Source organism: Lactuca virosa, chromosome 4 (genome assembly GCF_052849685.1).
Source record: "Lactuca virosa cultivar CGN04683 chromosome 4, Lactuca_virosa_CGN04683_v6, whole genome shotgun sequence".
Lineage (NCBI taxonomy): Eukaryota > Viridiplantae > Streptophyta > Magnoliopsida > Asterales > Asteraceae > Lactuca > Lactuca virosa.
In genome coordinates, this window is record NC_136429.1 from 412729451 (window position 1) to 412801539 (window position 72089).

General features: G+C 39.1%; 2 protein-coding genes and 1 pseudogene across 2 annotated transcripts; 1 reads left to right on the forward strand and 2 right to left on the reverse strand.

Annotated features, from left to right (window-relative positions):
* Positions 1 to 15765: 15765 nt before the first annotated feature.
* On the reverse strand, positions 15766 to 17501 carry LOC145108915 (phenylcoumaran benzylic ether reductase Pyrc5-like). Its single transcript, XM_079046000.1, has 5 exons — positions 17225 to 17501; positions 16969 to 17103; positions 16506 to 16743; positions 16213 to 16416; positions 15766 to 16106 (listed from the first exon to the last, which is right to left on the reverse strand). The coding sequence occupies exons 1-5, from the start codon at positions 17405 to 17407 to the stop codon at positions 15940 to 15942; spliced, it is 927 nt and encodes a 308-aa protein (XP_078902126.1). The 5' UTR covers positions 17408 to 17501; the 3' UTR covers positions 15766 to 15939.
* Positions 17502 to 18690: 1189 nt separating this feature from the next.
* Positions 18691 to 24107, reverse strand: LOC145106537 (transcription factor bHLH27-like; annotated as a pseudogene).
* Positions 24108 to 31730: 7623 nt separating this feature from the next.
* Positions 31731 to 32340, forward strand: LOC145106538 (secreted RxLR effector protein 161-like). The gene is made up of 2 exons (XM_079043494.1): positions 31731 to 31854; positions 31955 to 32340. Exons 1-2 carry the CDS (start codon positions 31731 to 31733, stop codon positions 32338 to 32340), a joined length of 510 nt encoding a protein of 169 aa, XP_078899620.1.
* Positions 32341 to 72089: the final 39749 nt, after the last annotated feature.

Here is a 72089-nt window from a genome sequence, read left to right on the forward strand (position 1 = left end):
AAATGTGGCTTAGATTGTTGTATGAAAACCCATTAAGAATAGGTTCTTTTATTCTTGTGAAAGCTAAGTTAGTAGAAAGCAAGCTTCTAATGACAAAGCAAGTGGGAGGTACATGGAACTTGAAGCAGCTCAAGAACCGTAAACTTATGTAGTAATAGTTGGCACTAGTCTTAACAAGGATTGTTAAACTTGAATAATAGCTATTCATAAACACAAATTGTTCGCATTAGTGGTAGAAATCATCTATGACTTGATAAATTTGGAATCTCTCATTGATGAGCTTTTATTAATGATTTCTGGAAAATCCATCAAGTACCAAGATGCTATGCCAGATCTCGAATCTGATAAATGACTTAGAGTCATGAACATGAGATGTAATCTATGTATGAGAATCAAGTATGGGATTGATTAAAATTTGTCCCTATAGCAAGGCTAGAAGGAGTAAATAATTCTTCTAGAAAGAATAAATTACATGGATAACCATACACATTTAAAGCAAGAATTTTAGTAAAAGGATTTTCTCATACTCATGTCATTGACTATGGTCCTCATCATACTCATGACATTGACTGTGACCAAACCTTTTTTCACAAGTAGCTATGATTAGATCAACAAGGATATTATTTACTATAAATTCATATTCTTAGTATGAGATATAGCAAATAGATTTCAAGAAAGGCCGCTTTTCTTAATAGACATTTACTTGAAGATATCTATATAGATTAGCCTGGAGGTTTTCTTAATCCATGTTGTCCTAACAAAATGTGTAGAGCTTGAGACCTACTTGTGGATATAAAGCAAACATCTCAATGTTGCAATCATCATTTTAATGTATAACCACAAGGTATGTTTTTATATCAAAATGATAGCACATGTGTGTTTACTAAGAACTAGTGGGAGTATAGTGACATTCCTAATCTTGTATGAATGAGACATACTTAATCATTTGAAATCACATTCCGACTAAGCAAGATCGTTTTCACCTTGACTCGGAAAGTGTTTCTAAAATGAAAGACTTAGGAAGGAGTAGATACATTCTTGGAATGTGAAATCTATAAGGGATAGATAAAATGAGTGTTAAAAGTTTCATGTGCTTATACATATATTGATAATATCTTGAAAGGGATCCAGACACAAGATTCTTTTGTAGAATTCTTGGCATTGTCATATGGCACCATTTTGAGCTAGCCTCAAAAGTACATAGCTCATAGGCTTGAACTAGATCAAATGATTTATACTATATTTTCTTGGAAAATGAGTTCATCATTTACGCCATATTATGCATAGGAAATGGTATTTGATCATGATGTAAGCATGTTATAGGATACTAATTAAATACATGGTTAAGTCGTTGGATGACTAAGAGAGCATTCTAAGAGTACTTTAGACAAACTAAGAGAATGTATATGAGACAATCTGTTTAGAAAGGATCTTTATGGAAAGAGCTACACTAGATGTTAATTTCTAAACGGATATAAATAATTATGAACTATAATTGGATTTTGACTTCGTTATGGAATGAAGGGCAAGTCTTGCTAGAATGAGGTCCAAACAAAACATATTGACACAATATACTACAAAACAATAATACACTACTTTAGAAGTTAAATTCAAATACGATTAGATGAGTGGGATCATTGAAAAACTATGTTGATTTCTGCCATTCAAGGATCAAGCTAAGAGACTCTATGTCACGAAAGAACACCAATCATATTCTCCAAGAAATTTAACTATACTTAGAGTAAAGTTAAGTATGGAGATGATAGTATTCATAGAATTCACACAAATTAAATTTTGTCAGATCCATCGATAAAGTCATTCTTTTGAGCTAAGTATGAATGGCCACACTTCAGCTCTAAGACTTTATTATTCTACAAATGGGATTTTGATTTGGATTTAGTATTTAGATATTGGAACATTATAACAACAACTATTAGATAATGTTATGATATATTGGGATATAGTCATCACATTAATACTTGTTGTGTTCTATATTAACATGTTTAATCCATGAATAATGTTATTATTCTAAAGGTTCATAGTCGGTTATAATTGTGGGAGAAATTATAAAGTAAGACTAATATGAATTGGATTGGTTAACTCTCACTAGATGAAAGTAGGCAAGTGGTTGTAACCAAGTTTCATAGGTACTTGTCAGAGAAATAGTATTGACCTGACCCGCATCAAGATCATCTCATGGATCGCTATCATGAATGATACTTGATTAAAAGGTACTATCGTTGTATCCTTAACACCTGAGATACATAGTGGGACTTAAGTATACGGAGTACTATGCTTTGATATGGTCAAATTTTGTTCCTTAACCGGGCAGTTATAAAAGCCATTTTCAGGTATGGTGTGAACTATGTAAGAGGCTTATGTAGTCAAGATGGGATTTGTTCCTCTTATGTGTTGAGAGTTAGACATCTAAGGCACCTTACCAAAAGTTGAAAAACTATGAGATTGACCGTGATCCGTGTCTCATGTTCAATATGATGTCTGTAGCAAAGGGATAACTGATAAACTTACCCTATACACCAATTGTAGCCTTGGGCTTCTGGGAATTGGGCGTTGATAGAATGGAACAAAGTCGTATGTTGATGGGGGCAGTGAAATGATGCTAAACGTTCACCACTGTCTATATCAGTCTAATATGAATCTTGCACAAGTGGGAGATTGAAAGATCTAGTATGCTCAAGATTCATATTAAAATGATATTGCTAATTAACATATGATACTAATAGGTCGCACTAACAACAACTTGATATAATTGATTATTTATTAGAAATTGATTTTAATAAATATTCAATAAACTCTTATAATTAAATTGGAAATTATTTATTTCTAGGAAATATTAATTTTCATTAGCAAGTAACATTATTTATAATTCATATGGTATGAATTAATAAGTCATGCACAATATCTTGGACTAGATGAATTGTTTTGTCTTTTACCAAAAAGTTAAAGTTTATATTTTATAAACTTGGTTTATAAAATATAAAGCTTTTTTATTCTTCCATTTATTATTTTTTTTATAAAGTAAGAGTCAAAAGACAAGAGTATGGCTTTCATGTTAATTTATTCAAAAGTAATATGTATGGGAGAAAGCATGGGGGACAAGCTTGTCTAAAGGGATTAATGGCTAAGGACCTTTAGATTAAGTCTTCACTTTAACTAGCTTAGAGGCTTTCATGTTGTGCATCCCTTTTTACATGCAAAATTCGAAATTCCTAAGTTCTCCCTCATTCTCTCTTGTTTTGTTAAGAACACTTGAAGATGACTTGCATTTATACTCTCTTGAAGTTCATACTTTGGTTATAAACTTCAAGCTTAAGAGTGTAAGAGTTTATGGACTAGCATCTACATCAAGTTGGCTTCATGTTGGTGTCTCAAAGGTTCCACATTCTTCATCAACTTCCAAGCCTCCCAAAAGGATCCAAAGAACAACAAAGGTTGTCAATTCTTCATCATTTCTATTGTTGGTGTGTTAATCTTTCTATAATTTGCAAGAAGATCATTGGTGGGTACAAAATGTTTATGTTATTTCATATTTGTAAGTCTTCCATTTGCCATAATTTTCTAGTTTATCAAACTAATTTTTAAGTCTTCCGTTTGCTATAATTTTCTAGTTTATGAAACTATTTTTGAACTAAAACCCAACAAGATTGTCTTTATGACTCTTACATGTGTTTGTATGTGTTGATGGGTGGGGTCAGATTATATGGGCATTGCACGATTATATAGGTTAGGCCCAATTATATGGGTGAGGCCCGATTATATGGGTTGGGCCCGATTATATGGGCAGGGCCTGATTTTATGGTTTGGGCCCGATTATATGAGCTGGGCCCGAAGCAAGTATATTGGTTTGGGCCTGTTATTTGTATGTTATGTGGTATTTTGGGGAACTCACTAAGCTTTGTGCTTATGATTTTATGTTCACATGCTACAAGTACGTCTGGTTCAAAAGGGAAGAGCCCGACCTGATCGCACTTCATCCCCTTAGAGTTTTATTCTGCATTGATTTTGTTGATTTCACTCTGATGTTGAGAAAACTTATTACCTTGTTTGATTTTAGAGATACACGGTTTTGTGATTGAATGGTTTTAAAAATTAATGAAATTTTTATTCACTATTTTTGGGACGTAATAGTAGGTTTCAATTTCGTGGTTGATGTCTTTTTAGGGATTGATAAGTTTCGATATGGTGATAAAAAAAATAGATTGACACGGTGGCTTGTGTTACGATGTGGTACTTATAGAAGTTTATAAATGAAAGTGTTCTAAAACTCGCCGAGTTGGCCGATTACTCGTCCGAGTACTCCCTACTCGGCCCATTACCGAGGCGAGTTACAAAATCTGAGTACACCCCGATCGGCCCCTTACCGAAGCGAGCAGTGTTGTAAAATGTGGCCCCATCGGTGATTAATATGTATAATATACTTAATGATTAATTATTTAACACACATACATGTGATTATTATTACATATATATCTTAAATTTTCAGTAATTATTCACGAAGTGAGGCCATTGTGTATTTTTCATTTTTTGTGTATTCACATGTATCTAATTTCGTTATATATTTCAATCAACTTATGGTTTTAACTTATGATTTTGGCATATATAATTTCCCTAAAAATATTACTATATGAATTACCGAATCCGAGTACTCCTCGAGTACTCCTGATTACTCCCGAGTACTCGCTACTCGGTAGTCGGCCGAACAGGTACCGAGTAGCGAGTTCTACAACCATGATAAATGATAAAGTTTTTTGTGGTCGTAAACTTAGAAAATGTAGCATTTTTGATTCTATAAGAGAACTCTTTTTTCATTGATATTCAAATAGAAATAGTAAGTGCCATTCTAGTTGGGTTAATTTGTTACAAAACCCTCTAAACACATTTTAATTGGTTCTTTTTCTAGCTTTTTGCTAGTTTTTATTTTAATATATTGTTGGTTGGTTGTTCCAAAAACAAATTAAAGCTCTAAATGATAAGTGGTAACTTATATGTTGTGTTTAAGTGACTGGATATAAGAAAGGTTTCTTAAGTTTGATATTGGAGTTGGTTAAACACAATATTAAGCAATTGTCCGAGTTGTTATTCAAAGTACCCAGAGGCTAATTGAACAATGATTTATGTAGTGAAATTTCAACCATCCATATCCCAGGGGTGAGCATATTAACCGAAAAACAAAATGTAACATCCCGAAATTCAGGTAAAGCTATTTTAACCCTTCTCTTTTGCCAAGTTGTCAAACTAGCCCTTGATTAGAAATTATAGCAAATGAGTACGCTGGGCATACTGGAGAGTACGGTGTGCATACTCATGCGCTTAATTTGGACGCCGACTCGCCTAGGTACGTTGGACGTACCCAGGGTTACGCTGGGCATAGAGGGCCCAGATGCAAACCCTAATATTTGGCTTGTGCACTATATAAGGAATGCTAAGGCCTTATCCTCAACCTCCATATCAGAGAGTGAAACCCTAAGAGAGCATTTCCTTCGTCCTAAAGCCTGTGTGTGAGTGTTTTGAGCTAAAAGTGCCTTTGTGTGTTAGTAAAGAAAAAGGAGAGGAGCTTGTGGAGGCTAGGGCTTGAAGTGCAAGTTTGGATCTGATTTCTTCAGAGGAAGGAGCTTCATCTAGAGGTATAAAGCTCAAAACTTTCCTCTTTATTTTGGTTTGGTGTTGCATGGACCATTTCTAGGGTTAAAGTCCCAAAGGTGGAGACTTTATGAGCATAAGGGACTCCATGGACCTAGATCTGTCCCATTTCAGTGATATATGTGTTGTAGATCCATCAAAATCCCAACTTGGTCGTCGTTATGGGGTCATGCTTGAGTTATGAGATTTTCTAGGGTTGGAAGTGGAATGTTATGGGTGTTGATGACTTTTACAGCCATGCAAAGGCTTAAAGTCACCAACTTTATAGATTAAGGGACTTAGGGATGGCCAGATCTGAAAGTTGGACGTTTGTCTTAACTGTTTAAGACCCCAAAAGCTAAGGAGTCTGAAACTGGGAGTTACGTAGGGCGTAATCCCAGTACCCGCGGCGTAGGGGGTCGCATTCCCCGTTTCTATGAGGTCGTCGGGTACGCCCAGCGTACATGTTTGGTACGCGCAGCGTAACTCGGAGAATTGACTTTTGTTGACTTTTACGGTTTGGTCAACTTTAGGGTCTTTGAGCCATGAGAGGGGTAAAATGGTCTTTTACCCTTCTGAGAGTGATAAGAGAAGAAATAGTCTAGCCTTGAGAGTTGTATTGATTAGAGTGCTTATTCCATGTGATTAGGCGGAGGCTAGACCGGATTTTACCGAGTTCGAGATTACCGATTTACCCAAGGCGAGTCTTCTCACTATACTGTACTTAGAGTGGTACCTATGTGCGACCGGAAGGTCTTGTATGCCATGAGATGTATGTACTATATGCTGGTATGTGATATGTATGTGTTATGTATGTTATGTATGACATGGACCGGAAGGTCAGGAGGTTACAGACCGGAAGGTCGGTACCGGTAGGACCGAAAGGCCTACCGGGATTCGGGACGGAAGTCCCCTGAGACACATGGATCGGAAGATCCTACAGAGTTATGGCCTGGAAATGCGTATGTGTTGTATGTGGTATTATGGGGAACTCACTAAGCATTTATGCTTACAGTTGTTGTGTTATGTGTTTCAGGTACTAGCGAGGATCGCGGGAAGGCGCCGGCATGATTCGTACACACTCATAAAGATTATGTTTAGAGATTCTGGGATTTGTTTATTATGATGTTATGGGATACAGTTTGTTGACATTGTTTTGATGATTGAAAGTACGATTTAAAAATGAAAAAAATTTGTTTTGAAAATTTACGTTGTTACAAGTTGGTATCAGAGCCTTGGTTTGAGGGATTCGGATGCACCTTCGGGCGTATCTGAACTCAAACTGAGGATTTCAGAAAGTTTTTCATAAAAAGGAACAATTTTTTTTCAACAGAGTAAAAGATTTTGAGAAAAGTAGAAAGGAGCAGTGTGTACGATCAGCCAGCGCCCGAACGGTGATTTCCCAAAATACCCTTACATTATGTGCTATGAGATATGTTATGATATGCATGCTAGAGTAGGCTAGGTATTCATATTAGGACTAAGTGGCCTGATTTGTGATGCCTTAGTCTAGGGAGATTTCTGCTGCTGTGTGATGCTTGAGAGTGAGTAGGTAGTAGTGAGGAGCGTATGAGAGGTCTACCGAAGGGTAGCCTATGCCAGCGAGATGTAGGGTGCTTGTGATCCGGGATCCTAGGAGGAGGACTTAGGGTGAATACTGATGCGGTGTGGACGGTAGTATAGGGCCCGTACTACTGAAGACACCGGAGCAGTGCGCACTCTAAGTAAGAATCCTTTCGGCACTAGGGAACAAGTAGGGTTGAGTTATCGAGTGCGAGTATGCTCGAGCGAGTCTCTGATATTATTATTGTTGTATTTCAGAGACATCATGGTTGGGACACGCCACAGACCTGAGCCGAGCGGCGTGAGTGACGAGGAGCTTCGTCAGATGATCCACGATGAGGTGGCTGCGGCGATTCGGGCCGAGATTCCGGAGATGTTTGGGTCTATCAATACCACATTGATTGAGACTTTTGATGAGCGGTACGCAGCAGTGACTGAGGCTGCGGCTGCTGCAGCTACCGTAACGGTGGCTGCTGCCAGGCCTCAGGGAGGTGACTCGTTGTTGTTTCGGGAGTTCAGCAACACGAAGCCACCAGAGTTTGACGGGACGTAGGATCCGATCGCTGCGATGAGATGGATTTCTGATATCGAGGGATGCTTCTACACGTGTTCATGTCCGGAGCATCTGAGGGTACGGTTCGCGCTGAACCAGCTTCGCTTGGGAGCAAAGGACTGGTGGAAGTTCGTGACGGCGAGCTTCACTCTTGCAGAGGTTTCAGAGGTGACCTGGGAGAGGTTCACCACCATGTTCAGAGACGAGTATGTTCCCCCGGTGGAGAGGGAACGATTGATTCAGGAGTTCTTGACCCTCAAGCAGGGTACTGATTCTATTACTGTGGTTACCAGGAAGTTTCATGAGAGGGCGATGTTCTGCCCTGAGCAGGTATCTACCGAGCAGGCACGCATGAGCCGGTATTTGGGCATTTTGAGGAGGGATATTCAGGAGTTCGTATCGAACTCGACTTACCGGACATTTGCTGAGCTTCAGGTAAATGACCGGAAGAGGGAGATTGAGTTGGAGACTCAGGCCAGGGAGGAGGCCGAGTCTCAAGGGATGGATCGGCGGCCGGCACAGTCTCAGCCGGCAGCCAAGCGGGCAAAGCCCGCCGATTCGAGATCTGGAGGCCAGAAGGGCCGCACTTGCGGGAAGTGCGGCAAGGGACATGTCGGGGTTTGTCGATCAGGTGCTTGCTACAAATGTGGCAAGGAGGGGCATATAGCAAAGGATTTCCCCAAGGGATTCATGGTTTGCTTTCATTGCAACCAGAAGGGCCACCGGAAGGCCGAGTGTCCGCAGCTGCGAGGGACATCACAGGGAGCACAGCAGGGATCGACCCCTGCCGCCGTGCGAGCTACTGAGGTTCGGCCGGTGAAGGCCGAGGCACTGAAGGCTCGCGGGAGAGCTTTCCAGTTGACAACGGAGGAGGTCCGCGCAGTGCCCGATGTCGTGGCTGGTATGTATTCTTTCATTTATATATGCTAAGTTATGAGATATTGTGCTTATATTATGATATGCGTAGGTACTTTTCTTGTGAGTTATGTACCTGCTTTGGTGTTATTCGACTCAGGTGCGAGTCGGTCATTTGTGTCTTTAGCGTTTAGTCAGCACATCAGTATCCAGCGGGAGGCATTGGGTCGACCGCTACGGGTTTCCATAGCTGACGAGCGAGCGGTGTATGCTACGGATGTGATTCGAGGATGTGTACTCGAGATCTTCGGTGTTGAGTTCCCAATAGATCTGGTCCCGATTGCAATGGGGGACGTGTGTGTCATAGTGGGCATGGATTGGTTGAGCCGATTTGGGGCTGTTATAGACTGCGAGCGACAGTTAGTGACGATACGAGACCCTAGTGGGGGAGTACTTAAGGTGTACGGCGAGGGTACCCGATGTGGGTCAGCGTTTTGTTCAGCTGCCAGAGCGAGACAGAGTTTACAGCAGGGCTGCAGCGGATTTGTAGCCTATGTGATGGACACACGAGTGGTCGCTGGGAGGCCAAGTTCGATTAATGATGTTCCGATAGTGCGTGAGTTCCCGGATGTTTTCCCCGAGGAGTTGCCGGGTGTGCCTCCCGAGAGGCAGGTAGAGTTCTGTATCGATTTGGTTCCGGGGGCAGCGCCTATCGCCAAGGCACCTTATCGCCTTACGCCGCCAGAGATGCAGGAGTTATCCTCACAGCTTCAGGAGCTGCTGGGGAAAGGGTTTATTAGACCAAGTAGTTCCCCTTGGGGAGCGCCGATCCTTTTTGTCAAGAAAAAGGATGGTTCACACCGGATGTGCATTGATTACCGGGAGTTGAACAAGTTGACGGTCAAGAACCGTTACCCATTACCGAGGATCGACGATTTATTCGATCAGTTGCAGGGAGCGTCTTGGTTCTCCAAGATTGATCTGAGGTCTGGATATCATCAGGTGAGAGTGCGTGATGAGGATATCCAGAAGACGGCGTTCAGGACTCGTTATGGGCATTACGAGTTCGTGGTGATGCCTTTCGGGCTCACCAATGCACCGGCGGCATTCATGGATCTCATGAACAGGGTGTGCAGGCCGATGTTGGATCGTTCGGTGATTGTGTTCATTGATGATATATTGGTGTATTCGAGATCCAGAGAGCAGCATGAGGAGCATTTGAAGGAGATCCTCAGAGTTATGAGATCGGAGAGGCTTTATGCCAAATTCTCCAAGTGCGATTTCTAGTTACGAGAGGTCCAGTTCCTTGGACACCTCGTCAACCAGAATGGGATATTGGTCGATCCGGCCAAGATTGAGGCAGTGATGAGTTGGGAGGTGCCGAGATCCCCTTCAGAGATCAGGAGTTTCCTAGGGTTGGCCGGTTATTATCGGAGATTCATCAAGGATTTCTCCAGGATTGATGTTCCTCTCACCAGACTGACCCGGAAGGGCGTGGCTTTCAGTTGGGGCCCGGAGCAGCAGGTCTCGTTCGAGACACTTCGCCAGAAATTATGCGAAGCCCCAGTGTTAGCCCTTCCGGAGGGGATGGAGGATTTTATGGTATATTGTGACGCGTCGATATCGGGATTGGGTGCGGTGCTGATGCAGAGGGGGCATGTGATAGCATACGCATCGAGGCAGCTGAAGCCTCATGAGACGAGGTATCCTACTCACGATCTGGAGTTGGGGGCTGTGGTGTTCGCCCTCAAGATCTGGTGTCACTACTTGTATGGGGTTCGGTGTACCAAATACACGGACCACAAGAGCTTGAAGTATTTGATGGACCAGCCCAATTTGAATATGCGTCAGAGGAGATGGTTGGACGTGGTAAAGGATTACGATTGTGAGATCCTGTACCACCCGGGCAAAGCTAATGTTGTAGCTGATGCACTGAGTCGTAGGACGGAGAGTGCCCCGATTCGAGACACTTGTATGCGATTGACAGTGATGACTCCAGTGTTGGACACCATTTGGGAGGCCCAGGCTGAGGCCGTGAGACCGGAGAACCGCAAGAGAGAGCGTGTGATTGGACAGGTACCTCAGTTTGTTACCGATAGCCGGGGGCTAATGACCTTTCAAGGTCGGATTTGGGTGCCATATGCAGGCGGGGCACGTACCATTTTGATAGAGGAGGTGCATAGATCGAAATTCTCGATCCATCCCGGGGCCACTAAGATGTATTTGGACCTGAGGAAAGATTATTGGTGGCCCTGTATGAAGAGGGATGTAGCATGGATTGTTGAGAGGTGCTTGACCTGCCGCAGGGTTAAGGCCGAGCATCAGCGTCCGCATGGCAAGTTGCAGCCGCTTGAGGTTCCCCAGTGGAAGTGGGAACAGATTTCTATGGATTTCATCACCAAATTGCCGAGGACCGCGAGGGGTGTCGATGCAATTTGGGTGATCATCGACCGGCTGACGAAGAGCGCGCATTTTCTTGCTATCAGTAAGAGCTCTTCTGCTGAGAGGTTGGCAGAGTTGTATGTGAGGGAGGTGGTATCACGGCATGACGTACCGATCTCGATTGTGTCAGATCGAGATTTGCGTTTCACTTCCAGGTTCTGGAAGAAGTTCCATGAGGAGTTGGGTACTAGGCTGCATTTCAGCACCGCTTACCACCCACAGACGGACGGACAGAGTGAGCGGACGATCCAGATGCTCGAGGACATGCTTCAGGCATGTGTGATGGACTTCGGAGGAAGTTGGGACACGTATTTGCCCTTGGCTGAGTTTTCCTATAACAACAGTCACCATTCGAGCATTGGTATGCCTCCCTTCAAGTTGTTGTATGGGAGGAGGTGTCGGACTCCCATTTGTTGGGGAGAGGTAGGGCAACGAGTGATGGGCAGCACTGAGATAGTGCTTCAGACGACAAAGCATATTCAGCAGGTTAGACAGAGGTTGTTGACGGCTCAGAGTCGCCAGAAGAGTTACGCGGATAGGCGACGAACCGAGCTCGAGTTTCAGGTCGGGGATTTTGTGCTCCTGAAGGTGTCTCCTTGGAAAGGAGTGATCCGATTCAGGAAGAGGGCAAGTTGGGGCCCCGGTACATCGGTCCGTTCAGAGTGTCCGCGAGGGTGGGCAAGGTAGCATATCGTTTGGAGCTACCTGCGGAATTGAGCCAGATTCATGATACCTTCCACGTGTCTCAGCTGAGGAAGTGTATAGCCGACGAGTCGGTAGTGGTGCCATTGGAGGATATCCAGGTGGACGCGAGTCTGGATTATTTTGAGAGACCGATCGCGATCTTAGACCGGAAGGTCAAGGTTCTGAGGAACAAGGAGGTGCCTCTGGTTCAGGTCCAGTGGCAACATCGGAGAGGGTCCGAGCTGACTTGGGAGCCGGAGTCAGAGATGCGGGAGCAGCATCCGGAGTTGTTTTCGGCATGAGACTTCGAGGGCGAAGTCTGGTTCTAGTGGGGGAGAATTGTAACATCCCGAAATTCAGGTAAAGCTATTTTAACCCTTCTCTTTTGCCAAGTTTTCAAACTAGCCCTTGATTAGAAATTGTAGCAAATGAGTACGCTGGGCGTACTAGAGAGTACGTTGCGCGTACTCATGCGCTTAATTTGGACGCCGACTCGCCTAGGTACGCTGGGCGTACCCAGGGTTACGCTGGGCGTAGAGGGCCCAGATGCAAACCCTAATATTGGGCTTGTGCACTATATAAGGAATGCTAAGGCCTTATCCTCGGCCTCCATATCAGAGAGTGAAACCCTAAGAGAGCATTTCCTTCGTCCTAAAGCCTGTGTGTGAGTGTTTTGAGCTAAAAGTGCCTTTGTGTGTTAGTAAAGAAGAAGGAGATGAGCTTGTGGAGGCTAGGGCTTGAAGTGCAAGTTTGGATCTGAGTTCTTCAGAGGAAGGAGCTTCATCTAGAGGTATAAAGCTCAAAACTTTGCTCTTTATTTTGGTTTGGTGTTGCATGGACCATTTCTAGGGTTAAAGTCCCAAAGGTGGAGACTTTATGAGCATAAGGGACTCCATGGACCTAGATCTGTCCCATTTCAGTGATATATGTGTTGTAGATCCATAAAAATCCCAACTTGGTCGTGGTTATGGGGTCATGTTTGAGTTATGAGCTTTTCTAGGGTTGGAAGTGGAATGTTATGGGTGTTGATGACTTTTACAGCCATGCAAAGGCTTAAAGTCACCAACTTTATGGATTAAGGGACTTAGGGATGGCCAGATCTAAAAGTTGGACGTTTGTCTTAACTGTTTAAGACCCCAAAAGCTAAGGAGTCTGAAATTGGGAGTTACGTAGGGCGTAATCCCAGTACGCGCGGCGTAGGGGGTCGCGTTCCCCGTTTCTGTGAGGTCGCCGGGTACGCCCAACGTACATGTTTGGTACGCGTAGCGTATCCCGGAGAGTTGACTTTTGTTGACTTTTAGGGTTTGGTCAACTTTACGGTCTTTGAGCCATGAGAGGGGTAAAATGGTCTTTTACCCTTCTGAGAGTGATAAGAGAAGAAATAGTCTAGCCTTGAGAGTTGTATTGATTAGAGTGCTTATTCCATGTGATTAGGCGGAGGCTAGACCGGATTTTACCGAGTTCGAGATTACCGAGTTACCCAAGGTGAGTCTTCTCACTATACTGTACTTAGAGTGGTACCTATGTGCGACCGGAAGGTCTTGTATGCCATGAGATGTATGTACTATATGCTGTTATGTGATATGTATGTGTTATGTATGTTATGTATGACATGGACCAGAAGGTCAGGAGGTTACGGACCGGAAGGTCGGTACCGGTAGGACCGAAAGGCCTACCGGGATTCGGGACGGAAGTCCCCTGAGACACATGGATCGGAAGATCCTACAGAGTTATGGCCTGGAAAGGCGTATGTGTTGTATGTGGTATTCTGGGGAACTCACTAAGCATTTATGCTTACAGTTGTTGTGTTATGTGTTTCAGGTACTAGCGGTGATCGCGGGAAGGCGCTGGCATGATTCGTACACACTCATAGAGATTATGTTTAGAGATTCTGGGATTTGTTTATTATGATGTTATGGGATACAGTTTGTTGACATTGTTTTGATGATTGAAAGTACAATTTAAAAATAAAAAAAATTTGTTTTGAAAATTTAGGTTGTTACACAAAACCAAAACCAAATTAACCGAAATACAAGAACCATTACTAAAAAAGGCGGTGTGGTTTTTATTTTTGATTAATCAAATACATATGGTTCGGTTATGATTTTCATCTAAAACTGAACCACTAAAAACTGAATCAAACCAATAATATTAATAAATATTTATTAATATAAACAATATTAGTTATATGGTATGTAATTATATTTGGAATTAAAATTTTAAAGGTTGGTTACTTGGAATTAAATATGACACCTAATCTTGTATCATATTAATATAATTATAAACACCGAATAGTTTACTTTTTATAACACTGCACTTATGTTTTTCACTTTTTATAGCAAAGTATTATTTATTTTTATCTCATTTTCGACCATTATGGTTAACCAATATTAACCATTTTGTAGAATGGCTACACACGCACCCACTACACTACTTTTATTTTATGCCTTTCGTCTCGAGCGATACTTGAACCCTCAACCTTTGGCTTAGAGGTACATATCTGACAACTCCTGATACCGCTAGACCAAAGACCCTTTGGTAACCAATATTAACCATTAACCAAAACTAATACTAACCAATATCCAATGGCTACTAAAATGTATTAACCATTTATAATGGTTATGGTTCAGTTTTAGCTAAAAACAAAACCAAACCGTCCTATACACATCCCTACCATTTATACGGATGTCAATAAGACATTATAGGTACCCACCCACCCCCCCCCCCCCCCAAAAAAAAAATCTTTTTTAGACGTTAGCCATACTATACTTAAAAAGAGTCATGAATAAACTTTTAGCCTATATTGCTCAATTAATTATAGTTATTAAAAAAATACTTTGTATAGAAGATAATAAGGATGCGAGACTTGTCACTAAGGGTGTGTTTAACACAGAGCGTTTGAGAGCTTTTAGCTTCTACTGTTTGACAAAACGTTCCGTTATGAACAAAAAGTTTCGTTTGGCACTACAAGATTTTAACGCTTAGTTAAAAAAACGATTTAAATCTATAAGTTATCTCACATAATGTTTAACAAAACATTACCTACTATCCGTTAGTTTTGCTTAACACGTCCTAAATTGTGGCCCATGTCTAATTTATAGACCATAGCGGAAGCACAGGTTCGACTTTTTTTTGGGGGATTTGAAAGAAAAATTCTCTATTAGTGGCCACCAATGAGAGTCGAACTCCCCACGTGCCCCTCAATGGGTATAAAATCTTACACCTCTTCCCCAAATGGGCTGGGCTTAGTTGGTGCTTCCACCCTATTTATCTAGGCCATTAATTAATATTCTCATTTATTTAATATCCCATTTGTTCCTCTTGCTTACTTTTTTTATTGTTATTTGTATTGGATAAATTTTTCTTTGTGAATTTATTTTTTGAAACTATAGATATATTATTTTATTTGAATATAATATTATATTTTATAGTATAAAGATGTGAGGTTCTCAGCTCTTTATTTTTAATTTTTGGCTTAGCTCCTAACTATCATTGGTAGTAGTGTGATAGTTGGTTGCTATAATATGAAAAAAAAAAAATTAACAAAATCTAGCATTGCTTTGTTTCTTTGATCATGTGTATGGATGATCATATATACGGGTTGGCAACATATGAAAACGGGTTGGGTCCGGATAACTTTAAAGCTTTCTGTTTTATAAGTAATTAATATGTTAAAAGTGATTATGAATACGATATTGTTACAATAAATTTGTTTCTTACTAAATTGAAAAAAGATTTTATGCATTTGGGTATGTTTCAAGTTTCATTGTTATTCCAATAAATTTGTTTCTTACTAAATTGAAAAAAGATTTTATGCATTTGGGTATGTATCAAGTTTCAACTCGTCATTTGATCCGTTTTTGTTTTAGTTCATTTTTGTTGTTTTATAATTACCTAACATAAATTTTTTTTTTTGACAAAATTTTCAAAATAACCCATTATTGTTCAATAGTGAATTGATCCTATGAGCCAAACGCACTATCGCCTTTTCATATCAATAACAATTTGTGTTTTTAAAAGTTCAAGAATTAAAATTACAACGAGAAAACAATAGCAAAAAATGAGCGAATTACATGAAACTCACAATACAAAGACAAAGAGTCTTGTGAAAAAAATATAAAACCAACAACACCATATAATTCTCGTAATGACAATCACGAAACATAAGGAAGATGATTATTAAGATAAATGAAACAAAAACTTTAAGCAAATGGAGTAAGATAATCATCAATCGTTGTAAACTTGACATCAGGATATAGCTCACTGGCCTCCACCCCAAATGAAGGTTCGATTTCAAAGTCGGTTGCACTTCCATTCACCAAAACTGAATGTGATATAGACAACAAAACGCTTAAACCGAACGGAGCCTCTGCAAGACAAACAATTTATTATTTTTCAACACAACAACATCACACCACTCTATATAAAAGTGTTTTGAGCCAAAACATTATAAATGCAACCTTTTACAAACTCACCTTGGATATTTTTGAGAATTTGCTCTTCGGAAACGAACGTTTTCTCAAGGGTCTTTCCAATTTTGCTTTCCCATATGGAAACAATCTCATTAAACGACAATGTGTTTCCTGGAGGTCTGAAAATCAGTATTTTATTCAAGGTACGTGGGTCGTCGACTGCTTTGATAGTAGCCAAAGCTATATCCTCTTCTTTGACAAAAACAGCTATAGATAAAAAATAAATAAATAAAATAAGTTAACAAATCATTTCCTTTTGCATTAGTGTATTGTACATTATGCATTAAAAATTGTACCTTTCGCAGATCCGTCCCCAAGGATGGTAACTTTTTCCCTAGGGGCAGTGTAGGTGTCCATTTGGCCGATGTTGGGTAGAAAATAGCCCGCAAAACCATTGCATGCTACAAAAGTATGTGGGATTCCTGCAGCTTCGATTGCCCTACGAATGTCTGCTTTTCCTTTAAAGATGCTCTTGGCAGGTTCAACCGCGGTCACATGGTCCACATCGGTTCCGAATTCCGAAGGCAAAAATCTCTATAATAAATATAATTTAATCATTTGAAGTTAGTTGTATAGTGGGTACAAAATAAAATAAACTATGATGCATGTAATAATGGGTTGGGTCATGGGTGGATTAAAAACTAAACCCATTTTGTCCAAATTCTTTATAATAATGTTTTTTTTTTATCAAATATAACTATAAAAGATATATTATTGCCACAATAAATTAATTTTAATTAAAAAGTGAAAGGAAGGTACCTTGACATTTCCAGCTTCTTTGATTGCGGCAATGATTTTGACCTGATCAGCGACGGATTCCCCACCTACTGTCGAGATCACAACATCAACTTCCTTTATTGCCTTCACCAAACTTTCATGATCATGAAGATCACCCTGAAAGAAAAAGAGTTTATATAAAAACACAATATTTTCATTTTATTTTTATCAGAAATACTTTCATAAATATATAAAAGAATCTATAAATATCCATATATAACATCATTATGATACATACAATAACAAGTTTGGCTCCAAGATTCTTGAAATTGTCTAGAAGCTTCGATTTTTCTGGATGTTTGATTGTGCTTTCTCTGGTCAAAATGAAAGTTGGATGCCCTTCTTTGGCACTTGCCTCTGCTACAAACTTTCCAATGTATCCTGTTCCTCCGATGATCAAGATCTTGCTTTTTTCTGCCATTGATATGTCGGGTTTTGAATAAGTTTTTGAAGATAAGTTGAATTTAGGGAGAAAAGAGAGATAGGTGTTGATTGATGTGAGAACAGATTGAGGGTGTTGATGTGAATATATAGAGTTTTAATGTGATTATTAAATTCAAATGTATTTTATGTACATCCCATGGTAATAACAATCATCTGAGACTTTAAGGTAGTTGTTGCATGTGGATATAGAATGAAAAAGTCCACATTGACAATGGGGGGAGACAAGTTGAATATGTTAAGAATGCATATAGCATTTGATTTCACATGTATTTATAATAGTTTTTAAAACGACAAAAGGAAAAAAAATCTTATAAATCAAACGATACTAATATTTTGTTTGTGGTTTTGAATCCTTTATTTAAAATACTTCAAAGAAAAATACTATACCGTTGGATTATAAGTCTTTTTGTATTTTGCAGTGGTTATTAATTTTTATAGGTTGTTAAATTAGTTTATATTTGATAACCTAAAAAGTTATTACAAATTTACAATTGTTAGAAAATATATATATATATATATATATATATATATATATATATATATATATATATATATATATATTCTATTCAAAGTAATTATTGTGTTATTGCATGCATAAATGTGGGTCAATCAAATTTACTTATTTTAAGAAAGTGATTAATATATATTATTGAATTAAATATAATTAAAAATATCATATTAATTAATTACAAGGGTAATTTAGTCAATTAATATAGATTTAATAAAGGAAAATTGCATTTTTTTAAGGGATCATAGATTCTATTAATTTTAAAAATCCGATTTTACGTATTATAATTTTTTTAATTCGGACATTCTGACAGAATATGTTTATGAGTATATTCAAAAATAAAAATATTTTTGAAGCATAAATAATAAAAATATTCTTGAACCTATTTCTTGATCATGAATTTAAAAACTTCTTGTAGAATAACAAATCCTTGAATAATCAATTGAAGAATAAAAACAAAAAACACATTATTTCTTATAGAATACGGGTAACAATTGTTAAGAATTACATTTATTGTTAAGGAATAAAACTAAAAAACAATCAAAATGGGAAAGAAAACATCAAAATCTAACAACGATTAATACATTCTAAAATAATAATGTGGTCCGTTTCAATTTTGTGGTCTGTTCTTCAAGCATCAACATCTGTGATTCCAACAGAATTGGAATTCGTCTTTCCATTCCAATAGAATTGGAATTCGTGATTCCATTCCAATAGAATTGGAATCTCACCAATATCATCCATTGAATCATCTACATAAACACTCTTCCATTCTCTATTCTTTTCTGCATCGATTCACAATCAATATTTAATACAAAAGAAAAATCACCCCTGCATTCCTTCTCTTCTTCGTTTTCAGTCAAGAACACACCACCGAAGTGTATGTTTTCTAGTGCAAACCTGAATGAAGAGTGTCTTCAAAAGGGTCTCAGGAAAAGCAGTGATGTTGGCAGTGACAACATTGAGCTTCAAAGATTCAAAAACCTCACAAATCTTGACTATCGTGTCTCTTCTTTTCCTGCATTTCAAACTCACCAATGCTATCTTCTCTCCCACGTATGACACTTTTAACTATTAATTAACAGTTTAACACAGTCATCAATTTGAGATAAAATCATGAGAGTACGTAAAAACAGTTCAAGACTTTGACTTACTTCAATAATTTCAATCGGAAAGGCCCTTGAATCACTTGTATCTGGAGATTGCTGAATCCTTTTCTTCTTTGATTTTTCCGTTGACATGAACACTGTGTCCTAATCAAAATCGTAAACCCCAGATTCTGATTTTTGAGACTCTAGTTTCATTATATCCTCTTCAATAATCCTCCTTTAGAGGCCGCCAACGACTGAGTTCCGTCCGGCGAACTTGAATCACAGTAGCCGGAAAATGTTTCCTCCAATCCGCCCCAACTGTATTTCAGAAATTGCAGAAGAAAACGATGGATTCAGGTTTAAACAACAAAGAGAAAAAGAGAAGATCATATGATTAGTTAATTAGTATGATTACCTATCGAATTCTTCGGTTTGGAGAAACATATTGGTCTCCCAATAGTTTTTATACTCACATGCGCCGCTGCTTCGCTGCTCCTTGTCGAGAGCTCCGTTTCTAGGGTTTTGTAATTCGAGAGCAGCTTGAGCTTCGTCGTCCGACTCCGAGCCGGAATCGGAACTTGATGCAGACTGGAATAAAGGGGAAATGACGGCTGGAGGGACAAGGGTGGGGATGTCGATTTGTTCAATTTAGGGTTTTCAGAAATCGATTTTTAGATAAAGAGGGGAAGGAGATTTAAACTGGAGAGATACCATGATTATAGGGATTATTTTTGGAAGTTATTAAACAAATGACTAAATTACCCTTATTTATTTATTTAATTATTTAATTTTTTATTTAATTTTGATTGGCTCACATTTATGCATACGATAACACAATACTTAGTTTAAACAAATGAACCTAGCTCTCTCTCTCTCTATATATATATATATATATATATATATATATATATATATATATATATATATATATATACAGGAGGGTTCAATTGAGAAAAAAAAAGGTTGAGAACGGGGAAATCATTCTCAGCCAATCATTTATTTTTGCCGCAAAAGCCTCCAACGTACCGACGGAAATGGGAAAGGAATGCACATGTGTTTTCCAACAAAACATGTTTCCTTAAACTATGCTAAGCATTACCTTAATATATACAAAAACATAGTTTTTATGTTTTTTCTTAATTTTTAGGAAGCTATTTTTATCGAAAAATGATTTTAAATATACCAAAATTCATGATTTTTTATTCTCTACAAATATTGATATAGTTTTAAGATAAAATAAAAAATTTATTTTTTTTATATTTTCAGCTATCGTTATTCATAAGTGAATAAAAATGAATCAGGTTTTTACTACAGTACATTCGTTATTCACTTATGAATAAAAACTATGATTTGTTTTTTTTTTTTACAATTTAAGTATCATTCATATATGAATATAGCATATACTAAACATAGTATATTCATATTTAAATATTAGACGATGCATTCACTTGTGAATATTACATAGTATATTCACTTGTGAATGTTAGATGGTATATTCACTTATGAATATTAGATGATATTTTCATATGTGAATATTATATAGTATTACATGGTATATCACATGAGAATAGTACATAGTATATTCACTTGTGAATATTAGATCGTATATTCACTTATGAATAATAGTTGGTATATTCATATGTGAATATTGCACAGTATATTCATATATGAATATTACAAGGTGTTTTCAGAAATATATATAATTTTTATATGTTATTCACATATGAATAACATACAGACTTGCATATTTGTTTTGTGTTTTAATAATCACATATTGATTCAGGTGAGAAAACATATTCATATGTGAATATAACGTGGTAATTTAGTTTATGCATTTCATCAAACAGTTGGAGTGCATACAAGTTAACTTTTTAAAAAATGTGATAAATATGTTACTTTGACTATTTAAATCTTACAAAATAGTAGATTGGTAGAGAAATATATGAAAATTTTCAAACAAAAAATGATTTAATCTTTTTCTAACCTTAATTTCGATGTTTTATTTGATGAACGATGTTGAATGAATGATACGAATTGAATTTTTTGTTGATTATCGATGATGTTGTTCTAATGATGTTGGGAGTATAATTAATCGTAGATGTTGAAGATATGTTCATATTCAAGCAGAATTGAAGGTTGGATTGAAAGAGCAAAAAATGAATGAATTTCAACTATTATCTAATTCTCTACACTTACGTATTTGTGATTGAAGGCTATTATATCATATTTACAAGTTTGTCATCGTGTCCTTTATGTTTAGAGGCTAATTAAATGAGTGACTGAGAATGATTCTCCCATTCTCAACCTTTTTTATTTTCTCAATTGAACCCACCTATATATATATATATATATATATATATATATATATATATATATATATATATATATATATATATATATATATATATATATATATATATATATATATATATATAAAGTAATACAAAATACATAAAAATAAACAATTCTTCAACGGCGTAAGTGTAATTCTCAATACTTTAGTTTAGGGTAGTTACCGTGTCGTTTTCATCCGGTTTTTATTAAAGCTTAAACTTAAAGTATCCCCTTAATAGCTTTCATCAACACATCTCTTGCTTTGCGATTTTTGATTAATCTTTGTTTAAATATGATACTAAATGATGTTGAAATGTTGGGCTTATTTTAATTAATAGAATATGATAGGTATGTTTCAACATAAAATAATTCATATGATATATCATAAATAAGAAAATACTTTAAATTATTGGAAAAAATATGGTTTTGGAGAAGTTGGTGATTTTAGAACTTTTCCTTAAAAGCAGTCTAGGTTAATGATATTATTCATATTGTCACCAAACACTTTTATTCTTTTATTTTCTGCTATTTTCTTCTTTGCACTTTTAAAATTGTAATATAAAATATTAAATTCAAAGCTTTTGTTAGTGTTATTTTATTTATCAAGAAATTTATCTATTAAAATATTTGTGGAGGAAGGTGAATGTCAATCACCAATAGGTCCTTTGAATGTTGAGTTTGGAGAATTACAACATGGAGGCTTGTGTTGGTGATTTTAGTATCATTAAGCAGTGACGAATCTAGGATTCAAACTCACGTGTGTCCCATTATAAAATAAATGAGTCGAAAATTTTGGTTATGAGTCGGTTTGTCGATATACTTTGATCAAGGTGTTTGTTATTCATCGTTTTGTTGTTGGTATCATGATCATACCATAAGGAGCTTTTTTCACCTTTTTATGTAAATTTTTAGCATCATGCCAAAAATAATAAAATAAATAATTACAAATCTATATAAATCATCAAAAACAAATACATATACACTATCAATATATATCTATAATATAAATAAAGCATCTAATTTAAACAAATAATATATATAAAAAATCACTTAAAAAAAGTATAATAAAACAAGAAGAGTGCCTTTTTTTTGTTTCATTTAAGCTTTATTACGTTATATATGTCGGAAGTATTATTTAGTACAATTTTAGTGAAGTAAATTAAAATGATAATTACATCTGTTCATTATAGAAAGCAATAAGAGACGTGTGATGCCTGACATATGATCACAAAAGCAATGATAGGTTTAGACTTTAGACTATGACTTTTCTAGTTTGTAGGTAGACTATGCTTTTTTTTTCCTTTAATTGCTTTACAGTCCATATCGACCATATCCACTGCTACAAGAAATTTAACCTTAAGTCCTAAAAGAAAGAAAAGAAAGACTTACCCAAATAAAAATTGAATAGAGGAGAAGCAACGCATGTTTGTGGTTGCAGTGTCGGCGATAGATGGTCCAGTCCGGTCGGATGAAGGTGGGGATGGTATCTGGTACGAGTGGCGAAGAGCAGGTGAGAGACGACCAGTAGTCTAAAACTATGACCCCAAGACATGTTGAAGACAACCTGCGGTCACTGGAGATCGAGACAGTCGGAGTCGTTATTGTCGGCGACACCAAAAAATTAGCGGCGGCCGGAAGGCGGCAATTCGGTTTTTGGAAGACAAAGGGCACTCGAAAATCATAATTTTTTAGGTTTTTGTTTTCCACTTTACTAATTTTCTACCCTTTACAGTTTATAGATCGATCTGAGCTTGCAATATTCTTTCTTATTATATATTTGAAAAATATTTTGTTTACTTAACAAACTCCTAAATTTCTGCTCTTGAATTTTTTTGTAAGTTTTAAAGATTAATAAGAAATTGCGATTGACAAATGTGATAAATCAAATCAAAATATTGTATTATTTATTCTTTTGTGTTACTGTATCCAAGGGTGTCCGGACTTTTTCCCAACAGGTGTCCCATGGAATTTATCGTTATATCTTGTAAATAAAATTTGAGATTTAGGGGTGTCCATGGACACCCTTTATAACACTGTACACTCGCCCCTGTCATCAAGTCATTTTAGTAGGAACTTATAGATTACCAGTAGAGTTTATATCATTGATTTTATTACAAGTTAGGAGGTGCGGAGTGCATACTTGTATAAAACAAGTTTGATCTATGTTCGACCAAATGGTAGGGTCAAGGGAGCTATGCCCCCTTGCTAGCGGGGTCCAAGGGGCAGTGCCCTCCCTTATATTTAAAATATATTCTCCACAATTATCCTTGAAACCGTTATCCCTCATTTATGGGATAAAATCAATATTTAATGTTGATTGATACTTATCTTTGATAATCAGAAGCATTTGAATCCTATATAAACCCTAGTTCGTGGCCTCTTATTAGTGCCTTGAGACGATACTATTCCTTGTAGGATTATCCCCATAATCTGGATTTGTGTAACCTAGGCATAGAGTCAAAATATCAGATTTGAAAATTTTCACACGGTCCTTCAAAAAGATCCAAGCTCACATCGATTTCAGAAACCCTCGTCTTATCTCAATTCTAACATTCAAATATGATATTATGTTTCTATTTCTGAAATCATGAGTGAGTCGGTGAAAGAGATGACTTCCAAGCTCAACAAGTTGGAGAAGTTCCAAGGAAACGATTTCTATCGCTGGCAGAAGAAGATGCAGTTTCTATTGACCACTCTGAAGGTGGTTCATGTTCTGAGCACTCCAGCACTAGAAGCACACGCATATTAGGGGAACAGACAAGATACTGATGCACGTGGGAGAATGATGACTACATCTATAGAGGCCACATTCTTAATGGTATGTCTTATCCACTCTTCGATTTCTAGCAAAATGTGGAGAATGCGAAGGAATAATTGAATTCTCTTGAGTCTAAGTATATTATTGAGGATGGTTCTAGCAAGAAGCTTATGGTAAGTGATTTTAATATCTATAAAATGGTAGAATCAAGGCATGTTATGGAAAAATACAATGAAATCATGTGCATTATTGGTTAATTCACTCTACACAAGATGAATATGGATGAATGTATTGTTGTGTCGAGTGTGATTGATAAGTTACCACCATCTAGGAAGGTCTTTAAATATAACTTAAAACATCAAAAAGAAGAGTTTTCAACTGTACAACTCGGGAGTCACATAAAAATTAAGGAATCACTCTGTATTCAAGAATATGACAAAAACAAGGTGAAACGTAATGTTGGACAACCTTTTGTCCATATGGTAGAAGTGTACAAAAATAATCAAAATCACAATAGGAAGGGCGTCAAACGCCAGTATGACAGCCATAACAAACCAAATAATAAACCTTCGGATCTGGTTTGTTGGAGATGTCAAATGAGTGGACACATTAAGCATGAGTATCGAGTGAATCTCAATAGGAATTGTGTTGGAAACAGTGGTGCTGGAAACAACTGGTCTAAGGATTCTACTGCACCAAAAGAAGGTCAGAAATTTTCTAATCATAATAGTTCTATTCATAATTATTTTTCGCTAATTGCTGAATCATTTTATGTACAGGATAGTGATTGTACGTGGTGGGTTGACTAGTTATATGTGCAAAGATCGTCAATTGTTCGATAAATTGACACCAATTGATGATGGATCCACTTTTAATATGGGTGTTGATGAGTCGATTCAATTAATTTGTGGTATTGAAGTTGTTAGTCTTAAGTTTACTTCTGGAAAAACTATTTAGTTATTTGATGTTTTGTTTGTTCCTAAGCTGCCTAAGAACCTTATAAGTAGTGGTTGTTTAAATTTTGATGGTTTAAACAAGTTATTCAATCAAATAGGTTTATTCTATTTCGATTTGGCACGTTTATTGGTTTTGGATATTTTTGCAATCGTATGTTCCGTTTGAATATAGTTGAATCCTTTCTTAGTGTTGATAATTATGTTTTTATGTCATCTTCTTCTTCATCTCCTAAAACTGATGAATCTATGCTTTGGCATGCTCGTTTGGATCGTGTCACTTTTAGAAGAATGCATGAAATGTCAAAATATGGATTCATTCCGACTTTTGATATTATTGTTGAAAAATGTAAAACTTAGATGTTAACGAAAATTATAAAAAATAAAAATAAAATAATAATAATAATAATAATAATAATAAAAACCATCTCCAAACATTAATCGTAATTCTTGAATTTTGGATTAAATTCATAGTGATCTCTATGACTTTATTTTACTCCCACGTTTGGTAATAAAAAGTATGTGATCACTTTCATTGATGATGGAAGCCAGCTTTTATGTGGATTTGTTGCATTACAAAGATGAAGCCTTGGAAAAGTTCAAAATATACAAAACCTATGTAGAATTGCAATTGGGAAATCCACTTAAATTTCTTAGAGCTGAATAGGGAAGGGAATGTATGGGTCCCCATTATTTCTAATCAGTTGGAATCATCCACGAGATCACAACTCCATATACACCACAACAAAATGGTGTTGTCGAACGGAAAAATTGAGTTTTGAAAGAAATGATTAGCTCGATCTTGTCTTATTCGGGTTTTAGTAAGGGGTTTTAGGGAGAGGAAATGTTCACCGCATGGTATGTCTTAAATAGAGTTCCAAACAAAATGAATAAAACAACCCCATACAAACTTTGGTTCAAAAAGACTCCCAATTTGAGTTACTTTCGAATTTGGGGCTGACAGGCGGTTATTAAATTACCTGAACCCAAAAACAATACTTCGGGAGAAAGAGGAATTGATTGTATTTTCATTAGATATGCTAAAAAATCCAAGGCATAGAGGTTATATGTTATTGATCCAAATGATTTGGGGTTGGTAAACACCGTAATTGAGTCGTGTGGTACAATTTTTGATGAAATGCAATTTTCATCAATCACAAGATATAAGGATCTAATTTCTAACAGTAACTAAGGGGAAAAAAATCAAAAACTTTAGAAGGTGTATCATATCTGGAAACTCAATAGGTCCAGAGAAGCAAACATGGTCGAATTGCCAAAAAAATTTGGTTCTGATTTCCAACTGTACTTGATGGGAAGATCAAAAGATGATCTAGGGTTTCAATAATCTTATTGTTATACTATTTAGGATGATCTAAAGAAATTTAAAGATACCATGGCGTATCAAGATGTTGCCTTTTGGAAGGAAGTAATTGATGATGAACTATCGTCAATTTTAGATAACAAGATGTCGGTGTTGTCTAAATTACGACCAGGTTCTAAACCTTTGGGTTGCAAATGGATCTTCAAAAAGAATATGAAGGTAGATGGAAATATTTATAATTTCAAAGCCTAGTTGGTCATTCAAGAGTTTATACAAAAACCCGATATCGATTATTTTGACACCTATAACCAATGGCTCATATGCCATCCATTAGATTGTTGGTGGCCTTGGTGGATATTCACAATCTAATTATCCTTCAAATGGATGTCAAAAAAGCCTTATTAAATGGAGAGCTTGATGAAGAAGTTTACATGAAACAACCGGAAGGTTTTACTATGACTGGTAATGAGCATAAGGTGAGTAAACTTGTCAATATATTATATGGGCTAAAACAAGCACCCAAACAATGGAATCAAATATTTGATGAGGTTATTTTGTCATGTGGTTTCAATTTGATCCAGTCAATCAAATGTGTTTATAGTTGGTTTAGTTCATCCTGTTCCGGTGTGATAGTTTTCCTTTATGTTGATGACAAGGATCTAAAGATCAAGGTCCAAAACAAAAAGGTCAGAATTTTATTTCTAAAAATATTACTACTGATGTTATATATCATTGAACACTTATTCTTGAATCATTATATGTTCAGATTAATGATCATGCATGGTGGATAGACTCGGGGGCGATGAGTCATGTGTGTAAAGATCGCCCTTGGTTTAAGGATTCTGAAGTAGTTAATGGTGGATCGGTGTTATACATGGGAGACCATAATAAAGCACATGTTATGGGTCGTGGATCTGTGTCTTTATATTTTAGGTCTGGAAAAAGACTTTTTTCTTAAGAATGTTATTCATGTTCCTAAGATTAGAAAGAACTTGTTTCTGGTTGTGTAGCAAACAAGTGTGGTTATAAACAAGTCTATGAATCTGATAAGTATGTATTATCTAAGGGTGGTACATTCATTGGGTTTGGATATTGTCGTAATGGAATGTTTAGATCAAATGTAAATAATAAAGTTGCAGATTCTATATACATGGCTTCTTCTTAGTATTGATGATTCTTCGTTATGGCATACTCGTTTAGGACATGTACATTATAAAAGAATGCTTGAAATGTCCAAAATAGATTAATACCATCTTTTGATGTTAACATAGAAAAATGTAAAACTTGTATACTAACTAAGATAACTAGACAACCTTTTCCTAATATTAATAGGAATTTTGTTATGCTTGAATTAATTCATAGTGATCTATGTGATTTGCATTCAACTTTATCCTTAGGAAATAAGAAATACATAGTTACCTTTATAGATGATTATTCTCGTTTTTTCTATGTATACTCGTTACATTCCAAGGATGAAGCCCTTGATAAATTCAAAATTTATAAAAATGAAGTTGAATTGCAACAAATGATTTAATCAAAAGACTTCGCATTGATAGAGGCGGGGAATATTATGTTCCGAGTTATTTCCAATCTATTGGAATCATACATGAAATAATTTCTCCATATACTCCTCAACAAAATGGGATTTCTGAAAGGAAAAACAGAGTTCTAAAGAAAATGGTGAATTCTATGCTATCATACTCAGGTTTGAGTGATGGATTATGGTGAGAAGCTATGCTAACCACATGTTATCTTCTAAATAGAGTTCCAAATAAGAGGAACAAGATAACTACCTATGAACTTTGGTACAAAAAGAAACCAGGCTTAGGATATCTTAAAGTTTGGGGTTGTCGGGCTGTTGTAAGGCTGACGGAACCAAAGTTGAAGACCTTGGGTGAAAGAGGTATTGATTGTATCTTTATTGGATATGCTGAGCATTCAAAGGCTTATAGGTTTTATGTTATAGAACCTAATGCTTCTGTTTCATTTAACACTATTATAGAATCAAGAGATGCAATTTTTAATGAATATCGATTTTCATCCATGCCTTGACCTAAGGATTTGGTTCCTAGTTCCAGTGGAGCTACCAAGGAAGTTTTACATTATTCAAATGAATCACCTGAGATTAGAAGAAGCAAAATACAAAGGAAAGTTAAATCATTTGGTAATGATTTTCAGCTTTACCTAGTTGAGGGTTCTAGAGATGAAATTGAAAATCAATATTCATATTGTTTTAGTATTGAAGAAGATCCTAAAATATTTGATGAAGCAATGAAATCTAAAGATGTTGCTTTCTGGAAAGAAGCAATAACTGATGAGATGGATTTCATAATGCGAAATATACTTGGGTGTTGTCTGATCTCCCTCCTGGATGCAAACCTTTGGGTTGCAAGTAGATATTTAAAAGGAGATGAAAGTTGACGAATCAATTAACAAGGTTAAGACTTTATTGGCTATTCAAGGTTTTAGAAAAAGACCCGGCATTAACTATTTTGAAGCTTATGCTCCAATTGCTCGTATCTACCATTAGTGTAACATCCCAAAAATCACAATAAAATTTTAACTTTTCAAAAACAACCTATTTCATCCACAAAGTGTTTACAAAACCAATGTTTCAAAAGTATTATTCTAAATCAGAGTATCCCAAGATCCAATGTCATAAAAACAGGAAGATGTTCACAATTACGCCTTCGTTTTCCCATGATCCTCTGAAGTACCTGATACAATAAACTGAAACCGTAAGACAAAGCTTAGTGAGTTCCCTCAGAGTACCATCACACAACATAACAAACAAAAGCATACAAATATAAGCCTTCAGCCTGACTAGACCGCCTTGTAGGGCGTACAACCTATCTGGACCGCTCTCCGAGCCTTCGGCATGACTGGACCGCCTTGTAGAGCCTACAGCCTATCCAGATCGCTCTCCAGGCCTTCAGCCTGACTGGACCGCCTCGCGGGGACTACAACCTATCCGGACTGCCCGAGTATGGCCTTCAGCACAAAGCAGGACCGCCTCAACCCCTCCATAATATGTCGACATATACAACAGATGAACATAAAAACATATCCATCAAATACAGGTAATCATACATATCATATAACTAGCATAACATCATCCTATATACCAGGATACATAACCTAGTGGGCCGGCATTGGTGCCTTCGACCCACAAGTGTAGTGAGGAAAACTCACCTAAACCACTTGACAGAAGCCCAACAGCTACCTCAGCATCAGAACAACCAATCCAAACTTCCTAAAACCAAACTGAGACCAATCCTTAGTCAAATACTCAATTCTACCCAAGTTTGACCAAAAGTCCAACTTGTCAAAAAGTCAATGGTCAAAGTTAACGTCACGTCGTGACCATTCCTTGGTCACGTCGTGAGAATGAAATGAAAAAACAATTGTAACTCTGGGCACCGTCACGTCGTGACACATCCTGTGTCACGTCGTGACTTCTGGTTAGATGGCCAAAATCTTCATTAAGTGCTTAATCTCTTTGGAACAAGGCCCATAATCTCATATCTAGATCCTAAATAGCTTCATAATGGATAAAGTTTCCAAATTTATCCATTAGGATGGTCCAAACAATCAAGATCCAGTCTTTATGTCTCAAAGGGACCAAGAATGCATCTTTCTCAACTAAATCCGTTAAGTCCAAGACTCCAACCTTTAGATCTGAATCAACATGATGTTTAGATGGATAAACTTTCCAACTTTATACATAAGATTGTCTCAAACTTTCAAGATCTAAACTTTTTTACCCGAAAATAACCTAAATGATCAAGATAACTTGCATGGCTGAAAGGGAAGGCAAAAGATCAAAACTTTCCTAGTCCAAGAGGTCCAAGAAAACATTCTAAACTGATCAAAAGGGTGTTGGAGTCCATATCTGAAACATACAATGCTCATGGGCCCTTAGAGAATAATAAAGTTGCAAACTTTATCCCCAATTCTCATTAAAAACTCATTAAAATGGACCAAAACACAAAATACACTTAGATACAAGATGAATATGCAATAAAACTTGGTACTTTATAACTTGCAAGGGTCTAGAAGGTAGATGAAAGTTGAGATATTCAATTTCCAAGCTTCAAGGATCAATCTTGCATGAAAACATTGCTCCAAAACCACCAAAAACTTTATAAATGGATAAGAGAGGAGAGGGGAGGCTCAAAACTTGAAAATAGAGGCTAAGGTTTCTCCCACGAGCTTCTAGATATGATGGAAGCTAAGAAAATACCCTAAAACATGAATCCTTACCTTTAAATACCTTAAAAACCCTAAAAATGTTGTGGGCTTTGGGTTGCACAGTTCTCATGTCGTGAGAATATATTCTCACCCCGTGAGCACTCTCACATCGTGAGAATATATTCTCACCTCGTGAGCACTCTCACATCGTGAGAATTACTTCTCACCTCATGAGAACGGGTTTTCACCTAATTTCACTCCAACTTCAAACAGTCATAACTTCTTCGTTTCAACTCCATTTTCAACGATCTTTATATCCACGGAAAGGTATTGACGAGCCCCACACTTCTATCTAGTTATTTTTGGCTGAAAACATGTTAAACTAAAAACCATAATTTGTGAAAGAAGTCTAAAACATCACTTTTCCCATTTTACCCTTTGATTCAAAGACACAAACCAAGGCTTTAATCACTTATCCAACATTATCATCATCCAATAAGGTCTAAACCCCATTCCCTTGAAGCACAAGGCCTTTACGTGATCTATTTACTATCCACAATCCCGAAATAAGAAACTTTTTGAAACAGGATGTTACAACTAGACTGATGATTTCCTTAGCAGCAATTCATAATTTGGTCATTCACCAAATGGACGTTAAAACAACATTCTTAAATGGTGATTTAGAGGAGGAGGTATATATGAAACAACCTTAGGGTTTTATAATTCCTGGAAATGAGCATAAGGTGAGTAAATTAGTTAAATCATAGTATGGGCTAAAACAAGCACCAAAATAGTGGCATCAAAAATTTGATGATGTTGTCTTGTCACATGGTTTCAGGTTGAATCAATCAAACAAGTGTGTATATAGAAAATTTGATGAATATGGCAAAGGAGTGATCATATGCTTGTATGTAGATGATATGTTGATATTTGGTACTGGTCAAAGGCAAGTTGACATGACTAAAGAGTTTTTATCATCTCAGTTCTGCATGAAGGATATGGGGGAGGAATAATTGATTCTTAGAATAAGAATCAAACTTGAGCATCAAGTAATCTCAATTTCACAGTCTCATTACATTTAGAAAGTGCTTAAGAAGTTCATTGTTTAGATTGTTCTCTTGTGAGTACTCCTTTTGATCCAAGTATGAAACTTATTACAAATACTTGTGAAGCAGTTTCACAACTTGATTATTCAAAGGTTATTGGATGTTTGATGTATGTTGTGACCAACACAATTCCTGATATTGCATTTGTTTTAGGAAAGCTAAGTAGGTTTACTAGCAATCCAAGTACTCATCACTGGCAAGCAATAAGGGAGGGTGCGGAAGTTTCTTAAGAAAACCATGGATTTTGGTTTGACTTATGTAGGGGTTCCTTCAGTTATTAAAGGATATTCAGATGCTAGTTGGATCATTAATGTTGAGGACCACTCTTCTACAAGTGGTTGGGTGTTTCTTCTTGGTGGAGGTATCATTTCATGGGCTTCTAAGAAACAAACTTGTATCACAAATTCAACTATGGAATATGAATTTGTAGCCCTTGCAACTGTTGGAAAAGAAACAGAATGGTTAAGGAATTTGATATATGAAGTTCTGTTGTGGCCAAATCCTATATCACCTATTTCTATACACTGTGATAGTGTTGCCACCTTTTCCGGAGCATACAGTCAAGTGTATAATCAAAAGTCACGACATTTGGGTGTTAGGCATCATATGGTACATGGGATCATTACCACCAATCAACCATCGGATTGAAATTCTCAGGGTTTGTCAGCCTACCACCTCAACCCAACCGCTCCCCCGGAGCCTCCGTGCCTACGACTTACAGTCGGCCTGCACCGGGTATCTTGGCCTACTACATAGAGCACGACCGCCTCAACCCATCCAACTAGCCAATCAGGATCAAGTGTGCACATAATACCGAAAAAATAGTAATCATACCGCTCCTTGTCGTTTACTAATTCCTCATAGAATACAACCCTACAGGTGATTACCACGAAGCAACATGCTAAATACCAGAAGAAAGACCTGACTCGTTTCTAAACTCACGACCCGACATCCAAGGGTTTACCGTTGCATTCCATCCCAGAATCTTTTGATTCATCACAACCTCTCACTAAACCCGAAGGTAAAGATTTCCTCCCCGCCGCTGAAACTACCAGTCCCACGCCTGATCCCGCCACCAGGTTCCCAGAGCCTAAAAGACAGGGACATTCTAACCCAGCAGCCCTCGATTTCAACATTGACGACGTCACACCTTTTGCTTGAATCTCGCGTCCCGCACCACCACCAAAGATCCTATACTCACGTCACAGACCTTCAGGATGCATGCCTCGCATGGATACACTTGTGATTCCCAATGCAAGTTTCCACTGTAAGCCATCCCGAAATGGCCATCCATGATTCCACTTCAAGTTTCTGACTGAAGATACCACAGATCATGCCGAAAAGATCCTTGAATAGATCGATAGCGAACCTCTACCAATCCAAATCCATACGGTACACCAAAACCTTAGTATAACCTTTGACTCTCTGTCGTGCCATTACCAACTTCCGAACCGATGAAAGAAGACAATCAAACCAAGAAATTCCGCATTTCATCCGATCCCTAACATCAATTTACGAACATAAAGGAATACAGGGCAAACATTTCACAGATTCAATCTAATACATGACGGATACTTCCCTCAGTCCTTACTACTTCCTTTATCCATCCAACGGGTTTACAATTTTCCATGACCCCATCAACACGTCAATCCCAAGAATAATACAAGCAGAAGGAATGAATCTTTACGATCACTAGGCCCACAGCCTATGAATGGAATGCTTCCGATAACACACATACCTTGACGTCATTCTCCAGCACCGTTAAGCCCCGCATATTTGCTACCCAAGCAATTCTTACAAAAACAAAGTCGCATACGATCCTCAGAAGGATAATGCCCGAACTCTTGATCTAAATCTGAATCTGAAACTCTACCATGCACAATTCCCATATAGAATAAGTTATTGCACAAAACGTTCTCCCTCATGACCACCAATAGTCCCTAAGGGCATTCCATAAGTGATAACCAGCAAGCACAGATAACATACAGTTCCACTGGTTATTATCACAAAGCAGCATGCTCAATACCAGGAGACAGACATACTGATTGCTACAGCGTAGCAGCACACTCCATACCTGAACGTATATCTAATAGAATACATATAGAGTCTTCAGCATGACTGGACCACCTCACCGGGCCTTCAGCCTATCTGAACCACTCTCAGAACCTTCAGCATGTCTGGACCGCCTCCCCGGGCCTTCAGCCTGTCTGGACCGTTTTCCGGGCCTTCGGCCTGACTGGTACGCCCCGTTGGCCTTCAGTCTATCCGGGCCGACCTAGGTCTGTTGGGCAAAACCCTGAACCCATCTTGGTGTCCTCTCCTACATAGCCGGCTCTCCCTCACTTGAGGTTTCGAACTCTTGTTCCAATCCGCAGACTATAATCCCGACCTAACCATGCATATAAGTCGATCCAACCCTAATGCTACCTTGAGCACCCACAAATACACATGAAGAATCACCACCGTGCACATACTTAGGGAACTCCTATCTGTTGGATAAGGTGTCTAAGTCCATAACTTATTTGGTATATACTTGACCCGACCCGACATGGTCCATTTGGGTTGCACTTCACCCAAACTGTTTATGGATAATTTTATGAGAATTGTATACTTACGATTTATTAATATATTATAAGTTATAATATATTAATATAAAGTCATGTTATTTAATTAGTTTTAATCTTGAATTAATTATGAATTAATTTAGTGATTAAAAGGAAGACTAATTAAATCATGGGCTATTATATTTATATGGTGTGGGCTAATACTCATTTGTTAATGGGCTAAGCTTATATGGAAGTCCATGGATGATCCATGGAGGTTTTAACCCATGGATCCTTGGAAAGGAAAAGACATGGGTTATTAGGGTTTCACCCTAACCATGCACACTATATAAACAAGCTCATGTTGCATGAAATAAGACCCTAGTGTGTGTGTAATAGTGGTGGCCGATTTCTAAGTGTTAGTATACTCTCTCATACATTTTCCAAGTTTGTGGTGATTTGTGATTTCCATTTGAGGCATTCACATTATTGGTGCTTGGCTCTCAAACTCCAAGGAATCAACAATCAACAAAAGGTATGTAATTCATCTAGTCCTTTTATGTTTAAAAGTACCCCATGCCATGCTAGATAGGTTATAAACCTTGGAAATTAATATTTTGCATGTACCTTAGACAAACATAGATCCAAGGTTTATTAGGGTTGCATGTACACTTAGGAAGTGTTAGAATGCTCAAAACCCAACAGTGGTATCAGAGCCTAGGCTTGTTTGTTTGATACTTGATGCAAAATAGTGATAAAAAGTCGATTTTTTGCTGTCTGACTGATGAACTCGCCGAGTCCATGGGGGGACTCGCCGAGTTCATGTGCAAACTCATCCTACTCGCCGAGTAGGTTCGTGCACTCGGGGAGTAGGAGCCTCAGAATGCAGAGACTTTTGCTGCTGGAAATGGACTAGAAACATTACCCTAAACTGTTTTGGTGTTTTAAAACTTGTTTTAGTTGGTGTAATGGTAGTTCTAATCCATTTACAATAGCTTATATCAAAATTTCATGCTTTGTATGTGTTCATATAATTCTTGAAACTTTGATGATCATGTTCATGTTCTTATGAATTTAGAAGATGATAGGAATTATTTGCTGAATTGTTTAGGATTAATTCTTGATCATTTATGTGTTTTAATGGAATCCATAATTTGTCCTCAAGTTATGGATATCCAAAGGTCACTTCTTTTAAACACACATTTAAAACACATAAGTTACATAAAATGAAGAGTCTTCATTTTTATGAACCTTTAATTCATAAGTTATGAAATGAAAAAGTTTTGGATAGTTACAAAACTTGCCCTCAAGTTTTGGAATTTGTAAAGTTTCACACACTTTAATAGACTTTAATTCCAAACCCTTAGAGTTTTAAAAGTTAAAATTCAACCCTTATACTATTTATAACATTAATGGTTAATTATTACATATGTATAAGATCAAGTTGTTTTACCGTTAGTAGGCCTCATTCACGAAGCCGGTCTATAAGGGGGGTATAAGGTTGTTGCCTATAAAATGGCAACTTAATGGGTGTCCATTCTCACCCACCGCTTCCTTGATCGGTGGAGGGTCGTTAGCCGAACGGGTAGGACAATGACTTTAAATTCTCATTAAAAGTATAATGAATATTATAAAGTAACTAAACCTTTTATAAATTCCCAATCTTAGTTACTTTAGGAAAATGTGAATATGGTGCTAACCCATGAAATTCACACTTTGTACCTTACCAAGTCGTTGGTGGAGCGTGTGTGGTTAACCGGCACACTAACTTGGACTAGTAAGGATCACGAAGGGTGACTTAATGTTTATCATAGATCGGTGGAGCGTGTGTGGTTAACCGACACATCGATTAGGTGATAATATTAAGGGTACCAAGTGAGTTTGCATGGTTATTCACACCTTGTTTTGTGATCCTCGGCATCCCAGTCACAAAACCTGAAGGGCACAATCGAGATTGAAACATGCCATTGAAAAGTTCAATGAATCTCAAAAGATATAGGAGTTTCAAATCCAATTAAAACCTAATAAATTATTTCGTTTTTCATGGTGGAAATTGGTGAATCGTCATTCACCTACCTTCAAATATTTTATAGCTTGGATTACGGCATCCCTCTTCCAAGTTATAAAATATTGTGTTGGGTCCTAGCCTTAATATTTCATATTGGGTGTTATATTAAGGACTTGAATCAACTAACTTGATTTTCTCCCATTGTAGATGTCTGGTTCAGACAACTATGATCTTCCCAAATCGCTTGAAACAAGCTTTCCTCTTGAAGATGATGTCCCTCAACATCATGCTTCACTCCCCCACCTCCTCCATTTATTCTCCCTGACCCACAAGCCGAAGACTTGAAAGGTTCAAGATCACTCAAGCTCTACTAGAAATAAAACATAAAGATGGAAGACCTGTGTGTACTCATGTCTTAGGAATGAAGTCACACATAGACAGGTTGAGAATGTTGGGTGCTGTTATTTCAAGGAAGTTCGCTGTTGACTGGGTTCTTCAGTCACTTCCTGAGTCATATAGTGAGTTTATTAAAGACTACCATATGACAGATCCCGACATAACCCTAATAGATCTTTCTTATTTGCTTGTTGCTGCTGAATCAGCAATGATTTGGCGCAATGGTCGAGCAAATATTGATGGAAAATCTATTTCTCAAACTTCCATGGACATGGACAATGGTAACATTGGAAGTCCAGAAAAGCTTTCTCATCCCAATGGAAGGGGATCGGCCTTGGTCAACCCGGTTGACCAAAAGGTAAAGGGAAAGGCTAAGTCTGTGATTGTCTCGTGTACTATTCGCAAAGAGTCTATATGTTTTTATTGTCATGAGAAGGGACATTGGAAGCGAAGCTGCCCTGAATACCTGAAATATTTTAAAGCAAGTAGAGACAAAATGTTTGACTCGGCTTCAGGTAAGTCCACTATCTAACTTTGTTAAAGTTCCTAATTGTTGATTCTTATTACATGATGTGACTAGGTTGCATCTTGATGTTTAGCAGGATCGAGCAAAAGGAAGGTTAAAATAAGAGTGTGATGAATCTAATCACGAAGATGGATTTCTATCGCATGGTTCGAGGATTGGATTTTTGAGCTACTACTTAAAAGTTATGATAGATTGCTAGGAAATATGTAATATCATAGTTTTCATTTAAAGATGCATTGTAAGGAATATTTTTCCGCATTTTAATAAAGAAATAAAAGTTTTGTTTAGTTTATTTTATATTATATCCCATTACAATGGCATTTATGGAAATTGATGTTTGTATGTTTCTAGCAATATTGGAAATATGAGTTTGATTCTCTCATATGTGGTAGTGTCTGAATTTTCCAAATGAGGAAAGGTTCTCATCACCCAAGCTTCAGTTAGACAGAAACTTGGAATCATACAAGTTGTATTGTATGATGAATGAGAATTTTCATCTTTGTAAAATTGAGACTAATTCATTGATCACATGCATATGTGAGTCAATTGAAGGACTAAGGAATTAGGTACACTGGGTGTGTGCTGGTCAAGGTCCACCACAAAGATCAATTCGTCATGATTTACTAGAGATTAGTAAATATGGTTATACTTATAAGGTTAAGTATAATTCTGTAACATTGGAAAAGTTTCAATGTATGGCAGAACGGATGAGATGAATCAAATTTGGCAGAAAGATAAAAGTTTCTCAAATCTGAAAAGATGGGAGAGTACTTTAGTATCATGTTTTTATGATCATCTTAATGATTATGAAACCATATCACAAATTCATACTCTAAGGACATCTTAGTGCATTGTTATGACTAAGATGAGGGGTCATGAATTGTTGGAATGGTTAAAATCAAGAAGATGGATCATACATGTTTTTATGATCATCTTAATGATTATGAAACCATATCACAAATTCATACTCTAAGGACATCTTAGTGCATTGTTATGACTAAGATGAGGGGTCATGAATTGTTGGAATGGTTAAAATCAAGAAGATGGATCATACTTCGTTCCAAAACAACTCTTAGAGTCATACTCCAAGATTGTAACATTGAGTGACATAAAGTAAGGTTTAAAACACTTATCAAATGTAGTGTAAAATGTTTTCTACTCCTGTACATTTGAAATTGGTAAGTTGTGATGTCTTGGATAAGACAAAGACCAACTAAGACCAATTGTGTGAAGTGTTTATCTTGATAAGAGTCCGCACTATTCCTTGAATATTTGTTTTTTCAAGGAATGGTCCTTGACTAGGGAAACTTATATGTCAAGAGGACAGTGGGAGTCTTTAAGATCCTGAAAGGATTTCAAGATATCAAGAGTAAAACCTGAGTTTTATCACTAGCACACGACTTAAGGTTTGCAACCTATTAAGTTGACATAATTCTTGTTTCTGTGTCTGTTCCTATTAAGTTGACTATGCATATGAGTTTTGTTAGTTCTAAACTGTGTGCATAACAGCTTGGAAGCATTGGTGGGCTTTGTGCTACCAGGTGACAAGAAATTAAGATTGAACAAGTTCAATCCATGTAAGGCTAATTTGTCACTAACCTTGTCTTGTGATTATGGTTTTGACAAATTCACATGGATAGAAACTCATACACTATAAAATCTAAGTGTCATAAGGTTTCTCTTCGATTCATGAAAATGATGGTGAGGAAATGCTTTCACTAAGAAGATTTTAAGTAGATAGCAATTGTGATGTTTGCATTCTCAAAGTCGTTAGTGGAGCGTGTGTGGTTAACCGGCACACTAACATGGACTTGTGAGAAATGGCAAAGGTCTAAACAATTAAGACTATGATTACGGTATACCTTTTCATAGTTCTGGAAATTGTTTAGACACACATGTGAGCTATCTAAGAAAGGGTGTACAAATCTAAATTTCAGAAGTCCAGCTGATTTCTGGAAATATGTCAGAGCTAGTGGGAGCATAAGTGTTATGCTGATAATCATCATGTTAGTGGGAGCATGATTATTATGTTTAGTGTTGCAAGTTAGCAATGTTAATTATAGAAAAACAAAAGTTTCAATTCGTAAAGTTGTAGGGGTTGAAAAAGTTGTTTTGCTATAATTAAGGGAGAGGAAATTATACTTCATTTCAATTCTAAAAGCTTAGATTGAGTTTTAATCATCTTTAGTCAAGGATATATATATATATATATATATATATATATATATATATATATATATATATATATATATATATATATATGAATTTTATGTTGGAATGGTTCAACATAAGGAAATTCTATATATATTGCGTTCTCAAATTCGATTATGATTACAGCATCCCTCTTCATAGTCGATTTTTGAAAACATGGAAAATAAAAAAAAAATTGTAGCAAAAGACTGATCCAGTATCAGGTCTTTATGTGAGACATCGTGAATCGTGTCCCATATGCTTCGGGTATAGGATCGGTCACATGTGCTATAATATTCATCCTTTCTAAATTTTCCAAATGCTTAGAGCATTAAGAAGGGAAAAGTCTAGAATTGGATAAGACTAAAATGATTAAGCAATTGTCGAGGACTATCTAAGGCTCACCAAAGATTGGTTGCTCAGGGACAGTTGGAAGTATAGTGTTAAATTTTGGAAGGACCATATGTATATATTCTGAAAAGAGGTAGCTCTTTTCCATATTGGGAGTTGGATATTAAGAAGAATATGAGTGTTCGTTTCCATAGAGTTGATCTCCTTTGGAATCCTCTGTAATGACTGATGACAAGGTTTTGGTGACCTTGTGCATAATCATTACGAGAGGATCAGTGCATATAAGTTTAAAATCTAACAGTTTTTTTGGTAAATGGTAGGAATTAGGAATTCTTACATTTACAATAAGGATTTGGGATTGTGAAATGAGCATCATTGGAATCATGTTCAATTGATCTATTTCACAAAGTAAAGATCATAGACAAACATAGTGTGCATACTTGGAGTATGGCATAACTATTGTTTAGAAAAACAAAGTGTACATGCTAGGAGCATGGGACGACTGTTGTTTTTGTTCAAGTATTAAGTTGATTATTTGAAACATTATACAATGAATAATGTGTAATCAATATGGTGATAAATAAAAGGTGGTTTTATTTATATTCAAAAGGGTTCTGAGACCATATTGGATTCGATTATTATTGTGTTTCACTTTGCATGTTTTGACTTCCAGAATAGCTAGGTTATTCTTTCCGAATGACTAAGTTATTTAAACACTCCACAGTTGTTCATATGTTAGAAGTAGGTATGAATTAAGACTGTCATGAATCGAGTTTGTAGATGGCTAAACGTGTTTAGACATAGCAATGGTTGCTACAACATTCATGAGTACTCATGAGTTATGAGTATTGGAATTAACCCACGCTCACTTGTATCACTTCATGGAATTTATCTCGAGTGATCGTGAGACGGTAATATCATATAAGTCTTCAAACCTAGAGATATGAGTTGTTACCTATGAGTTGGTTGTGCATTGATTGCACGTAAACGCATCAGTAACTTGATGTTATAAAACGTGCCTTTGTGTATAATTCAACAAGTAGTAGAAACAAGTATATGAGTCGAAGTTTATCTGTTCCTTCTAGTCCTTGGAGGATTAGAAGCGATATCTGGGCCCCTCGATGATTTTGTTTTGACCTATGTACCGGGCCCGGTCAGAACCTAATTGATGTGTTCAATTTAGTTCTTTGTCAAACAAATCGGAAATCGGGAAACAAACTGCTGGACAATAAGTACGACGTTGTTCCATGTATTTGTCCGGCTGATATCATGAGAACAGAGGATTATATGATCACTTATCTAAAATGGCGCTTCATAGTTCAACAGAGTTTTCGAGAGCTACGATTGCTGGTTGGTTCCTGAAGTAACATACGCAAATACAGTTATTAGACTTATCCAAGTGGGAGACTGTTGGATAAGGTGTCTAAGTCCATAACTTATTTGGTATATACTTGACCCGACCCGGCATGGTCCATTTGGGTTGCACTTCACCCAAACTGTTTATGGATAATTTTATGAGAATTGTATACTTACGATTTATTAATATATTATAAGTTATAATATATTAATATAAAGTCATGTTATTTAATTAGTTTTAATCTTGAATTAATTATGAATTAATTTAGTGATTAAAAGGAAGACTAATTAAATCATGGGCTATTATATTTATATGGTGTGGGCTAATACTCATTTGTTAATGGGCTAAGCTTATATGGAAGTCCATGGATGATCCATGGAGGTTTTAACCCATGGATCCTTGGAAAGGAAAAGACATGGGTTATTAGGGTTTCACCCTAACCATGCACACTATATAAACAAGCTCATGTTGCATGAAATAAGACCCTAGTGTGTGTGTAATAGTGGTGGCCGATTTCTAAGTGTTAGTATACTCTCTCATACATTTTCCAAGTTTGTGGTGATTTGTGATTTCCATTTGAGGCATTCACATTATTGGTGCTTGGCTCTCAAACTCCAAGGAATCAACAATCAACAAAAGGTATGTAATTCATCTAGTCCTTTTATGTTTAAAAGTACCCCATGCCATGCTAGATAGGTTAGAAACCTTGGAAATTAATATTTTGCATGTACCTTAGACAAACATAGATCCAAGGTTTATTAGGGTTGCATGTACACTTAGGAAGTGTTAGAATGCTCAAAACCCAACACTATCCTCGTGTTTTATCGCCACCAAAAACCCCATACTTGGTCAAGAGGACTTCAGAGGTGATCCCGAAGGTTGCCAAGACCCGAGTCTGATATGGATCAGAATTCCACTCCACCATTAAGGGTAATCATACCCATAGACTGAGAGAACACAAACACACTGTACGGGAGGGCCGTTGACGTATTTATTGCTTTTAACTATAGCCTATTGAATCCTTCGGAGGATTCCCGCTGAAAGAAGAATTCATCAACCGATGGTCTAGAATATCCTGACACCTAAACCAGATGACCACAAGTCCACCTTGAGCTGAATCGTTCCCGCTCTTGAAAAGGTTCACCGACCAACACCTGCCCAGCAAATCTAAAACTAATAATTCGAACGACAACTGAAAAAACATCCAATCGCTAGCGCCCAGCCTGAAAATTCTTGATTCTCCCCCACTTAGGACACTATTCACCACTCACTGGTGGGGAAACCAAAACATAACCCAAGCAATCCTTCTAGACATAGCCACACTTAACCATGGAGTAGAAATCATCTCCAAAATGGTCCTCCAGAGACGGATCAAACGAATACTACGAGGAATATGAATTACAGCTAAAGACCTCAGATCTCCCCATAGTAATTACTTACAAAACGTTGGCAGTTACCGTTTTATGATCCAACATACACTCATGGCTTGCAATTACAAATGACAATTCGGAACCTGGCCTTCCCAACTCTCAAGACTAGAGTCCTTGCTTGCATTTCAAGGTACTAATGCCACATCAATCCACCTGCGCACCCCCGGTGCTGACATACTGTTGCTACCACCGTGACCAACTCCTTATGTCTTTTATGTTGGCGACTATACCATAACCCTTACCCTGGACATGGTGAATATTTCCTTAACTTCTCATCCTCGAATAAATCTCTGAATCCTAACCATCTACAATACCTTGATAATGAAATTCCCTATCACTTCCAATGACCTAACGACCCATATATAACAAGATTACAAAACAACAACAAGTACCAATCAAGGACAATTTTACAATAAAATTATTATAGAATGGGGTTCCATTTACATACCAGAGATTTCTTACGGCTCGACTTTGACCTCCTGAGGAGTGATGACCGTTGGAATCCGAAGTCCTTCCGCCCCCAAAGTAGGACAGCTGGACCTGAAGTGACCAGGTTGGTGACAGTGAAAGAATATCTGATCCTTCTTGCAATCCCGTTGCACATGCCCTTTCTCTCCGTACTTAAAACACCTGAACTTGTGACAAGAAAATCTGTGGGTCCCCCCACACTTTCCACACACCTCCTGATCCTCCTGACTTCCAGTACCCAGGTCAGCAGCCTCCGACTCTTTGTCCCCTGCTGAAAGGTCCCTCCTCCTCTTTCCTAGTTGTGACCCTACAACCGGCACTCCCCCAGTAGTCATCCCAGTAGCAACATCTCTCACAGTTTTCAGGGCTGGAATTTTCTCCTCGAGCTTGGCGATCACCCTAGCAGTGACCCGGTTCAAGACATCGAACAATTCTTCTTGCGAAATCTAAGATACCTCCATGGAAATCGTCTCCCACATTTGATCAACGGACAATACCGGCCTATCCTGGCCACTAGCTCCCGATCCTGATCCGGATCCTGCATCAAATCGTCTCGCCATCACCATACTGAACATAAACTAGGGAGATATTAGATGAACGCATATAATACCAGGGAAACCAATTCGCTACAAACCCTGGGGGTTGTGACTTCCTTGCTACGCGTATGGGTCCTGTGCTTTCAGTAGTACGGGCCCATACTACCATCCACACCTACCCATATTTGTCTCAAGTATCACCACAACGCCCTAACAATATACATAAGCATGGGCGAGCGCTCAATCCTCACCCCTAGAGGAAGGCTAAATATCTCATAACTGGTCGACTGACCCTGCACAAATCATCCGTCCTACCACCAACTGCCACACGACCCCCCCTATTGGTGTCAGATAGTTATTGCATGAACACTATCACATACCCCATGATTTGAACAACCTCAGGCTAACAGATTCAATCCAACAATGGTTGGAGTCAGACAAGAGCTGCGCAGCAAGACCAAATACTCTAACCTATAACCATTTAACCCATGAAGTATGTGACTTAACGCATTCATCCAATAACTAATTCACACATAAAAGAGTCACACAAAAATCAATGAGGTACTCTACACAAGCTAAGGAATTAAAGATCAGGCAATTCTATCATGCAATTCCTGAAGATCCCTAGCCTATCACTAGCATGATGTACTAACATATCATAATATCAAATAATCCGTAAGGTATTTTGGGGTCTACTTGCTGGCTTCGGCTGATCGTACACTTGCATCCTCCTTTAGTATTTTGAAAACCATTTGAAAAATCATTTTAAAATCTTGTCCTTAGTTTGAGACTGGATACACACAAGTGTTTCCTCCAATTCACTCAAACCAAGGCTCCGATACCAACTTGTAACACCCATAAAAATCATGCCAATTTAAAACTTTTTAAATCATTCAAAAACCAATAATTATTACAAATCTGTTTTCAAAATGGTTCCATGTCAGTGTATCCCATAATCAAATCATAAAAATATAAGGAGGTGCACAATCACTCCTTCGCCTTCCCGCGATCATCAGAAGTACCTGAAACAAAATCAACAACTGTAAGCCTGAAGCTTAGTGAGTTCCCCCAAAATACCAACGCCGTACAAACTATAATTGTATCATATAAACAAACAACATGCATAATGAGCCATCAGCCTGACTGGACCGCCAAGCAGGGCCATCAGTCTATCTGGACCGCTCTCCGAGCCATCGGCACGTCTAGACCGCCTCTCAGGTCCTTCAGCCTATCCGGACCGCTCGCCGGGCCTTCGGCCTAACTAGTATGCCCTATCGGGCCTGCAGTCTATCCGGTCCGCCCTGGGTATGTTAGCCTTCAGCACAAAGCAGGTCCGCCTCAACCCAACCCCCAAATCATACAATCCTGTGCACATAAATATCATACGCTAGCTAGCATGTACAGGTAGTCATACAGATCTAACAGATCACTAACATAGTAACATCCTATAACCAGGATACCGACCTAACCGGTCACTCACATAGCATTATCCTATATACCAGGATACCGACCTACCAGGTCACTAAACATATCATCATGCAATAAACCCGTATACAAATTTGAAAAGGGTCGGCATTGTTGCCTTCGACCGTGTTAGTATAGTGAGGACAACTCACCTTACAAGTAGCTCGGGATGATAATGTCAACTCCCTAAATACAGCTCCAAACTCAATCACCTACATCCACCAATGATCCACTTACATAAATTTCCAAATTACTAAAATACCCCCCCACATGTCAAACTAGTCAACCCTTGGTCAAAGTCAAATTCAACGGTCAAGGTCAACAGTCCATGTTGACCCAACTCGTCGAGTGTAGCTCACTGACTCGTCGAGTTCCTCCAGAACTCAAGAAATCGTGAAAACCCTAGTCGACTCGCCGATTTTCCAGACAACTCGTCGAGTCCATGCAGTGTCCAGAATGTCGGGAAAACCCTAGCCAACTCATCTAATCATCTTACTGACTCACCGAGTCCATACAGAACCAAAAGATCCAATCTTCATCCGACTCGTCGAGTTGGCTATGCAACTCGTCGAGTCCATTAAATCCATTTCTCTTTCAGATGCTTTTACGTGAAACCAAAGCTCCAAACTGTAGATCTAGCTTCCTAGGGTAGGGTTTCCACATAAAGTTGCAAACTTTACGTGCATGGAAGGCTTCATGAAGCTAAAACACCCATAACTAGCCTTAGAAGAAGGTTTTGGACATGGAGGAGGGCCAAAGCCTCATAAAGCTTGAGGATTTATGTCCATAAGGGCCTATAGGAGTCCAGATCTGAAACTATGCCCTTGTGATAAGCTCAAATCCGAAAGTGACTCCATTTTCGCACCAAAATGCCCATATTCTCACATAAGAAGAGATCTAACTATTGGAAAGCCAAGGTAAAGATTTTTACCTCTAAATGCAAGCCAAGACCATGTAGATACTGGATCTACAAGCTTCTTCTCATTCCAGGCTTCTTAATCTTCAAACTTCTTCAACAACCACACCAAAAACACACTTTAGCCTCTCACACACTCAAGAATAGGGTTTAGATCGATTTGGGTTTCTTTTGGCCATCAAAAGGTGGTAAGCAGGCTGGAGGAAAGGACTTAAGTCCTTTAAATAAGGTGCACACCCTAAAAATTAGGGTGTTCATATTCAGCTCCAACTCGTCGATTTGGGTCCTCCAACTCATCGATTTGGGTCCTCCAACTCATCGAGTAGGTCCTAAAAGTCACGCGGGTTGGCTACTCTCTACACGACGAGTTGGGGCCCGCAACTCGTCGAGTAGGCTTGCTTAATTGCATGAAAATCCCTAAAATCTCATTCCCGGAAATCGGGATGTTACGTTAGGGGCAACGCCCAAAAACCTAAATGGATTTTTATGTCAGGAAAGAGTCCATCCATGCAAATTCCCGCCAAAAATAGGTTGTAACATCATGATGATGTCAGATTCAGTACGTCTAAAAAACCATCTTTTTTGGCGCCAAAATGGATGTAACCCCCATAAACTAACTTTCAACTGATTTTTCTGTTTGATATATAAGGTTGATTCTGATGGGTTTTATACAAACAATCCTATGTGTGCATGCAACCCTAATTTGGATCTATGTTTTCACTATTAGACATACAACAAATTAACACAAAAGAAAACCCTAGCATGCATCTAATATTTCGAAATCTACCAACAAAAGGGATTAGAATACATATCTTTGTTTCTATATAGTAATAACAACAAAATCTTGAAGTTCCTTTGCTCTTGAGAACAAGTACCGCAAATATAGTACCTCTAATGGCTCACAAACACACAAGAGTGAAAGGATGAATATGAGAGAGAGGAGAGAATGTAACTAGCTCAAGAAATCGTCTCTTCTAGGGTTTCTCAAGGGGTGGGACGAATTCTTAAGCCTAGGGGTCCTATTTATACTTGAGGCCAGCTAGGGTTTCAGGATGGAAACCCTAATCCATTAGCTTAGTGTAACCCTCCAAATCAGGTACACCTTTGAAACCCTTGGAAATGAATTAATTGGCAAAAATGGTCCCTCTCGTACGCTGGGCGTACCTAAGGGTACGCTTAGCGTACTATGGGAGAAGGATCGTGAAGGAGCCTTGCATACGCTGGGCATACGTAACGGTACGCCAGGCGTACACAACAGAGGGCCAAAACCCTAAATCTTGGACTTGACCCCCTATTTAAACACCTTTTAGCATCTTAGACCAAACCCTATCAGCCTCTTTAGCCTCATTTCGTCCACCTACAGCCAAGATATTGTGTGAGAGGGTTTTGAGCTTAAGGAGTGGGTTTTTGTGGCCATTTTAGAGTTCATTCATGAAGAGGGAATTGCTAAGCAAGCTTGGGGTGGTTTGGTGCTTCAAGAATCTGCATCTAGGTCACTTTACAAAGCTTCTGGAGGTATAAAGCTATGACCTTGCCATCTTATTCATTTGATTTTGCTAAGGTTTTCTAGTTTTGTCCCTTTGGTTGATTTTGGACCTCTTCTTGTGAGTTAAGAAACTCCAGAGGATGGAAATGACAGATCTGAGGTCCCTTGGTTCTTTTGCAACATAAAAATGGAGTATTGGTGGGTGTTTTGACGCCATGCATGGGTTAAGCACCTTAAAAAGGTCTTAATGGGGGTGTTAGGAGCATATGAGGCATGCAAAGTCATAAAGTTGCCAACTTTATGCCCTAGGTCATCTTAATAAGCGTAGATCTGATTTTTGGACGTAAAAGAATCGAGTATTAAGCACTTAATGGAAAAAGTGCTTAATCTAGTAGTACGTTGGGCGTAACCCAGTGTACGTTGCGCATAAGTCCCAGAGCCCAATATGCTGCGCGTACCAGGGTGGTACGCTAAGCGTAGGCATCACAGATGGGCTTGGATCTTTTTGGGCCTCATTTGGTTATTGGACTTGGTTGCATTCTGAGAATAGTGGGCCATTTTATCTGTATTGGGCCATTGGTGTTATGGTAGGGTCTTATTGGGCCAAGAGGCCCATTAATGATTTTTGGTCATGGACTTTGGGCCCATTAACAAAGAAAGGATATTTGGGCCTTCATGGAAGGACTTGAGGTTTGGGTTTCCCTTTGATTATGTGATGGCCTAACATGGGTTAATTTTATTATTCAGCACGGGAGGTTACAGGCAGTTAGGAGAGCAGTTTCGGATTCTTTGGACAAAGGTGAGTCTTCTCACCATACCTATGGGTCTAAGGCACCAAGGCCAGCCCATTATGTGATTATGGTATATGTGTTAGTCATTTCTGTGGTTTGATATGTTATGTGATTGTGTGCTATTGCATGGAAGACCCCGGGGGGAGCCCGTGGCATAGGATGTAAGACCATGTGGGGTAGCCCATGGCATTCCTAGGTAAAGACCATGTGGGGTAGCCCATGGCATTAGATGTAAGACCATGTGGGGTAGCCCATGGCACGAAGGTGTAAGACTCTGGGGGGAGCCCATGGCATCCTTACATGTTTATGTATGCATGACTTATGTGTTATAGGTAGCTTTTATAGCTAACAGGATATGTGATATGTGTATTGTGTGTATGGTATGCTCTAGGAAACTCACTAAGCATTTAGCTTACAGGCTGTGGATTTGTTTCAGGTACTTCAAATCCCAAGGGCAAGGGCAAGGTGTGATGGTGCGGCGTGCACTCTCTCCCAGGAGTTTTACGGACACTCAAATGTTTAGAATAAAAGTTGTATTTGACATGTGTTCTGAAAACAATTATGCTTGGATTTCTTAAATTATCGAAATGTATTTGACTATTCAAAAATGAAAATTTTCTTTGAAAAATTAGGTCGTTACACTTAGGGCCTAAGCAAGTCAATGGACCTCCTTGCATTAGGCCTTGGACGAAAACTCTTAGATCCTTCTAGGATTTTCGGCCTAGCCCTAACAAGCGTGATCCAATGGCCCAAAGCCTCAACTATCAATAATTACAAAACAACCCTTGTACTTTTAATCAGTTCCTTTAATCCCAAAATTAATTACAAATTAATTTCTAATTAAATACTAATTAATAATATGATTCCAAATTAATATATTATTCATATAATAAATTAATAAATCATATTTATGCCCCAATTTATTATTCTTAATAATAAATCAGCCTCTCTCCTAAACAGTCATCCTATCTAGTCACCAGTGTGAAGGCAACCCAAAAGGACCATGCTACTATCGGGTCAAGTACATCCCATTTATAGTTATGGCCTTAGACACTTAATCCAACAGTCTTCCACTTGGATAAGTCTAATAACTATAACTGCCAATGTAACTTCAAAATCCGATTAGCAATCATAGCTCTCAATAGCTGCTGTCGAACTCTGACCTAGTCAATGACACGTCCTTTAGATAAGGGATTATATAGCCCTCCATTCTCAAGATATCGTGTAGACAAATACATGGAACATAGTCATACTTATTGTCCTGCAGTTTGTTTCTCGATCTCTGATTCATCTGACATAGAACTTAATTGAACACATCAATTCAGTCTTGACCGGGCCCGACAAATAAGTCAAACCAAATCATTGAGGGGCCCAAGATATCGCTTTTAGCTTCGTAGGATAAAAGGAATAGATAAACTTCGACTTATATGCTTGTACTATTTGCTCATCAAATCGTACACAACAATGTGTTTTATAACATCAAGTTACTGATGCGTTTACGCATTATCAATGCACAACCGACTCGTAAACAACAACTCATATATCTAGGTTTAAAGACTATATGATATTATCATCTCACAATCACTCGTGATTAAATTCCATGAAGTGATTCATGTGAGTGCGGGTTTAATCCAATACTCAAATCTTATTTCACGAGCACTCATGAACGTTGCAACAAACTTTTGCTATGTCTAAACGCTTAGAAAATATACAAGCCAATTCATGAAAATCTTCTTTCATACTTACTTCCAACGTATGATCGACTGTGGATAGTTTAAATAATCTTATTATTTTGAAAGTCAAAACATGCAAAGTGAAACAATAGTAAATAATTGACATAAGACAGTAACATTAATTATAAATAAAACACATTTATTTATTAATCAAAATGTCAATTAAAATTTATCTATTACAAGTTTCTAAGGCTATCTAATTACTAAAACTAATATCGTCCTTCAGCCAAATGCTCCTAGCGTGCTGCAAGTGCTTAACCCTACTCGGTCCCTTCGTAAGGGGGTTTGTTGGGTTATCCTCTGACGATACCCTCTTAACCACGATGAGTCCCTCTTCTACCCGATGTCTAATGAAATGATATTTCCTGTCGATATGTCTGGATCTGCCATGATCCCTCGGTTCCTTGGTTAAGGCAACCGCACCTTCGTTATCGCAGAAAATCACCATAGGCTCCTTTATGGCTGGCACAACTCCAAGGTCTCCAATGAAGTTCTTTAGCCATATTTCCTCATTTGACGCTTCTCTCGCTGCTATGTACTCTGATTCGCACGTTGAATCAGCTACGGTCTCCTGCTTGGAACTTTTCCAAGTCACTGCTCCTCCATTAAGGGTAAAGACACAGCCCGACTGAGAGCGGAAATTATCTGGGTCTTTCTGAAAACTAGCGTCACTATACCCTCGCACCCTTAAGTTATCACTCCCACCGAGGATAAGAAACCATTCCTTAGTCCTTTGTAGGTACTTAAGAATATTCTTTGCTGCGGTCCAATGTGCTCTACCAGGGTTCCCTTGATATCTGCTGACCATGCTCAAAGCGAAGGCCATATCAGGGCGAGTACACGTCATAACATACATGATCGAGCCAACAGCGAAAGCATAAGGTACTCGGCTCATCTCTGCTATCTCAGCTTCGGTACTCGGGCTTTGAGTCTTACTCAACTTGGTATTGCTTTGGATTGGCAACTCCCATTTCTTGGAATTTTCCATACTAAAACGCTTTAGTACCTTATCCAAGTATGTACTTTGACTAAGTCCTATTAGTCTTTTACTCCTATTTCTCATTATCCTTATCCCAAGAATATAAGCAGCTTCTCTGAGGTCCTTCATAGCGAAGCACTTCCCAAGCCAGGACTTAACCTCCTGCAGGGTTGGGATGTCGTTTCCTATGAGCAGTATCTCATCGACATACAAAACGAGAAAGCTAACTATACTCCCACTGGCTTTGACATATACACAGGACTCATCGTCGCTTCACAAGAAACCAACCTCTTTGACTTTCTCATCGAAACAAAGATTCCATCGGCGAGATGCTTGTTTCAATCCATAAATGGATTTCTCAAGCTTACACACTCTATTAGGATGCTTCGCATCGACAAAACCCTCTGGCTGACTCATGTAAACATCTTCAGCCAACTTCCCATTAAGGAAAGCGGTTTTGACATCCATCTGCCATATTTCATAATCATGAAACGCAACTATGTCTAGCATAACCCTTATAGATTTAATCTTCGCAACTGGTGAAAAGGTCTCATCATACTCAACTCCGGTAGTTTGAGTAAAGCCCTTCGCAACCAATCGCGCTTTATAAGTGTTTACTTTCCCATCCATGTCGGTCTTATGCTTGAAGATCTATTTGCACCCGACCGTCTTACGACCCGGTACATTTTCAACCAAGTTCCAAACTTAATTGTCATACATGGACTGAATCTCGTTGTCCATAGCCTCTTTCCACTTTGCAGACTTCGGGCCTGCCATGGCTTCCTTGTAGCTATTAGGTTCATCCAAATTTACTGGTGTACTATCACTAATAAACGTATCACCCTCACTCGTTATATGAAAACCATATAACACAGGTGGAACACTAACTCTACTGGAAAGTCTAAGAGGTAAGGACTTGTTAATTGGTTCAACAGGAGTTTCCTCCTTGGGTTGAACGCTAGCGTTAGAGGTTCTTTCATCGCTTGATTCTTGAAGCTCTTCAAGATCAATTTGCCTCCCACTGTCCTCTTGGCTTATGAGTTCTCGCTCTCGGAAAACCCCTCTCCTCGCAACGAAGACAACATTGTCACTCGGTCTATAGAAGAGATATCCAAAGGAGTTCTGTGGATAGCCGATGAAAATACACCGCTCACTACGAGGTTCGATCTTTTCGTGAGTCTCTCGTCTTACGAAAGTCTCGCAACCCCAAACCTTGATGTGTGCCAACGAGGGAGCTTTCCATGTCCACATCTCATGAGGTGTTATGGCAACCTTCTTAGTCGGGACTAGATTAAGGATATGGGCGGCAGTCTCTAAGGCATACCCCCAAAATGAGATAGATAACGAAGCACGACTCATCATGGAACATACCATATCCAATAGGGTTCGATTGCGCCTCTCAGCCACACCATTCAACTGCGGTGTCCTAGGTGGCGTCAATTGCGAAATAATTATGCATCCCTTAAGGTAGTCGTGGAATTCAAGACTAAGGTACTCACCACCTCGATCGGATCGGAGCATCTTAATTTTCCCGCCAAGCTGATTCGCCACTTCTTTCTTAAACTCTTTGAACTTTTCAAAGGTTTCTGAGTTGTGCTTGATTAAGTAGATATAACCACATCTGCTATAATCATCGATAAAAGTCACGTAGAAGCGGTTCGCATCCCTTGTGGCGGATCTAAAGGGCCCACATACATCGGTATGTATAAGATCCAATAAACCCTCACCTCTTTCATAAGTGCCAGTGAAGGGTGACTTGGTCATCTTCCCAAGTAAACAAGACTCTCACACGTCATCGTCCCTAAGGTCGGATGACTCCAACACTCCATCCTTTTGGAGTTGGGCTATGCGCTTCTTGTTGACATGTCCAAGACGACAATGTCACAAGCATGCCTTATCCAAACTATTGGAAGAATCGATATGCAACACATCATTTCCTAAGTTGTCTACAACCATCACAGTTTCATATATACCATTACAAGGCAATGCTTCAAAATAGAAAGTACCATTAAGGAAAGCATTAATAGAACTAGTTTCATTATTGAATGAAAATCTAAAACCTTGTTTATACAAACCATGAAAAGAATAATGTTTCGTGTCATTTCTGACAAATAGCAACAGTTATTCAAATTTACGCCTAACCCACTTCTAAGCACTAAAGAGTAAACTCCAATCTTGGTGACAGACAACGCTTTCCTATTCCCCATGATCAAGTTTATCTTCCCATGCTCCACATCCCAACTTCTTATTACGCCCTGCAAATTAGAACAAATGTGAAAACCACATCCTGTATCAAGGACCGAAGACATAGCATTTGATGAGTTATTAGATTGAATAGTATAAATACCTGCGAATGATGGCTTTATCTTCCCATCCTTGATGTCCTGCAGGTACTTCGGGAAGCTTCGTTTCCAATGCCCTTTGTCGTGGCAGTGGAAGCACTCTGCTTCCTTGGGGTTTGAAGAGGGAGCAGCGGGACCAGCTTTGGTTCCACTAGAAGAGGTACCATCATGGGACTTTCCTTTATGGTGGCTCTTAGAAGGAGCCTTCCTCTTCTTTCCCTTTCCTTGCCCAATAGCCAAGACGGGGGCAGCATCAGCAGGAGTAGATGCAATATATTTGCCTTTCAGACTACTCTCAGCAGTCCTTAGCAGGCCTTGAAGCTTGCTCAGAGTGACCTCCTCCTTGTTCATATGGTAGGTCATACGAAACTGGTCGCAACAAGGAGGCAACGAGTGTAAAATGACATCTATGGCCAGCTCCTCATCGAAGTTAACATTTAACTTTAGCAAGCGGTCCACGTATCTCTTCATTTTTTGCAGGTGGGTCGTAATGGACTCTCCATCCTTCATTTTGGTAGTGATCATCACAGCGATGATCTCATATCGTTCCTGCCTAGCACTTTGATGGTACCTTTCCATCAAATCTTGGTGAATCTCGTAGGGATAGTAGTCCTTGTAGGAGTTTTGGAGTTCAGCAGTCATTGTTGCGAGCATGATGCAATGAACCTTCGTAGCATCTCGCTCATGAGCCTCGTAGGTAGCAATCTCTTCGGGAGTAGCAGTGTTCACATTAACCTCCTTCAGCTCCTTGTCGAGAACATACTCCTTGTCCTCATAACGGGTGACCATGCGAATGTTTCGGATCCAATCATTAAAGATGGACCCCTCGAATATCACCCTCCCACACAATTTCATGAGTGAGAATGAGCCGGAAGGGGTCGAGCCAGAAGTGTTGTTGTTTGGAGTAGACATCTGAAAAGGAAAAGAGACAAAGTTTAGATTAGATAAGAATCTCCAATTTAACACCCAAATGAAAAATTAGGGCTAGGATCCAACAACATTATTTACAATTTAGAAGAGGGATGTCGTAATTCAAACTGCAAATAATTTGAAGGTAAGTGAATGACGATTCACTAATTTCCACCATGAAAAACGAAAAGGACTTTTAAGTTTTAAATGAATTGAAATTCCTAGATTCTTTTGAGATTCATTGAACTTTTCAATGGCATGTTTAAATCTCGATATGCCCTTCAAGTTTGTGACTGGGATACCGAGGATCACAAACAAGGTGTGAATAACCATGCAAATGTACTTGATACTCTCGATGTTACAAATCACCTAATCAATGTGTCGGTTAGCCACACACGCTCCATTGATCTATGATAAACATCAAGCTACCCTTTGCCACCTTTTCTAGTCCCAAATTAGTGTACCGGTTAACCACACACGCTCCACTAACGACTTGGCAGGGTGCAAAGTGTAATTTCATGGAATAACATCATTTTTCACATTTTTCCTAAAGTAACTAAGATTGGGAATTTTATAAAAACATTTAATTACTTTATTAATCATTAAACTTTTAATGATGAATTAGTTGCCCTATCCTACCCGTTCGGCTAACGACCCTCCACCAATCAAGGAAGCGGTGGGTGAGAGTGGACACCCATTAAACTGTCATTTTATAGGCAGCAACCTTATACCCCCCTTATAGATCGGCTTCGTGAATGAGGCCTACTAACGATAAGACTAGCTTTATCTTACACATATATATAATTATTAATCTTATAATATTATAATAGTATAAGGGTGTATTTTAAACATTTCAAAATACTAGGGTTTTAATCAAATTTAAAATTTTCGAAAATTAATACCTTTTAATTTTAAAATCTTAAATATTAAAACTTTGATTTAATAATTATCCAAAATTAAAAAATTAATTTAAATTATTAAATCTTGAAGGATTATCTATTAAATTAAACAATTAATTTAACCTAATCCCTTTCTCCCCTAAAATTCGAAAATTTGGGATGGGATAATTCAAAGATCTTTAATTATATATTTAAACATCTAAAGGGATATTTACAAAAGATGACATTATCTTAATCCCTAAAATCTTGGAATCTTATCTTGGGGGATAAGGCATTTTCGAAAAACCTAGGGTTAGACAACCCTAATTTTGAAATCTTAATGCCAAAGGAAAGGGTTCAAGAAACCCAAACAAAATTCGAAAACTAGGGTTTTGGAACCCTAATTTCGAAAATTCAAGCCCTAGGGTGTATTAGCCATAAACCCTAATTTGTCAAGTTCATACTTTTGTATCAAATTCAATTGAAAACAAAAAACCAAAGGCTCTGATACCACTGATCGGTTTTATACAAACAATCCTATGTGTGCATGCAACTCTAATTTGGATCTATGTTTTCACTATTAGACATACAACAAATGAACACAAAAGGAAACCCTAGCATGCATCTAATATTTCGAAATCTACAAACAAAAGGGATTAGAATACATATCTAACATCCGGATTTCCAGGTAACATAATTGAGTATTTATTTTGAATCAAGGAGAGGGAATCGACAAGTTGGCGCCTAGACTCGTCGAGTAGGATCACAATTGATGACTCGGATTAATGAATGGACTCGACGAGTCGGTGAGGCGACTCGACGAGTCCGCACTGTTGGAAGAAACCCTAAATCTTTGGGCCTGAGCCCTATTTAAAGGCATTTATAACCTTCAGTTGCGGCTACCTTCCCAGAAGAAAGAGCCCTAACATATTTGAGCGTGTGTAGTGAGGGAGAGAGCCATCTTGACCCATTTGTTGTGATTTTGCTAAGGAGGAAAAGTGATCCAGCAAGAAGGACCAAAGGAGGTTGTTGTTCTGAGACTTTCAAGCAAGGAGGCTTCACTTTGAGGTAGCATTTCGGCCCTTTTTCTTCTTTATTGTGTAAGCTTCTTGAATCAAGTGTTGCTTTACCCTTTCTTGAGTTGGAATAAGAGCATGAGAAGTCCCAATGTGAAATAGACCTTAGATCTGGACCTTGAGAGGTCAAGAGAGCCCCAAGCATCCAGCTTAATGCAGACCCTTTTTGGGTATTGGGACATGATTGTCATTTTAGGGCTAAATCATCATATAGAGCCAAATGAGTGTTGCATGAGCATAAAGTTTGGACCTTTACGTAACTTTTGAGTGTTAGAAGGCCAGATCTATAGTTTAGAGAAACAGATCTGACCTCAGAAGGTCGTTTGAGCATTCTCATTGAAGAAACTCGCCGAGTCCATGAGCGGACTCGACGAGTCGGATCGTGTTGCACCACGATTCCTGATCAGTGGTAACCGTCGAGAGTAAGGTTAACTCGACGAGCCAAAGTGAGGCCTTAGGAGGATTCAGAGGACACGTATGGACTTGCCGAGTCACCCGAGTGCACTCGACGAGTCTGGTCAACGTTGGACCGTTGACTGGGGTTGACTTTTTGGGTTTGGTCAACATTTGGACAGTGGACCATTGGAGGGGTGAAATGGTCTTTTCCCCTTCTGAGAGGATATAGGGAGGGTTTAGTCTAGCCTTTGAGAGCCGTATTAATTAGAGATAATTACTTTATGTGATTAGGCGGGGGCTAGATCAGATATTCGAGTTCGAGACTTTCCGACCGAGGTGAGTCTTCTCACTATACATTACCTCGAGTGGTAACTGTGTGCAGACCATAGGGTCTTATGTGTTATGTGTATGTTGAGTTTATTTGTTATGTGACATATATATGCCATGTGTTATATAGACCGGACCGGAGGGTCCTACGATTTAGACCGGACCAGAAGGTCCTGCGATTTAGACCGGACCAGAGGGTCCAACGATTTAGACCGGACCGGAGGGTCCAACGAGCTAGACCGGACCGGAGGGTCCAACGAGCTACGGGACTGGAGGGTACCGCTGATACACATTGACCGGAGGGTCATACTGAGTTATAGCCTCGAGTGGCTTATGTGTTGTACGTGGTATTTTGGGGAACTCACTAAGCATTTATGCTTACCGTGTTATGTGATATGTATTTCAGGTACTAGCGAGGATCGCGGGAAGGCGCCGGCATGATTTGTACATACTGGCAGGAGATTATGTATTGAGATTCTGGGATATGTTTTATTATGACGACATTTGATTCATGATATTTGAGAGTATTATATGAGTTTTATTATGTTGAAAAATGAAAAATTGTTCTAAAATTTACGTTGTTACAAGTTGGTATCAGAGCCTTGGTTTGAGGGATTTAGATGCACCTTCAGGCGTATCTCAACTCAAACTGAGGATTTGAGAAATGTTGCATAAAAGAAACAATTTTTCTAAAAAGAGAAAAAGATTTTTGAGAAACGCGGAATGGAGCAGTGTGTACAAGCAGCCAGCGCCCGAATGGTGATTTCCCAAAATACCCTTACATTATGTGTTATGAGATATTATGTGATATGTTATGCATGCTAGAGTAGGCTAGGTATTCATAGTTAGGACTAGAGTGGGCCTGATTTGTGGTGCCTTAGCCTAGGAGTCACTGCTACTATGAGATACTTCGAGAGCGAGTAGGTAGCAGCGAGGAGCTTATGAGTGGCCTACTGGAGGGTAGCCTGAGTTTAGTGAGATATAGAGTACTTGTGATCTGGGATCCTAGGAGGAGGACTTGGGGTGAACATTGACACGTTGTGGAAGGTAGTATAGGGCCCGTACTACTGGAAACACCGGATCGGTGAGCAGTCCAAGTAAGAATCTTTAGGGTGCTAAAGAACAAGTAGAGTTGAGTATCGAGTGTGAGTATACTCGATGCGAATCTTTGACTTCTGTTGTGTTGTATTTCAGAGACATCATGGTTGGGACGCGCCACCACCCAGGAGGCAGTGGTACCATTGATACCAGTGATGAGGAGATCCGTAGCTTGATTCACGAGGAGGTGGCCGCAGCCATACGAGCGGAGATTCCTGAGGTGTTTGTGTCTATCAAGACCACTTTGATTGAGACGTTTGACGAGCGGTATGCTTTTCTTACCGAGGCTGCTGTTGCTGCAGCCACCACAGCCGTCGCCGCTGCCAGGCCACAGGAGGGTGACTCGTTGCTGTACCGAGAGTTCAGCAACACGAAGCCACCAGAGTTTGATGGGACTCAGGATCCGATAGTCACGATGAGGTGGATATCTGACATTGAGGGATGCTTCTACACCTGTTCTTGTCCGGAGCATCTGAGAGTACGGTTCGCGCTGAACCAGCTTCGCTTGGGAGCGAAGGACTGATGGAAGTTTGTTACGGCAGACTTCACTCCTGCAGAGATTACAGCGGTGACCTGGGAGAGGTTCACCACCATGTTCCGAGATGAGTATGTTCCCCCGGTGGAGAGGGAACGATTGGCGCAGGAGTTCTTGTCCCTCAAGCAGGGAACGGAGTCCGTGACTGTGATTACATGGATGTTTCATGAGAGGGCGTTGTTTTGCTCTGAGCATGTGTCTACCGAGTAGGCACGTATGAGTCGATATCTAAGCATACTAAGGAGGGACATTCGTGAGTTCGTGGCGAACTCGACATACCGGACATTTGCCGAACTCCAGGCAAATGCCCGAAAGAGGGAGATTGAGCTAGAGACTCAGGCCAGGGAGGAGGCCGAGTCTCAGAGGGGGGATAGGCGGCCGGTGCAGTCTCAGCCGGCAGCCAAGCGGGCAAAGCCTGCTGCTTCGAGATCTGGATGTCCGAAGGGCCGCACTTGCGGGAAGTGCGGCAAGAGCCATGATGGGGTGTGCAGAGCGAGTGTATGCTACAATTGTGGGAAAGAGGGGCACATCGCGAGGGATTGCCCCAAGGGATTTTCAGTTTGCTTTCACTGCAACCAGACAGGCCATCGGAAGGCCGAGTGCCCACAGCTACTTCAGGGATCAGCACATGGATCTGCACCTGCTGCTAGAGCTACCGAGGTCCGGCCAGCGAAGGCCGAGGCACCGAAGGCTCGCGGGAGAGCCTGTCAGTTGACAGCGGAGGAGGTCCGCGCAGCGCCCGATGTCGTGGCTGGTATGTATTCTTTATTTATTATTCTGAGTTTGAGATATCATGCTTATTCTGTGGTATGCATAGGTACTTTTCTTGTGAGTTCTGTAACTGCTTTGGTGTTATTTGACTCGGGTGCGAGTCGATCTTTCGTGTCATTAGCGTTTAGCCAGCACATCAGTACCCGACGAGAGGCGTTGAGTCGACCTCTACAAGTTTCCATAGCTGACGAGCGAGCGGTTTATGCTACTGATGTGATTCGAGGATGTGTGCTTGAGATTTTTGGTGTTGAGTTCCCGATAGATCTGGTACCGATTGCGATGGGTGATGTATGTGTCATCGTGGGCATGGACTGGTTGAGCCGATTTGGAGCTGTTATAGACTGCGACCGGCAGTTGGTGACCATACGAGACCCTAATGAGGGAGTACTTACGGTGTATGGCGAGGGTACCCGGTCTGGGTTAGCATTTTGTTCGGCTGCCAGAGCGAGACAGAGTCTATAGCAGGGTTGTAGAGGGTTTGTAGCCTATGTGATGGATACACGAGTTGCTGCAGAGAGGCCGAGTTCTGTCGGTGAGGTACCGATAGTGCGAGAGTTTCCGGATGTTTTCCCCGAGGAGTTGTCGGGTGTGCCTCCCGGGAGGCGAGTGGAGTTCTGCATCGATTTGGTTCTGGGGGCAGCACCTATTGCTAAGGCACCCTATCGCCTTGCGCCACAGGAGATGCAGGAGTTATCCTCACAGCTTCAGGAGCTGTTGGGGAAGGGATTCATCCGACCGAGTAGCTCGCCGTGGGGAGCGCCGATCCTTTTTGTTAAGAAAAAGGATGGTTCACACCGGATGTGCATTGATTACCAGGAGTTGAACAAATTAACGGTCAAGAACCGTTATCCATTACTGAGGATCGATGATCTGTTCGATCAGTTGCAGGGTGCGTCTTGGTTTTCCAAGATAGACTTGAGTTCTGGATATCACCAGATGAGGGTGCGTGATGAGTATATCCATAAGATAGCATTTAGGACTCGTTATGGGCATTACGAGTTCGTGGTGATGCCTTTTGGGTTCACCAATGTACCAGCGGCGTTCATGGACCTCATGAACCGAGTATGCAGGCCAATGTTGGATCGATCGGTGATTGTGTTCCTCGATGACATCCTAGTGTACTCGAGGACCAGAGATCAGCATGAGGAGCACCTGAGGGAGGTCCTTGGAGTATTGAGATCGGAGAGGCTTTATGCCAAATTCTCCAAGTGTGATTTCTGGTTACGAGAGGTCCAGTTCCCAGGACATCTCGTTAATCAGAATGGGATATTGGTCGATCCGGCCAAGATTGAGGCTGTCATGAGTTGGGAGGTGCCGAGATCCCCCACCGAGATCAGGAGTTTTCTGGGGTTGGCCGGCTACTATCGGAGATTTATTCGGGATTTCTCCAAGATTGCCGTTCCCCTCACCAGATTGACCCGGAAGGGCGCTGCTTTTGCTTGGGGTCCCGAGCAGCAGACCTCGTTTGAGACTCTTCGCCAGAGGTTATGCGAAGCCCCGGTGTTAGCTCTTCCGGAGGGAATGGAAGATTTCGTGGTGTATTGTGATGCGTCTATATCGGGGTTGGGTGTGGTGCTTATGCAGAGAGGGCACGTGATAGCATACGCATCGAGGTAGCTGAAGCCTCATGAGACGAGGTATCCCACCCACGATTTGGAGTTGGGGGCGGTGGTGTTCACCCTCAAGATATGGCACCATTATTTGTATGGGGTTCGGTGTACCATATACACGGACCACAAGAGTTTGAAGTATCTGATGGACCAGCCCAACCTAAATATGCGCCAGAGGAGATGGTTGGATGTGGTAAAGGATTATGACTGTGAGATCCTATACCACCCGGGCAAGGCTAACGTGGTAGCCGATACTCTGAGCCGCAGGGCGGAGAGCGCCCCGATTCGAGACATATGTATGAGGATGACGGTGATGACTCCGGTGTTGGATATCAGCCGAGAGGCCCAGGCAGAGGCTGTGAGACCAGAGAACCTCAAGAGGGAGCGGGTAGTTGGGCAGGTATCCGAGTTTGTGACGGATAGCCGAGGGCTGAGGACCTTTCGAGGTCAGATATGGTGCCTTATACGGGCGGGGCGCGTAGCACTCTGATGGAGGAGGCGCATAGATCGAGATTCTCGATCCATCCCGGAGCCACTAAGATGTATTTGGACCTGAAGAGAGACTACTGGTGGTGCTGTATGAAGAGGGTTGTTGCATGGGTAGTAGAGAGGTGCTTGACCTGTCGTCGGGTTAAGGCCGAGCACCAGCGTCCGCATGGCAAGTTGCAGCCACTAGAGGTTCCCCAGTGGAAGTGGGAACAAATTTCTATGGATTTTATCACCAAATTGTCGAGGACCGCGTGGGGTATTGATGCAATTTGGGTGATTGTGGACCGGCTGACAAAGAGCGCTCACTTCCTTGCTATCAGTGAGAGCTCTTCTGCGGAGAGGCTGGCAGAGATATATGTGAGGGAGGTGGTGTCGCAGCATGGAGTGCCGGTCTCAATTGTGTCAGATCGAGACGTACGTTTCACTTCCAGATTCTGGAAGAAGTTCCATGAGGAGTTGGGTACAAGATTGCACTTCAGCACTGCTTACCACCCCCAGACGGATGGACAGAGTGAACGGACGATTCAGACACTTGAGGATATGCTTCGAGCATGTGTTATGGACTTCGGTGGAAGTTGGGATACATACCTACCTTTGGCTGAGTTTTCCTACAATAACAGCCACCATTCGAGTATTGGTATGCCTCCCTTCGAGCTTTTGTATAGGAGGAGGTGTCGGATTCCCATCTGTTGGGGAGAGGTAGGGTAGCGAGTGATGGGTAGCACTAAGGTAGTGCTTAAGACGACTGAGCAGATACAACAGGTCAGGCAGAGGTTGCTGACAGCCCAGAGCCGTCAGAAAAGTTATGCGGATAGGCGGCAATCCGAGCTCGAGTTCCAGGTTGGAGATTTCGTACTCCTGAAAGTATCTCCTTGGAAAGGAGTGATCCGATTCCGGAAAAGGGGCAAGCTGGGGCCCCGATACATTGGACCGTTTAGGGTGACAGCGAGGGTGGGTAAGGTAGCATACCGTCTGGAGCTACCCGAGGAGTTGAGTCAGATCCATGATACCTTCCATGTATCCCAGTTGAGGAAGTGTATAGCCGATGAGATGGCGGTTGTGACGCTAGAGAATATTCAAGTGGACGCGAGTTTGAATTACATTGAGAGGCCAATAGCGATCTTGGATCGAAAGATCAAGGTTCTGAGGAACAAAGAGGTGCCCCTGGTTCAGGTCCAGTGGCAACATCGGAGAGGGTCCGAGCTGACTTGGGAGCCGGAGGCGGAGATGCGGGAGCAGCATCCAGAGTTGTTTGTAGAGCGAGACTTCGAGGGCGAAGTCTGATTCTAGTGGGGGAGAATTATAACATCCGGATTTCCAGGTAACATAATTGAGTATTTATTTTGAATCAAGGAGAGGGAATCGACGAGTTGGCGCCTAGACTCGTCGAGTAGGATCGCGATTGATGACTCGGATTAATGAATGGACTCGACAAGTCGGTGAGGCGACTCGACGAGTCCGCACTGTTGGCAGAAACCCTAAATCTTTAGGCCCGAGCCCTATTTAAAGGCATTTATAACCTTCAGTTACGGCTACCTTCCCAGAAGAAAGAGCCCTAGCATATTTGAGCGTGTGTAGTGAGGGAGAGAGCCATCTTGACCCATTTGTTGTGATTTTGCTAAGGAGGAAAAGTGATCCAGCAAGAAGGACCAAAGGAGGTTGTTGTTCTGAGACTTTCAAGCAAGGAGGCTTCACTTTGAGGTAGCATTTCGGCCCTTTTTCTTCTTTATTGTGTAAGCTTCTTGAATCAAGTGTTGCTTTACCCTTTCTTGAGTTGGAATAAGAGCATGAGAAGTCCCAATGTGAAATAGACCTTAGATCTGGACCTTGAGAGGTCAAGAGAGCCCCAAGCATCCAGCTTAATGCAGACCCTTTTTGGGTATTGGGACATGATTGTCATTTTAGGGCTAAATCATCATATAGAGCCAAATGAGTGTTGCATGAGCATAAAGTTTGGACCTTTACTTAACTTTTGAGTGTTAGAAGGCCAAATCTATAGGTTAGAGAAACAGATCTGACCTCAGAAGGTCGTTTGAGCATTCTCATTGAAGAAACTCGCCGAGTCCATGAGCGGACTCGACGAGTCGGATCGTGTTGCACCACGATTCCTGATCAGTGGTAACCGTCGAGAGTAAGGTTAACTCGACGAGTCGAAGTGAGGCCTTAGGAGGATTCAGAGGACACGTATGGACTCGCCGAGTCACCCGAGTGCACTCGACGAGTCTGGTCAACGTTGGACCGTTGACTGGGGTTGACTTTTTGGGTTTGGTCAACATTTGGACAGTGGACCATTGGAGGGGTGAAATGGTCTTTTCCCCTTCTGAGAGGATATAGGGAGGGTTTAGTCTAGCCTTTGAGAGCCGTATTAATTAGAGATAATTACTTTATGTGATTAGGCGGGGGCTAGATCAGATATTCGAGTTCGAGACTTTCCGAGATTTCCCGAGGTGAGTCTTCTCACTATACATTACCTCGAGTGGTAACTGTGTGCAGACCAGAGGGTCTTATGTGTTATGTGTATGTTGAGTTTATTTGTTATGTGACATATGTATGCCATGTGTTATATAGACCGGACCGGAGGGTCCTACGATTTAGACCGGACCAGAAGGTCCTACGATTTAGACCGGACCAGAGGGTCCAACGATTTAGACCGGACCGGAGGGTCCAACGAGCTAGACCGAACCGAAGGGTCCCACGAGCTACGGGACTGGAGGGTCCCGCTGAGACACATTGACCGGAGGGTCATACTGAGTTATAGCCTCGAGTGGCTTATGTGTTTTACGTGGTATTTTGGGGAACTTACTAAGCATTTATGCTTACCGTGTTATGTGATATGTGTTTCAGGTACCAGCGAGGTTCGCGGGAAGGCGCCATCATGATTTGTACACACTGGCAGGAGATTATGTATTGAGATTTTGGGATATGTTTTATTATGACGACATTTGATACATGATATTTGAGAGTATTATATGAGTTTTATTATGTTGAAAAATGAAAATTTGTTTTAAAATTTACGTTGTTACAACATACCTTTGTTGCCATATAGTAATAACAACTAAATCTTGAAGTTCCTTTGCTCTTGAGAACAAGTACCACAAATGTAGTGCCTCTAATGGTTCACAAACACACAAGAGTGAAAGGATGAATATGAGAGAGAGGAGAGAATGTAACTAGATCTATAAATCGTCTCTTCTAGGGTTTCTCAAGGGGTGGCTCGAATTTTTAAGCCAAGGGGTCCTATTTATACTTGAGGCCAGCTAGGGTTTCAGGGTGGAAACCCTAATCCCTTAGCATAGGGCCTAAGCAAGTCCATGGACCTCCTTGCATTAGGCCTTGGAGGAAAACTCCTAGATCCTTCTAGGATTTTCGGCCTAGCCCTAACAAGGGTGATCCAATGGCCCAAAGCCTCAACTATCAAATAATTACAAAACAACCCCTGTACTTTTAATCAGTTCCTTTAATCCCCAAATTAATTCCAAATTAATTTCTGATTAAATACTAATTAATAATATGATTCCAAATTAATATATTATTCATATAATATATTAATAACTCATATTTATGCCCTAATTTATTATTCTTAATAATAAATCAGCCTCTCTCCTCAACAGTCATCCTGTCTAGTTATCAGTGTGAAGGTAACCCAAAAGCACCATGCTACTATCGGGTCAAGTACATCCCATTTATAGTTATGGGCTTAGACACTTAATCAAACAGATTCAAGTTCCAACTTCGGTTGGAATATATATACTCACGAAAATAGATCATCCAATCTCTCTGTCTCTCAAAACAACACATCAAGCAAATGTATTATGTGTTTACTATTCGAATTGGTTTGTTCTTGGATTATCCCACTTCTGAATTCATATACCTAATGCAATAGGGACAAATTACAGATTTCGAAAAGTGTTTGGAAACACAATTGTTGAATCTGTCCAAGTTATATATATATATATATATATATATATATATATTGTAGTTGAATTGTAACGATTAATCGAAGTAAATCAGAGTAATTCAAGTAATGATCAAGTAAAGAACACACGATGTAAATATGATCTGGTTTCAGCTTCTATTACTTTCAAAGAACTTGAGTACAAAAACAGATAACAGAATAGGAAAACTCTCTTACCTACACTCAAGTTCAGACCCTATTTATAGGGTACTGAAAGTACAAAAAATACTAAGGACTGCACATTAAGTTTCGACTAAACAAGTGCCTTAGTAAATACATACAAAATTACAAAACAAACACTTCAACTCTTTACAATATTTCGACCCTAACAATCTCCCCCTTTGCAAAAGAGTCGAACTACTCAATTTGTGAGAATCTGAGCAGCTAAGTGCATCACCCTTCGAATCTCCGAGTACCAAGTTAACACCTTCCTTAACTCAGTCTTATCTCCTTCATTATTTTTCGTACAATTATTCATACGAACAATAAAGTTCGTATATTGAGCTGTAGTATACCGTTCCACTTCGCTTACTTGAAATAAAACCCTTTTAGCTTTGCCATTTTTATCTTTTCCTGCAAAGACTAATCCAAAAGGTTGTAAGCAAATTTCTCCATCATCGTATTTCCTCAGCTCAGCTTGAGTTTTCAACAATTCCATCGCAACCTTCACTTCTCTTCCCATACCTGAAGCTAACTCTTCATCAGTTAGTGCTAGACAATCATAAAATTGTCTATGAAGATCTTGATGTGTGCTAGACCAAGCTTGAAAACATCTTTATCAGTTCCCTTGAGTTGAGAAGCTTCCATTTCCTTAAGTATCAAGGCTATTTCAATCAAGTCATTCAAGTTCATTAACGGAAAATCAGCCACTGAAAAATCACATATTTGATTATTTGCACGAATAACATGATATCTAAAGTTTTAAGGCATGCCTTCGAACAAAACATCCTTTGTTATGCTCACAACTTTCTTGATCTTTATCAATGACCAAACCTCATCTGGCTCCTTCCCAAGAACTGCATTAAATCTGATCTTCATGTAAATGAAGTCATCTTCGTTGTCGAACCTTTCAACAATCTTGTATTGAGCCATGATGAACATCATCTCATTTATAGGAAAATCCAGTTGGCTCATGTCAGTGTTTGCAATCGAATAGCTTTTCTTTGGCTTCTTCTCAAAAGAATACATTAGATTGTATGCAACCCTGGATTCAATGCTTTCATAGATGTAGAGATTTTTCGGATCTCCCTTATCCATACCAGGAGGATCACTTTCTCTCAGCCTCATTATGCTTTGTATATGTCTCTGTTTTTCCATCTCTGCCTCTATCTCAGCCTACCTCTCGTCCTTGGACTCTTCAATCAAAACTCCTTTCCCTTTATCATCATCTTCGGAAGGTTTTGGTTTTGATGAACTTGAACTCCCTCCTTCAGTTGTCGAATTAAGCACAATCCCCTTCATAATAGGTTGTGTTGTTGTCTTGAAAGCTTCAGTTGTGTTCGTCTTTGGAACTATAGGAACTGTGACTTGAGTAGAAACTGTTTTAGATGGAATTCCTGAAGTTACAACTTTCAATTTATCAGCAGCCTTTGTGACATTCAAAACTTTGCTTTTGCCTTCATTGACTTTCTTTTCTCCCCCTTGCACCCATGTGATAACAGGTGGGGCATTCGAAGGCAACATTTGAGCAAATTTCGTTATAGGTGCAACAGCCTTCTGAATGACTTGATCAAGAACATTCAATTTCTTATTAAGAAACTCAGGAGTTAAAAATGACTGTGGGGCTGGCTTCGAAACAATGATTTTGAGTTCACCAAGCAACTCCTTCAGCTTAGCAAATTGTTCTTTATCATCTGAGGCCTTGGCTTCAACAGTTGGTACCGTGGCTTGAAAAGTTTGAATAGAATTCGTCACTACCCCAACAATGATATCCACCTTCTCTTGAATGGAATTATAGCGATCATTAACTTCACGAATTTCCTAAGAAACTTCCTTCTTCATATCTTCTAACTTGAAATTAATATCTTCTCGAACCTTCTTAACATCTTGTACAAACATCACATGACGTTCTTTTGCGACGTTACGAAGTTCTTTGATTTCAGAAGCAATCAAATCTTTTTGAGCGTTCACCCAAAGCTCATTGTTCTTATCATTCGTATCTAACTGACTTTGCAATCGAAGCTCAACAGCTTTTAACATGACATCTACCTCGATCCCAAAAACTAAATTCTTGGCTCCTGAATCGGCTTGTGATTGCAAAATCGAATTAAGCTTTCGATTTAGGATCTTGAATTGTTTCGATGACATCAGCATGTGATCAGGAACATCCTCCTCTTCAGAATCAAAATGAAGATCATCAAATGTTCCTCCGAAACCTCCTCCGTCTGTTTCATCATCGGAATTTGGCTTTGGTGGATCAGTGGATTGGGACTGAAAAAGGGTTGTGATAGGTTGATTAAGGATGTTTTCAAATGTGGGTGATGTGGTGATAGTTTGAGTTTGAGTGAAGAAAAGAGGTAAGGAAGTATCTATAGTCGAAGAAACTATAGTTGAAGTGATAATAGGAATAGCTTCAGAAACAATATTCGTATTGTCGACACTCATAATGACTCCGACATCCGTATCATATACGTTTGTACGAAAGTCAGAAATGGGTAACTCCTCAGAAACTGACTTGGTAACACCAATTTCGAGTGGAATAGAAACAGTGGGAAAAATGGTGGTGGTTAGTGAAGCTAACGAAGAAATGATGGGAGTAGATACCTTTGGAGAAATTGATCCCAAAGGAGTATCGGGTACAACCTCGCTTTCTGAGGACTCTTCACGAAACACCAGTTTTCGTTTCTTGCTCTTCTTGGAAATGTGCTTTACTACATCCTCAGCTCTTCTCTTTTTCGACTGTGGAGAGACAGGAGCTAGTATTTCATGAATCTTTAACCCATTTCGGTTTAACTGGGCCTTTCGTACGAATAAATATGAATCATCAGATGACTTCCTCAATCTTTTCAAAATACCAGATTTTGTAGGTATTACTTCCTTCGTTGATTTAGCAATAATCAACTCCTTCTCTAACACTTCTTTCTTTGAACCCTTTACTTTAGCATTATCATTTTTCTTTGGAAGGTTAGGCTTTTTAGGACTTTCAGAAATACGAGTAGCACCATCACTCTTTTTCGATTTCATTGACTGTTTTGAAGAACCTGCATCAACTTCAAGTAACACCCCAGTTACAACATCAGGGTTGATAGTCTTCAAATATTTTACCAACACTGTATTTGTTGGATCAACCTTCTCCAACATGTCGTCTGGAATTCTGGCAATTGTACGGAAATCTTCTGAATCATCCTCGACTGACTTCGGAAAGTTATACTTTTTAAATTCCACCTATTCTTCATTATCAGGAACTTGAATTCCCTCTTTTTCGTAAATTTTCTCAAGAATGAGACTCCAATATCTAGCACAGGAAATACCCTTCACCATATAGTATTCTCCAAGCTTTTCCCAAATTTGTTCCACAATTGAGTCGCATAGTCGACACTGAGATCATAGTATAACCCCATCGCCATTGCATAGACTTCAAACCTTCCTTTATCGAGACCAACAGTTCTGCCAGTTAGACACCTTAGATAAATGCCAAAGAAGAAATTCCACATATAGGGTAATCCGTACTTCTTGAAGTCACTGATTTTTGTGAGTGGAGGCTGATGTCCCATCTCGTTGAGCATAAACATGATCTGATCATTGTTTGGTTTGAAAAATGGTGGAGAATTGGGAATATTCAAGAACTGAGTGAACATCTTCTTGGACAGACGAATTCGTTTCTCATTCACAAGATTAAAAGTAATCACATCTGTAGCCTTGCTGTAGGAAGCAGTTGAAGCGGCCATTGATAACCATGTTATCGGAACTGCGAAAGAGTTGAACATATCAGTAGCAAGACCAGAATTTTGAAGAGCAACGATCAACATCTTCAATTCCTCAGGGTATAATGAAATATCACCCTCAACCTGGTAATTAGTACTTTGGATCTTCATGAGTGGTTGTGAAAGAACTTCATCAGTAGAAGTATTCTGAGTAGCAGCCATTGTTGAAAGCTTGTAGAGAATTTGAAGAAATTGAGAATTAGGGTTTGTTCGTCGGAGAGTTTTTGAAAACGTAATGATCAAAGGAAAAAGAATTTCCTTTTATATGTAACCCCAAAGGAATTGCAAACTTTTTCATTAATGAGTTTGCCACGTCCTTCCTTGAAAATCGCACCACTCGCCATTAAATAAGCCATGTCAGATAAAGTTCCTTGAAAATCGGATCACATTGCCAAACTGTCACATCAAAACTGTTCGTGAGTACCAATTGGATAAGATCGAAAACCTTCGACATGGAGGTTAGGCTCTTTCATCTCTGGGATTAAAGACGAAGTCATGTGCCAGACTTTCGAAATCATCAGCCTGAGTGGGTAATACTCAGAACCTCAAGGATTCCGTAAGTGCAGTGAGTCAAGAAAGTAAGATATGAAGCAAACTAACGAAAAATTTGGATCTGTGATGTCAAAAATAAAATTTTGACACGAAAGCAGTTAAACCCCAAGCAAAGGTTACTTCGTTAATTATCAAGAGAGATAATCAACTGCTTTTGTGGTTTCCCGTGAATTACAATCGAAAACTTATAGAGAAGTTTCGAAGGGCTTCTTTTTCAAGGCTTCGTGGGTAGCTTTACAATTTCGTTACATATCAGCCTAAACATAAGGTGAGTAATTGTAACAGAAATTTACATGTATAACCAGTGTAGTCAGAGGCAAGTATGCGTTGGAAAATATTTGAAGCGACTTTGAATTTCAAATAAAACTCACACAGAAATCATATTCATAAAAAAAATGTTATCTGGATCCTGTTGGGTAACAAATATCGTGGGTTACGAATATTTGATCAAGATCACGCAAAAGAATTGAATATGATTTGGAGTTTCAAAATTTGGTACTCAAACAAATGTTTCGTTAAAATATGGAACATGGTTCCCCGTCAATTCATTAAAAGAGCTTGATAATGTGGGTTTCACTTTCATCACGGTCTCATGATGTTATATCATTAACATAGAAGTTTGATATGTCTAAGTCATGATTGGTTTGATCAATGACCTCTTGGACATATGTCATTGTGTGTGAAATGTGTTAGAAGTTTGTGATGAAAAAGATTGTTTTACGAAGACAATTGTACCTCTGTTATGTTGGACCAAACAGAAAACTCTTAACTCATTTGAGAAGAGTTAGGTAGCTCAGGAGACTAATGTGAATGCAAGCCTGATCGGGAAGAAATTTTCGTATGAAAAATTTCATTAAGGCTTTCGAAAACACACATTGAGTCAATGGAGGCTTGGGTAGACATGCAGCAGCATGCTTCTAGGGACATACTAACTAGTACAAAGTTCTCGAAATTTTACCTTTCCCTTGAAACACAAGCATGACCCTTGTAAAACTTTCGTGAAATCTACACGAATAAAGAAAATACAAAGTACAAAATAACAAAAATCTTTTTGAAATTTTATATTTTTGAAAAGAAAGAAAAATATTTTTGTGATTTTATGTTTTTCAAAAATTAAAACAAATGACAAAAGAAAATCTTTTTGATCTTTTTAATTTTTCGAAAAGAAAAAAAAATACAAACAAATGAAAATCTTTTTGTGTTTTTCAATTTTTCAAAAAGAAAACAAATTAACGAAACTATTTTTGTGTTTTTCAGTTTTTCGAAAAGAAAACAAATGAACGAAAATATTTTTGTGTTTTTCAATTTTTCGAAGGAAAATACAAACAAACGAATATTTTAAGAATGTACCTTAACTAACGAAACTTTTCAGCTCCAATTTACAAAAACGAAGTGTGTCGAAGCGCTGAATGTGAACAGTAACCTCTGAATGGTTAATACTATCAGACTCTGAATCATTCTGCACTGCCTCTGAACCGACACTTTTTCAACTTCCTTCTTTGTCATTCTTTCGAAATTAAGCCTGGAACTGATCGTGACTCAATCATGCCCAATCCTGTCAAAATTCTAACAAATGATTTTTCATCCAATGGTTTTGTAAAAATATCAGCAAGCTGATCAGTTGTTTTCACAAAATGAACTTTAATATTTCCATCTTCCACATGATCCTTAATAAAATGATAACGAAGTGCAATGTGTTTAGTTTTCGAATGTTGTACTGGATTATGACAAATGCGTATAGCACTTTGTGAATCACAATACAATGGAATCTTCTTCATGTTAATTGCATAATCACGCAATTGGCTCTGGATCCATATGATTTCCAAAGTGCAAGCGGCAACTGCAACATACTCAGCTTCAGCAGTTGAAATTGCAACACATGTTTGCTTTTTCGATTGCCAACTTACAAGCTTCCCATCCAGCAATTGACATCCTCCACTTGTACTCTTCCTATCAAGAGTACATCCTCCAAGATCCGAATCCGAAAAAGCTTGAATGAAAAATCCTGATTTCGAAGGATACCATAATCCTAACGAAATTGTTCCCTTTAGATAACAAAAAATATTTTTCACTGCAGTCAAGTGTGGTTCTCTTGGATTTGCTTGATACCTAGCACAATTACATACAGAAAACATGATATCAGGTTTACTTGCTGTAAGATAAAGCAATGAACCTATCATACTCATATATAAAGTAAGATCAACAGCTGGTGTTTCTAACAAAGGAGTTAGCCTTGTTCCAACCGCCATTGGTACTCTTAACTTCGTGCTATTTGTCATTCCAAATTTTTCGAGCAAATTCCTTGTATATTTTTCTTGATTGATGAAAATTCCTTCTCTGCTTTGATAAATGTTTAAACCAA

What these genes read in the sequence shown, in the direction of transcription:
- LOC145106538 (XM_079043494.1), top strand. Translation starts at nt 31,731, where the DNA reads ATGAAACTTATTACAAATACTTGTGAAGCAGTTTCACAACTTGATTAT. An exon ending in ATTTGTTTTAGGAAAGCTAA is followed by an intron (nt 31,855 to 31,954) that starts GTAGGTTTACTA and finishes TGACTTATGTAG; the next exon opens with GGGTTCCTTCAGTTATTAAA.
- LOC145108915 (XM_079046000.1), bottom strand. Translation starts at nt 17,407, where the DNA reads ATGGCAGAAAAAAGCAAGATCTTGATCATCGGAGGAACAGGATACATT. An exon ending in AAGAAGCTGGAAATGTCAAG is followed by an intron (nt 16,744 to 16,968) that starts GTACCTTCCTTT and finishes TATTTATTATAG; the next exon opens with AGATTTTTGCCTTCGGAATT. An exon ending in AATTCTCAAAAATATCCAAG is followed by an intron (nt 16,107 to 16,212) that starts GTGAGTTTGTAA and finishes TTTGTCTTGCAG; the next exon opens with AGGCTCCGTTCGGTTTAAGC.